Source organism: Nelumbo lutea, chromosome 2, assembly GCF_056320005.1.
Source record: "Nelumbo lutea isolate HS-2025 chromosome 2, American lotus-T2T, whole genome shotgun sequence".
Lineage (NCBI taxonomy): Eukaryota > Viridiplantae > Streptophyta > Magnoliopsida > Proteales > Nelumbonaceae > Nelumbo > Nelumbo lutea.
In genome coordinates, this window is record NC_142685.1 from 55295498 (window position 1) to 55354509 (window position 59012).

At 37.7% G+C, this 59012-nt stretch overlaps 3 protein-coding genes across 5 annotated transcripts; 1 reads left to right on the forward strand and 2 right to left on the reverse strand.

The window, feature by feature from the left end:
• Nucleotides 1-745: 745 nt before the first annotated feature.
• LOC148870825 (HSP20-like chaperones superfamily protein) lies at nt 746-12363 on the forward strand. Of its 2 annotated transcripts, none has more exons than XM_088970605.1 (5): nt 746-1184; nt 1414-1562; nt 1656-1704; nt 1878-2020; nt 12011-12363. In XM_088970605.1, exons 1-5 carry the CDS (start codon nt 1136-1138, stop codon nt 12011-12013), a joined length of 393 nt encoding a protein of 130 aa, XP_088826731.1. In that variant the 5' UTR covers nt 746-1135; the 3' UTR covers nt 12014-12363. The 2 variants fall into 2 exon arrangements, with proteins under 2 accessions (XP_088826731.1, XP_088826730.1); XM_088970604.1 differs by having other exon boundaries at nt 12031-12363.
• A 1839-nt stretch (nt 12364-14202) lies between these two features.
• On the reverse strand, nt 14203-16566 carry LOC148870826 (uncharacterized). 2 transcript variants are annotated; one of them, XR_016107394.1, is made up of 3 exons: nt 15690-16189; nt 14877-15579; nt 14203-14664 (listed from the first exon to the last, which is right to left on the reverse strand). XR_016107394.1 is itself a non-coding variant. In XM_088970606.1 (3 exons), the coding sequence occupies exons 1-3, from the start codon at nt 15967-15969 to the stop codon at nt 14599-14601; spliced, it is 621 nt and encodes a 206-aa protein (XP_088826732.1). In that variant the 5' UTR covers nt 15970-16566; the 3' UTR covers nt 14203-14598. The 2 variants fall into 2 exon arrangements, 1 of the variants encoding a protein (XP_088826732.1); XM_088970606.1 differs by having other exon boundaries at nt 15305-15579; nt 15690-16566.
• Nucleotides 16567-29463: 12897 nt separating this feature from the next.
• On the reverse strand, nt 29464-44219 carry LOC148870827 (S-adenosyl-L-methionine-dependent methyltransferases superfamily protein). The gene is made up of 7 exons (XM_088970607.1): nt 44010-44219; nt 43866-43927; nt 40712-40845; nt 31386-31531; nt 30512-30583; nt 29898-30002; nt 29464-29831 (listed from the first exon to the last, which is right to left on the reverse strand). The coding sequence occupies exons 1-7, from the start codon at nt 44068-44070 to the stop codon at nt 29617-29619; spliced, it is 795 nt and encodes a 264-aa protein (XP_088826733.1). The 5' UTR covers nt 44071-44219; the 3' UTR covers nt 29464-29616.
• Between the last annotated feature and the right edge of the window lie 14793 nt (nt 44220-59012).

Consider the following 59012-nt stretch of genomic DNA (forward strand, 5'->3'; position numbering starts at 1 on the left):
CCTTGGAAGTCGGGAAGGCATGGCTTGGAGCAACGCTGAATTTGGCATTTCCTAGAGTTGTAGCTCATTGTTGCCAATAGGGATGTGAGGTGGCATTGGATAGTGGGTACTAGTGCTGAAAATGTTTCTTGGAGCATTGGTACTAAATAGAAAACATTGTTGTTGCTCCAAGAAATGTCCTACACAAAAGAAGACATTGTTTTCTCAGAAAATGGTGCTTCCAACCCACACATCAGTAGGTGCTATATCTGCAGCATCAATGCCAAACATATGTATATGTTTGCACATTGATGCTGCAGATGCAGCACCGTTTTCTACTGATGTGTGGTTGAAAGCACCATTTTGTGAGAAAATGCTGTCTGTTTTTTTTTGAATAGTTACTGCCAAGTAGGACATTTCCTAGAGAAATAGCAACTTTTTATGTTTGGTACCAATGTTTCGGGAAATATTTTCAGCACTAGTACCCATTATCTAGTGCTACATTACTGCCACCTTAGACCCTTGTTGACTATAATGAGCTGCATCTCCAAAAAACCATCAAATTTGACATTGCTCCAAACCAAGCCTTCATAATTTTCGAAGCATGACTTGAAACACCGTTTTTTATGAAAAAACGGTTCTAAATAAAAACCCGTTTCGTGGAGCATTGTTCTTTCCAACGTGGCCAAACAGACGCATAGTGATTAACGGTGCTGGGTCTGTGATGGAGAACCGAATAATAATTGATTCGGGACTGATACGCCCTGTCCCGAACAGACCCGATCCATTGACAGCTCTACCGACCATGACCATGTCAACCGGCTTGCCTTTTCTTGCAAATCTTGCTTTATGTTGATGACGTGTCCAAAAATGGGTGGATTCACAGGGATAATTCCTTTCGGGTCCAAATGTACTGGATCCGGAAACAACAACTTGCAGTTGCAACTCGCTGTCGTTGGCACCGGTGGCGCGAGACTATAGACTTCGGCATCTATTCCCTTTCTCTTTCCGGAATTCCGGTCCCCTTTCGTGCAGGATAAGGCAGTCGACGAATCCAAACTCTTGGTTTGTTAACAGTTCTTCCGCCGCTCGCCGGTGGTACGGATTGATACAGTTTCACTTCTTACGTTGTAAAACCAGCAGACCCTCTCTAGGAATGGCGGAGAAGTTGGCACCAGAGAAGCGCCATAGCTTCGTTCAAGGCGGTACTAAGTTCTTCTTCTTCTTTTCTCTCTTGCAAAGTGCATTTTATTAAAGAATTTTCCGATTCGAACCGAGCTAATCCTATTTGTTTCTATGGCTCGATCTATCTCTGACCCCTTTTAGATTTTTTTTTTCTTCTTTCCTACTACGGTCTCCCTGATGCCCTCGCTTTTGTTCCCCTGATTCATTTCTAGTGTTCTAATTCCAATAATTTCGCTGTGACTTTCTCAGGTCAAAAGGTTTTTGAATGGGATCAAACGCTCGAGGAGGTCAATATTTACATCACTCTTCCGCCCAACGTTCCTACGAAGCTCTTCTACTGCAAGATACAGTCCAAGCATGTTGAAGTTGGGATCAAGGGCAACTCTCCTTATCTTAATGTAACCATCTTTGTCTCTCTATCTGTCTATGTATTCCATTGATCATTGACAATTTACTGAGACGATCTATTGTCTATATTTCTTTGTCTTCAGCACGATCTCACGGGTCCTGTGAAGACTGATTCTTCATTTTGGACTCTAGGTATTCGTATCTTATCCCCTTTTCTGTTTGAGGGTGTTTTGTTACAGTGTTGGGCATGCAATAGAATTAGTAGTTCTTATATACTTGTCATTTCTAGGATGCTAAGTCAAGTTTTTCATATATGGCCTTCCATTGAGGTCGTCTCTTTACTTGTATTGTTTGGTTATGGTCAGAGGATGATATAATGCACATAACACTTCAGAAGAGAGACAAAGGTCAGACTTGGTCTTCTCCTATATCAGGTCAGGGCCAACTGGATCCGTACTCGGCTGATCTTGAACAGAAGCGCCTTATGCTTCAGAGATTCCAAGAAGAGGTTAGTCCAGCACTTCTCTGAATAAAGCTTTAAGTTGCCAATTTTGGTTAGTTCTGTGATCCACTTACTATGTTTTTCTATCAATTAATCTAATTAAGCTTCCTTGGAATTCTTATTATCCAATATTGAACTTTTTTCAGTTGGATGCAAGAGGAACTTTAAGAAAAAAAAAAAAGAATAGGAAATAAAGCTGGAGGATTGAATTTTGTGGACCCTTTTCTTATGATTCCTTCTCACCCTTGATAGTAACAATCACCGTAGGTACTTTAAGATAAATAAACAAAAATGTTAGTAGTTTAATTCCTCTACATTTGGATGATATACGAAAAGAGGGAAAATTATGTAGAAATGTATCAGGGCAGCTTCTTGTGGACTATTTGGGAGGAAAGGAATGCTAGAATTTTCTTAGAAAAGGCAAGCAGTTTCTCTGAAGTGAAGGATTCTATCTTAACAAGAGCAATCCGTTGGCTGAAAACCTTAATCCTATTTGCCAGCTCTTCCTTTGATGATCTTTGAAGAAATTGGTTAGCAGTGGCTAATACCTCCACTAGGAAGAATAGAAGTGTGGTAGAGTGGAAGCCTCCTCCATAGGGTGTCATTAAGGTCAACCTTGCTGGGAGCAGCCAGGGTAATCCTGGACCTTCGGGTATAGGGGGCGTGCTAAGCAATAAGGGCAGCAACATTATTTCCTTATTTTCTAGACCTGTGGGAGTGGGAGACTCTACAAGGGCAAAGATACTAGATGCTGTACAAGGGATCCAGATTACAAACCAGCTTAGGGTGGAACGTTTTCTAATTGAAAGCAACTCTCAGGTGGTAGTGGGGTAGCTATTAAACTCAGATTCTGTCATTTGGGGCTATAGAGACCTCCTCAAAAAAGTGAAATGGTTAACTAGCAATATGAGAGTTAATGTTCAATGAGTGTGCAGGTCAGCAAATATTGTGGCTGATTTATTAGCCAAACAAGGGGTTTCCAGGGAAGGTCTTTTTATGGGCTACTTTGTAACTTGTTCTAGTTGAATTTGAAAATCTGTAATTAGGTCTTTTGGAGAGGTCGCATCTTGTGCCTTTCCTTGGGTTGCTTGTGACTCTTATCTCTGGTGATTAATAGATTTTTCACTCAATTATCAAAAAAAAAAAAAAACAAAATGTTAGTTTATAACTTTATACTCTCATTGATTCACGCTTGTCCTAACGACCAAAATCTTGGTGAGTATCACAAGATGATTGCATCTTGAGAGGCATCTGGTCTTTTACTTACTCTAGGGATAAGTGCATAGAAACAAGGGTCAGTAGAAATTGTCTCCTACTACCTTCCCATATCTGATATTATAGGTGCAGGGAAAAACAAATCCATAAGAGGAAGGATAACAGGCCAAAGGGTCTTCTTGCAGGAAGGAAGATGAGGAGAAGAGTTCATTACTAAGTCCTATGGTGGAGTTTCCCTCTTAAAGCTTTAGCTAAAGGGACTTCTTGTGGGAAGGAAGATAAGAGGATAAAAATTCATTTTTAAAGTCCTGTGGTGAAGTAGGTTTTCCTTCTTAACCCTTTAAGAGGCTGGGTTTTCTTACGAACAAATCTCTCTTAGGTAGAGAGGGAGTTGACTCTTTTTATAAAGGAGATGCCGCCAGTTATGAGGAAGTTTGCTCATAGATGGGCTTCAAAAGTGGTTAATTCCTATTATAGAGTCAGTTTTCTGCAAATGTATCATGAAGTTTATGATGAATCCTCTTTTTCAGCTGAATTTAAGATGGTAAGATAGATTAAAAACCCATTGTTTGGAGGATATCTAGTATTCTTTGCCTAAGAACCTTTATCCTCTTCTCAATGCAAGGTGACTTGGTAATTTGGAGTTTGATTTTCCTTAGAGAGGTTTTGATTAGAGAAATTACTGAATATGTCTTCTTGTTCCCAAAATTGAAAGTCATCCTTATGCACCTGGAGCAATGGGATGCAATTGTCTGAAAAGAGGTTTTGTAGTAGAACACTGTAGCCCTTGCCAGAAAAGTCATTTATTTGGCTGGCATCAATAGCATTTGGGATTTTTGTGTGCCTCCTTCTGTTGAAGCATTTTTTCTGGTCTGTTCTTCTTTGTAAGGTGTTTACAATCAACCACTTCAACTACAGGGGTTTGTGGGTTCAGAATGGATGGATTGTATGTAAATTGGTGGAAGATTCCATGGATCATTGTTTTCCTTTCTGTTTGAGGACTTCTGCAGTTCCGCTTAATAGCAATTGTTTTGTACACTTTTCTATGCTGATTAGTTTTGTCTTCCTTTAGTTTTTTAAGCCATGCTTTATTGGGCCACAACTTTGATAGGTACTGGGGTCTTCATCCTTTAGTCCATGGTTCCTTTCATTGTTTGAATGAAATAAATCAGATTGTTTCATAAGGTTCCAGGATGTGGTTTGTTTGTCTATGTGTAGACTGTAGATGCAAGTTGCATTTTTTTTTGATAGGCAGTGCAAGTAGCTTTTTGAGGATGGTGCTTCCATAAAATAGCTAATGGCCACATTTTCCAAGATTACTTCAAAGTTGCAATCAATCAAGCATTACAAATTTTGAGAAAAGTAATATTTTTATACACAAGGTTTTAAAAACTGACCTGGAACCGGAACTGCTCTGGTCACCAGTTTCCAAGTCAACGGTTCGACCATCCGGTTCAAATGGACAACCAGTTCCAACTTAAAAAATTAAAAATAAGTAAAATACAAAAGGCCAAAAACCGTTGAACATGTCGAACGGGTCGACCACCTGGGTCAGCAGGTTGCTGAACAAATCAATGGTTTTTGGCCAAGCACCGGGTTAAGGGTGAAACAGAACTGGTTGCCTGGACAGATCCTGGGCCGAACGATCTGGCTGTCCAGGTCAAGGGCAGTTCAAAAACACCGTTTATACATAATTGTCATGATTCTGTATAGGTTTGGGTTCTTTATTTTGAACACCACCTACTAATGCTTTCAAGGATAGAAGCTTTTCAGTTAAGTCATTTTATAGTAAGCTGGCAGAGAGGGGGGAGAGAAGTTTTCCTTGGAAGAGTGTTTGGGGCACAGCTGCTCCAAAGAAGGTTTCTTTTCTCATGTGGATGATCGCTCTTAACAAATGTTTGATTTGAGACAATCTACTGAAAAGGGGAGGTTCTAATTGATAGCAATAACTGCATCTTCTATAATGAGGAAGTGGAATCTGTTGACCACTTATTTTTGCATTGTTGTTTTGTTAGAAGGCTGTGGGCCAAAGTTGTAGACATGTTTGGGCTACACTTTTGTTTCCAACATCTGCGCTGGAGCTTTTAACTGATTGGCATTTGAAGGGACTGATTGGAAAAGGGAGAGTAGCTTGGAAAGTGATTCCTTTGGCAATTTTTTGAACTGTATGGATGGAACGGCAGGATTTTTGAAGCTCTGGACTCTGGAGAAACCAGAAGATATAATTGTAAAGGAATTATGGGGGAGAATTCACTCTTGGATTTCAGTGAACAGAAATTTTACAGATATACCATACAGCTCTTTTTTTGAGTTCTACTTAGTTATTTTTGTAATGTTTGAGCAATACTTTTATACAGGTGGAGATGGTTTATCCACAGATCCTTGCTGTGTAGTGTGGGGATGTTTTTGTGTTTTTTATCTTAATGCAATGCATTACCTTCTCTCTCTCTCTCTCTCTCTCTCTCTCTCTCTCTCTCTCTATCTATCTATCTATCTATCTATCTATATATATATATATATATATATATATATATATAATAAAATGGGGCGGTCCATGTCAGTATGTCTCTCCTTTGAGAGAAGATCTTTATCTATTTTCTCCATATTTTGCATTTTTCCTACTTTCTTTTGTTTTAAAATATAAAAAAGTAATCATTGTCTATTTTGATTAGATCAATAAAGTTGTACACCATTAGAGAGAGAGAAAGAGAGACCTTTGGGTTTTCCAAGGCCTCTTATTTTAATGCATGTTATAATTACATTTAAAAAAGACATTTAAGAGAGAGAGAGTGTGTGGGAATAGTAATACAACATAATAAAGTAAAATGTTAATAAATCAAATAATATAAGTAGGTTGAGGTTAAACAATCAAACATAAAACAACAAAAATAAAAACATTATTTTAAAAAATTATTAATTTAAAAATCCACTAAACTTTCACTTAAAACTAATAAATATTAACAAAACTTAGTAAAAATTAAAAACATTTCAATTCCACTTAAAACTTAAATAAACACTAGTAAAAATAATAAATTTAAATACAAAAAATATTAGTTGATAGTTTTAAGAATATTATGATTTAAAATGGGTTTGATATATTGCAAATAGAACCCATCTTCTAATGTTGTATTTTATTTTGTTTATTCTTTTCATTTTATTAGATTACTTTGTATTAATGCATTTTAATTAATTAATTAATATTATTATTAAAATTAATTATTTTTATGAGTTGAGACCTTTACCATGTAGATACTACACAAGAGACTTATAAATTTCAATGAAACTTTAAAATGTAGAACCCATTTTATCACTCGGACAAAGAAGACAAGTTAAACGGGTATGTATTGACCCATTCTCGAAAATGGTTCCAGATTATCTATATACTAAATATAGATAATCTATATATATTTGAAATTTAATAACTATAATTAATAAAAATTACTAAAGTGAATAAAAATATTGAAATTTAACAAGTTTTTATCTAGCAACTATTAGAAGTTAAGAAATTAATAAAAACTGTTAGTTTATAAATTAAAAAACTAAAATACAGTTTAATTCTATTTGAATATAATTAATATTAATAAGATAATTAAAATTAATAATAAAAAGTAAACAATCATGAAAAATAATAAAAATAAACCATTTGCATTCCATATAAAAATTAATTAAGTCATAAGACTCCTACTTAGGGATGACCATTTATAACTTAGCCCAACCTTGGGCTCAAGCAAATAATACGAGTAGTAGGGTTGTAAAATTAATAAAATAAAAATAATAATAATAATTAATATTGATAGGATAATTAAAATTAATAATAAAAAGTAACAAATTGTTTGTAAGTTAGCTTAACCTGATTAGATCTATAAATTTCTATGCTCAAGCAACTTTATTTATTTATTTATTTTTTGAGTTAGGTTAGGTCTAGCTTAAGATGTACCAAGCTCACACATAATGTGGGTAGTAGGGTTGTAAACGGATCAGATTCAAATTGAATCCAACTACATCCACATCAACATCCGATTATGAAATTTCTAGATTTGCATCCACATCTGATTATTATTAGGGCAAATTTCTTAAACTACCCTTATGGTTTAGCTAATTGACTAACTCTACCCTTACTGTTTAATTATTGCCTTGCACCACCCCTACTGTTTTTGACAATTGCCTAAAACCTCCCATACCGTTAACATTGTCATAAACCGTTCACATATGACATCACACGACTGTTAAATTTTCAAAAATCCCTAACTTACCCTTTTATAGTCGCAAATGTTCTTTTTAGTTTGGGCAAACCAACAACCAATCAGAAATAAACAATAGTTCCAAAGACTATTCAAATCACACTTAAACTGGAAACGCTAGAAAGACAAAGCAGCAGCCAAATTGAACTTAAATCCCAAACAACCAACACTCGGATCTAAAGAACCACTTATCTCCAACAGCAATACTCTTTGATCTAGCAAAGCTATCGAAATCCTGACTCAGCCATAGAAAGCATCGCATGAAAAGAAGAAATAGAAAAACCAAAAAAGAAAATAAAAATAGCTGTCAAAGCTTCTCAAGCTTCCAACATTTCACAAGGCAGAAATCTAGCCATTCTGTCTACGTCGACTACAACCTTGGTCTCTGTTTTTCTATTATATACCAGAGATGGAGACAGAAAACGAAAACGAGAACGATGCGGAGATGGAGATGGAAAATAGAGATGGAGGTGGAGATGGAGACGAAAAACGGAAATAGAAAACAAAGACAGAGGCGAAGATGGAGACGAAAAACGAAGATGGAGGCAAAGACGGAAAACAAAGATGGAGGCGGAGACAAAGACAGAAACAGAAATGGAAAACAGAGATGAAGATGGAGACAGAGATGGAGTAACTATCTAATTACTATCTTCCTGGAATTTTTCATCATTTGGGTTTTATTTTGAAAATTTGAGGAATGGTGGAGGGCAAATTTGACATTTCATTTTTTTGTTACCACTTAATAACAATGTCAATTGTCAGAAACAGTAGGGGTACTTTAAGACAATAGTTAAACAGTAAGAGTAGAGTTAGTCAATTAGCTAAACCATAAGGGTAGTTTAAGAAAATTGCCCTTATTATTATGTTGGATTTTGAATTTTTAAGTATAAATGCATATATTAATATTTGTGTATACAATAATTATACTATATATACAAAATAAAATTTTTTTATTAGATTAATCAAATTGGATGGGGTTAAATCCACATCCAATTGAATTATTAACTAGATGCAAGTTCTAACATCCAAATCTAAGATAATCGGATTCGAAGTCTAATTGGGTATCGAACTTTCAAAGTCCAATGATGGCCCTAGCGGATAGGGCCCAAGCTAAACAACCCGTGATAATCTCAACGTGGAAGTTATATGCACATATGGTAAATATTATTATATAATATCTAGATAACAAATTTGTAGAGAAATATAAAAAATATTTTTTTATTTGTAACAAAATCATAGTTTTATAATTAACACGGGCAAGCCTATAGGTCCAAACAAATATTATTACACTTAAGGTGTGGGCTATGCTAGGCCAGTCAACCTTAAAAACTACACAATGGGGGTAGCCCATCCTTCATAGCTACTTTAGCTTCAATATTATCTAAAAATAGTTAAAAATCCCCAAAAATAATGCATGCATGAGTTGCACTTGGTTTGGTTCAGTCCAATTATGAATGTTACGATACATGCAACTTGGGTGGGTTAGGTTAGGATGAGGATCAATCCAAGCCTAATACAAAGTCTTAAACCTTAAGTTTGGGCTTAGATTAATTTAATTATGACTATATCCCAATTTTATATATTTACTGATATTTAAGTATTTTAAATATTGAAGTGATATTTACAAACAATTGAAACATTTGATCATTAATAAAGTAAAATAAATAAAATAGAACACTAACAAATAATATGGAAAAAATAATTATTTTATTAAGTAATTATAAGTTTTGGTTATTTCACTTTCCTTGATAAATCCCGTGCATCACACGGGTCCCCGCTATCTATCTATCTCTCTCTCTCTCTCTCTCTCTCTCTCTCTCTCTCTCTCTATATATATATATATATATATATATATATATAATCAAACACTTGTACACACACACACGCACACACCCTACTTGTACAGTGGTGTTATATGTCTATTTGGGTCTTAGCACATCATATATCAGCAATTTCCATGGATGACAGATGTACAGGAGGATGGATATAGATCAGTTGCATTGGCAGCTGATAACCTAGGTTTATTCTATGGTTTGTGCGTGCAGGTGCACATGTGCGTGTGTGTGTTCCCTGCAATGTGCTGGTCCTTACGTTATGATTTTTGTTAAGTGCTTATCACTATGTTCTGCTCATCTGCTTCTCTTATCAGTTCCTTTATATCTTCAACTAAGGTCTCATTGGTCATGTTGGTGATAAAAAATATTGTTGAAAGGAAAGCAATTGCATACAACTTGTCTTTTGGGTTCCTGACAGAAATTTCAGTTTATTAGAAGATTTAGGGGAAAATGTAAGGTTTAGTTTGATTCAAGAAAAAAGCTACTAAATTTGATCTCATTCCTACCAAAATTGAATCTTGTTCAAGTAATTTATTTTTGGTGCCTATCGCGTATTTGCCTAAATGTCTTTTTTATTGGTAATAAATGCCTAAACATCTTGGTTTTGGTATCTTTGAAAATCATATTAAAGTGTCTACAACACTGATCCAAGATGGTAAGATAATGTAGTTTGGACATGATTTGAGTGAGTTGTGAGTTATTTTAGGATTTTCTTTAGAAAGTTATAAAATTTTCTCTCATTCACACTTTCTGGACAACTACATAGCCTAAAGTATCACAAGATGGGAGTTATGCAGAGTATGTAGTTTTTTCATTTTTCAGTGGCCTTCCATCATTGGATACTTTAAGGATGTTAAAGATCAACTTTGGTATAGATTTTTTTTTTTTGAGAAAAGGTAAAGTATATTTGGTATAAATTGGGATGGCTTATTTTCAATACTACCCATTTTTGCTTTTAATGTAAAATCATACACTTGTATGGTGGTGGTCTATGTATATTTGGAACCCAGCACTTTGTACATCAATAGGTTGTTACTTTTTTAAATAAAGTATTTGTATATTTAAGTTTTACAACCTATCTTTTGGGTTCTCTTTTAGAATCATTAATTTATTAAAAGATTTAAGGGAAAAATATCAGGGTTGGTGTGATGCAAGGATTTTAGTAGTGGTAATGATGGTTTATGGATTTGGAGCATTGCAAGTTTATTCACAGAAGTGAAACCATGCCAACCAACGTTTTTCTTTTTTTTTTTTTTTGAGGAAAAGGTTACTTTCATTGCTTCAAAAAAGGGAAGGGTATACAAGAGAAGAAATATGACCATGCTAACCAACATTAGGACCATGGTGCATGTCTGTGGTAGAAATTCAGTTATCATCTGGTGGACAAAGAATGAAATGGTACTCATTGTTGTGAGTGCAGTGTTGACAATCTGGTAGCTTGGCTGGCATTATGAGGGACTGAGGGCTACATGGTACTTGTTTGATATCTTCATATGAATACGTGTACCAGGGATAGGATAAGTATTAGGGTGCCTTAGGTCAAGCATCAAGACAAAGCTTTATTGGTTTATGGATTACAATTATACTTGCAGAGTCCCAGGATAGGATAGGTCAATGTTGACTACCGCCACTTGATATGGGTGTGTGGGAAAACTAGAAAGCATAGGATCATAAACGAACTTATGTGAAGAAACATAGGAGTAGCTTCAATAGGGGATAAAATGAGGAAAAGTAGACTAAGACGGTTATTGTGCATGCAAAGACGACCATCTATAGAATTGATGAGGAGTGGTGCACTGATGTGTTACAAATTGAAGAGGCTAGAAGAACCAGGGGCAGACCAAAAAGAACATGAACTGGAGTAGTGAGAAATGATTTAAGGGGCTGTAGTTTTAAAATGCATATGATATTGAACAGAACAGAATGGTGGAACAGGATTCATGTAGCTGACCCCATATATATGGGACAAGGTTTATATGATGATGATGATGATGATTCAATATATATGCATGGTCCAACCATAGATCTAGACTGCAGCAATGCCACTTCCCAAAAGACCAGCTTTTGGCAGTCTCTGACCAGGATTGAAATGCTGGTTTCAAGATACTAAAGCTCTACAAGGAGATGATTCTATTCTTTGCCCTTATTTGATCCAAGGTTCTTAAACAAAGTACAACCTGATTCTAGTGGCTTTATCCTAAGCCAATACAAGTCAAAGTTAAAATTTATCTAGGGAAAAGAATATGAACTTCGACATACTATGTCAAAGTTTCTGCATCTGTTATTTCCAAAAGTAATCTGTTCTGATTTTGGTGCATCTGTTGTAATGGCTTCAGTGCTGCCTCTACATTATGTTTAAAGCTCTATAACCTAGCAAAGGGTGGATGAGATCCCTATGGTTGTAGGTAACCTTGTACATGACTATAAATGCAACTGTCATTATATTTTTCTGTTGTTTGTCTTTTAGAAGTTCTAGTCAAGCTTATAAATTTTTTTCCTTTAACAGTAAGGTAAATGATGAATTTCTCCCTATCATGCATTCTAACGAGACTATTATTGAAATCTTATGATGTAATGTCTTTCTTATTCCATTCTTCCCATGATGTGCTTTCTTTCCACTTTGATTTTGGAAGACTGTGTTAGCCCCTCCCCCTTCTGTTCTATTTTGAGAATACTTCCTCTGGCTTTCTACTGACCGACTGCAGTAACTGCATTCTCTTGGCAGAACCCAGGGTTTGACTTCTCTCAAGCTCAGTTTACTGGAAATTGCCCTGATCCACGGACATTCATGGGTGGGATCCGCTCTAATTGATGTCACTAGTACGATCTGTCTCAGGCAATTCTATTAACTTTGCCCTCGAACCATAAACTATGATATTAGTAAAGGGAAATGTATAATAAGCATCTTCATATCTGTGTTATATGACCATATCAGTGTAATAAGTATTTATGCATGTGACCTCTGTAGAACATTTCTTATTGTAACCGCTTTTGGCAATGAGTTCTTGCTGCTGATACGTGCTAATTGCCGATTCAGTCACTTGCTTTTACTAGTAAATGTTTGTGTTGCACTTGACAATTTGAAATAACCATAATAATTTTAGCACCCTTATTATGAAAACATATTGAACAAAGAATAATAATCAGAGCATGGTGTCCATGAATCTTTTTACAATTTTTTCTTTTTAAAATTTTTAATTTCTATCTATTTTTTAAGTTTTTATTATATAATTATGATATCATGGGTTGAACCGTTTGACTTGAAAGAAAATTATTTTATTCTTAGGTGGCTTTAAATTTTTATTTCATTTTCGTAATTAATTACTAAAATAATTCTTGTTTACCACACATATCCTTCACACATTTTCAAGTTGGTTTTAGATGAATTGGGATTTGCTCCTCACTGAGCGCACCTCACACTGACCTTACAGGCACATCCTGCCATGTATTGGGAACATCTCCCATGAATAATAACGCAGTACATAAGATATTCCAAATATGTGGTTGAGACATGTTGTGAGGTTGGTGTAAGCAACAGATCCAGACTTGTTTTAAATATAAGTTTTGTATTGTTAAAATTATTGGATATATATTTAATTAATAGAATTTATTGATGAAAAACAAAAACACTCAAATATAGGATTTAATGAGAAAGAATGAAAGCTTATGCCTTAAATTAGGATTCAATGAAACGGAATTCAAAAAAGTGGAAAGTAGTATTTTCTACCCTCACAGTTAGAGAACAACCGAATTCAAAAGTAGGGACATTTTAGTCAAGAAAAAAATCCAAAAAAATATAAGTTTTAATGAAAGGGGATGAAAATTAATACCTTAAATATAGAATTTAATAAGAGGGAACAAACTGAACTTGAAATTGATAGTGCATATTACATAATGACCAAATTTAATGATGGGGGTATCTTAATCAAGAAAAAGTCCAGAATATAGACCCCATTCCCACTTTTAATAGTAACACAGATATAATGGGATGGAGTATAAAATTACAGTGGAACATTAAGTTATTATTATTATTTTTTTACTAATGGAGTATTTTGGTTTTTTAAAACAAAAACAAAGGGCAACACTGGAAAAATCGTATTCTCTAACACCACCCAAGTTTGTGTGATTTAGATGGTATTTGGTACCAGAGTTTTTTCTCCAAGGCATTTCTATCATGGCAGCATTCTGTAGGCATTTTGCTTTCTCCCTCATTTTTTCTTGTTTAATCGAGTATTTTAAGCCTTTCAACCAATGGTAAATGCATTAGATTCTGTCGGAGCCACTTATATGATAAAAACATCATTTTGATGTTTATTGCAACATTTTTTGGCTATGCTGCTTATCTGGCATATATAAAATTTAAAATATACACACAGAAACTGGAATTACTTTTACGTGTCGTTGATGTCTGAGAAAATAGCAATAATACTAATCACAGCATAAATTGGCAGCACTGATAGGAAAAGACCGTTTTATATTAATCAAACCGACATAAGAAGTTCGAAAAAAAGGAAAAAGAGAGGGTGTGCAAGGTATGGTAACAAGTACTAAGAAGCGCACATTGCACAGATTTGGGTGTATCCCGCTTTTAGTGGTAACGTGGGGCTCAACCTTGTGACATTGTTCTGTTCTGTCCAAGCATGACCTTGGTAAGTGCGATGTTCATCGTATAGGCAGGCAGTAGCAATGGTGGAGGTGGAGCTAACTCCCGTATTTGTTTGGCTTGGCCTTGGCCCTGCCTATCCCATGGGTTGGCCACCCTTGTCTTCTTCTTCTACTTGGATAACTATCAGAACTAAATTAATGGATGCACTGAATGTATATCTATACAAGTACAAGCACCAAAGTCACCGACTTCTGGCCTGTAACTGAAAAGCGAGATTTGAGTACAAGCCCCTTTACAAACAATTGTAAATTTTCTTAATATAAATACATGTATTATATACATTAAATAAATATAATTCTTTGATTCTTACAAGCCCAAATGCTTTAGAGCCGATCATTTACATTTCATAGCCTCTGTGTTCATACATTAAATAGGATCCATTGCACTTGTATTACTTGTTGGTTCCCATTTGGTTTGCCTTTTGGTAACGGTACCTCGTCTCTTTTCCTGGGGAGGAGCTGTAGGAGTGACGGTCATTAGAAGTGAAACATCATCCATCAATTACCACTTTCAGAAGCCATTTTTGTAAATTGGGCCAGTGTGGAAAGAATTATGATGCCTGAAAACCCAACCAGGGCAGAAAAGAAAAGAAAAGGAAACACTTTTGTGCTTGGCTTTTCAGTTTTTTCACTTCACTCTTTCTTGCTGCAGAAGCTTTTGGTAGATGGGGAACCCTTTCTGACACGCGGAAACCTGCGTACATGCCACACAATATATTCATCCAAGGTCAAGTATTGTACTCTCCTTTTCTTCAAATTTAAAAAATCTAAAAAAATGAAGAAAGCCCAATTCAATCTATCAGATTTCTTTCACGCCACCCCCCACTCGATTCCCCGAACGCGCACACACACATGCACAAAAACCAAAACCAGATTCCCTTAATGTTCTACACGTACGATGCACACCTCCATCTGTGGGGCTGAAGTGGGGATGCTTTCAGTTTCAGGCTGCCAGCCCGTCAGCACTCATCAGTAGTTGGGTATTCGGAGGGGTTCGTTCTCGGTGGACCTGGTTTCGTTAGGCGGGACCCGTCGGTCCAATTCGATGCTCTCTTGATTTGTCGGGGTTGAAAGCTGAATAGGACAATGCATCAGGGGCAATTTGGTCAATATGAATGCCTCCTGTTTTGTCCTTTTCCATATGTGTCTATCGGGATTCCCCTGGTTGCTCGGGTATTATCGCCACCCCGTGCGGTGCCGCTTAATATCCACCCCACGTGGACCATGGCAAGGAATTCCCCAATGACTAATATACCCCAGTCCTTTTAGTTCTTTTTCAATTGATACCCCTACACCAGAGTCCTGAGAGAGAGAGAGAGAGAGAGAGGTTTTACAGCTTCGACGTCGATTTTATAGACAAGCAACTTTCGTCTCTCGCGGCAGTTGATCCTGTAAGAGACGACGATATGGCCGACCGCCAAAGCCAGAGAGCACGCGAACAAGGCGATTTCAGCGGCTGGAAAGTATGCTGGGCTATTCTGAATCGGAGCAGCAAAAACGTAGGAAGCCTTAAATGAAACGAACACCAGAGACAAAAATGAACACACCGCCGTAATCCCCAGGTAAGGCCCCCGAGAAAGCCGAGGTCCGTCACAGAAGCTATAGACACCTGCACAGACATAACAACAGAAAAGAGTTAGCTTTTCTTATCATAAATCTCTGCCGAATCAATACAAATCGAGAAAACAGGAGTTGGGTTGTCTGCTAGCTAATCCTTACATATAATCACGAGCGACCTGACGATGGAGATGAGGGGGATGTCGACGAGGGAGTACCGGAAGTCGTAGTTACTGAGATGATACGAGAGAGACCGAAATGAAAGAAAGGAAGGGGAGAGGGAAACAGAGAGGATAGCAGAAGGGAGAAGCGTATCGGCAAGAACAAGTAGAACAGGAGCATAGAATAGAAGAAGAGACACCAGCATAGAAATCAAGAAAAACACAGTCTTCAATCCTCTCAAAATCCCCCGCCTCGATTTGTCATCTTTACCCAACCCCATCTCTCAATCTCTATCTATCTGTCTCCTGCTTGTTTCGAATACGAGAAAGAAGATAAATAGCGGCAGAGGTTATAGGAAGAGAGGGAGGAGAGACATGATGGAAGTTGCAGGCAGCGCCTCCATATATAAATTTGACCAGATTCCTGGAGACTTTACATAATTTCTGAAGGCAGAACTTACTGGTCAAATAGAGGCTGCTTCCATATCTGTTTGTATTTTGCTCCGAATTAACGGCAATTACCCAATATTTATATTAAAAAAATCAACAAGTAATTTAATATATCAACCAAAATAAATAAATAAATAAAGAAAAGTAAAGCTAGCATAATTAAAAACGGAAGGCTCGATTGGAATCAAAGTAAAATCGGAATTGGGTTTTCCCTGGTAAGAAATTGCACGTTTTCAAATGGAAGGCTCGTTTTCTTCGTGAAGTTGCACAGCTTTTCCTGATTCCCTTTTATTTTCAGTCAAAGAGTCAAACGATAATATACAGGCATGAATCGTCAAACAGTGGGATGTCTGTAATTGGGTCTGAAGTAAAAGGTGAAAACCATGAATAGTCTGAAGAAGACACATGACAGTGACTCATGGGTGGGCGAGAGCGACGGAGCGAGAGGTGTGGAGATTTAAAGCCGCCCAAATTGGGCAACGGACAATGGCCGGAGTCAAAGATGAAAGGACAGAGAAATGTACAAGGATTCTAGAGACAAAGGACGACCGGGTGTAAAAGGAATCGTCTATGTATCAGCCGGGTGGGAGCCACAGACACCGTGTTCCGACGATAAAAGTTGAAGCTTATTGCCTCAATCAGCAGAAACGGGTTGGAAGGAGTGGTTGTGGAATGCCGGAAATGGAGAGGAGAAAGGACTGAGATAGAACATTCATCTACAGAAACAAACAAGAACAAGAGGTAAAGACGGGAGAAAGGTTACAAGGAAGGAGCTATTTGATTTTGGTTTCAGCTTGTTATCTGGACCTGGAGCTGGAAGTGGCTTTCCAAGTTCTTTGCTGCCGGGCTTGCTGGGTGTAGTGTAGGTGGTTAATGTAATGGTTGGCCTGTTTTTTTGGCCCTGTTCATTTGGTGGTGTCTCATAGATCTTTGTCCATTTGATGTATTTCTAAATCTGATCATTTTTCTTCTTTAACCTAAAAGAACCAATAGGAGGTTCTGTATTGGGTATAGGATTGTGATTTGATTTGATTTGATTTGAGAGAAAGAGAATCAAAATTAGTCAGAATACTTAAATTTAGATTCTGTAACAGTGACGGGCATGAGTTTAGGGATCTTGTCTGTGAATGATGAATTTAGTTAGGGGTGTTAAATTTCTACTACTAGTTCTAGTTGGTGGCAGCTAATACTTGGTGTACCGCCACCACCACTAGAATTAAGATCACCTGTTCGTAAAATGATTTTCTCGTAGCTTTCTTTTACGTCTCATTTTAGAGCACAAGTTCACGGTTTATCCATTCTACAAAGTTATCAATTCTTCTCCCTTCAGAAGAAAATAACCCAAGCTTTTTAGGCTTTTAGCCATTAAACTATGGGTTATTTGCAGCTGAAAGTTCGTAACAGTATTGGAGTTCGATCATTTCTGGATCTCAAGAACTGCACGTTATTTAGGTTTTGTGAATGCCATGGGAAGATTGTTCACTTCAATTCAAACTCTTTTGCATTAAACAAGAGAAAGAAAGAAAGCTACTGGATTGATGATTGCCATCTGGCAATTTCATTCAATGATAATAAGCAGCTTGCTGCAAGGTTGTTGATCTGGATCCCCTACTGGTAGCTGTTTTCTCAGAGTTCCTTTTTTTTTTTTTAAGTTTTAGTGTATTGAACATTTGAATCAATGGTGATTAGTCACAACAAATAGTGATCAAGTGGTAGTAGAATAATAGCATTTATACTGTTAATTAAATTAACTTGGGTTCACTTATTCTTATACCAGACTGACCCAATCTAGATACCTTTGTCCTTTTTATGAAGAAAAGATGCAAGAATAGCTCTGTGCTTCTTTGCATACACTTTTTTTTTGTGGAAAACCAACTTTGTTTGTTAACTACTTGTAAATGTTCTAGCATTTATTGTTAAATAATTAGCAAAAAGATTTCAATATTCTAAGCAATTGGCAATATTTAATTATTTATAGAATCCAATATTCCAAAGTACATGTATATCTAGTTGTACCTATGCACAACCAAGTATTTGTTTATTCCTCTCAGACCATGACTAGAATCTTGCCAACTTTTTATGCAAGGAACCTCAGAGCTAGCCGGTTTCTTCTTCATCTTCCTTCATAAGCAAATATAAACCGTTCATCACAAAGACTTGAAACCTGCCCAAACAGCTTGGCATTGGCATTCTTTCACTAATTCTCTCATATGTTTTTTCTTCTAACAGTACAGGACCTCCCATTAAAGAAATATTTATTTGTGATAATACTTCTACGGCTTGAGTATATTCAACATTAATAAAATAGTACTTGGATGGTGATGAGGGCAGATTTGGCCCTCTTGTGAAATTGCGACATGTGGCACCTCGTGACAATTAGGCAAACACTCAGACAACAACTTACTAAGTTGGTGTCCCATCTGGGCACTGGTCTGGCTGGCCTAGTGTGGCCTGGCGCGACCTGCACGCAGCCTATGGGCAGCCTGCTCGCAGCTTGGCGCGGTCTGCGCGCAACCTGGCACTGCCTGCACGCGACCTGGTGCGGCCTGCGCGACCTGGCCGGATCAACCTGGCACATGATCCAACCTGGCCGACCTGGCAACCCACAAAACGCCCACCAATGAACCATAACAGCATACCCCGCGAGCTCGGTAACTCACCAAGGAGCTCGCCAAGGAGCTCGGTAGTTCACCAAAGAGCTCCCCAATGAGCTAGGCAGCTCTCCAAGGAGCCAGGCAGCTCGACAAAGCACACCACAAGCAGCTCAGCATAGCCCAAGGAGCTCAGCATAGCTCCCCCGGGCAACTCGCCACTTGTAGGGTAGCTCGTTACAAAAGAGTAGTTTGGCGTATCGTAGGAAGATCTCCTGCCTAACAACCTGGCCCAGACACCGACCCGCTGACTGACACAAGCGCCAACCTGACAACCTGGCCCAGACACCGACCCGCCAACTGATGCAGGCGTCACCCCGACAACCTGGCCCAGGCGCCGACTTGGCCGCCTAACACAAGCGCCAGCCTGACGACCTTGAGGAGTTCACCACCGTACCCCGGTCCTGACGGGATGTGACGAGTCTTACCGTTTGGAGGCTTTTCACCCACCTAACCCGCGAGGACTCCGGAATATAAAGACCTCGCCCCCCAAAAGGGGGGGGGAGGGGGGGGGAGGGGGGGAGAGAAAAGAAAAGGATGGTAACCCCTACTCTCTAGCTCTCTCATTTCTCCCCAAGCTCTCTGTAATCAGAATGCTAACCTAGGCATCAGAGAGTCCCCACCGGGAAAATACCCCCGGGTCCTCTGATTCAGTTCTCGCAAGTCCCTCAGCTCTTGCCACCTACAAAGGAGAGGAAATCACCTCACGTAGAGGGTAGTCGGGTTGCGCTACACCAGGGAGCTCTACCATCCTCTGAGTTGTAGGCCGCCCAGGAGCAGGTCAAATGACGAGTCCACCAGGGAGCTCGCCACCAGGCAGTTCGCCCCCAGGCAGTTCTCCACCAGGCAGTTCTCCACCAGGCAGTTCACCACCAGGTAGTTCGCCACCAAGTAGCTCTCCACCAGGGAGCTCGCCACTAGGCAGTTCGCCACCAAGTAGCTCTCCACCAGGGAGCTTGCCACCGGACAGTTCTCCACCAGGGAGTTCGCCACCAAGTAGCTCATCACCAAGGCATGTCACCACCGGGTCAAATAACGAGGTACTTAGCCAAAAAAAATTTATACATCACAAAAAATTGGTACGCGACCAGAAATGGTTACATCAATTGGCGCCGTCTGTGGGAACACGCTACAAAAAGCTAAGTTCTCATCCTACAAAAGCTAAGTTCTCATCTTACCAAAGCTAAGTCCTCATTTTTTAGAAATTGAAGCTATCGCTTTATAGTTTACATTTTTTATGAACTCAAAGACTATGCAGGGAGCTAACAGACTAAGTAGCTCTACCAACCTTACTTTCAATTCAGATAATGCCTCATCAGTCCTCTCCGTAAGGTCCCCCCTACAAAGATGAGCTCTTCGTGGCTTCTACGGAAGTTGGTGGCCAACAGACTACATAGGCGCCCTTACCGGTCGAGCCTTCCAAGGCTCCCATGTGAGATGGCGACCTAAAGTTAGTAATGCTGCCCTCGAAGGTCGAGCTCCTAGTATCTTCTTGTAGGAGTGGGTGACCTGCATTAATAAGTTGATGCAACACAATTATAGCTCGACACCTCATAGGCAAAGCCTATGGGCCACATTACTACTTAAGATCCGGTCGCCTCTCCGGCACGGGCAAAGTCAAAAAAGAATAGACTACGAGTCACTCTCAAAGCCTACGGGCCACATTACTACTTAAGACCCGGTCGCCTCTCCGGCATGGGCAAAGTCAAAAAAGAGTAGACTACGAGTCACTCTTAAAACTTATGGGCCACATTACTGCTTAAGACCCGGTTGCCTCTCCGGCATGGGCAAAAGTCAAATAAGAGTAGACTATGAGTCACTTCCAAAGCCTACGGGCCACATTACTGCTTAAGACCCGGTCGCCTCTTCGGCACGGGCAAAAGTCAAAGAAGAATAGACTACGAGTCACTCCCAAAGCCTACGGGCCACACTATTGCTAAATATCCAGTCGCTTCCTCAGTAGGAGCAAAATCAGCAAAAGTGAACTATAAGTTGCCCTAGAGCCTAAGGGCTACACTACTGAACTGGTGGAGACCCCCTCACCTTACTAGCAGCTCACCACATACAGGCAACTCTTGAAGCCTAAGGAATTGGATCAGCACTTACCAGCTCGTCGACTTACCGGCCAAAAGAAACCTACTCCCTTCGCTGAGTTACTCTCAGCTCGGGAGTGGGGGGCAATTGATGAGGGCAGATTTGGCCCTCCATTGAAATTGTGACATGTGGCACCTCGTGACAACTGGGCAAACACCCAGGCAACAACTTACCAAGTTGGTGTCCCACCTAGGCACCGGTCTGGCTGGCCTGGCGCGGCCTGACGCGACCTGCACGCAGCCTGCATGCGACCTAGCGCGGCCTGGCACTACCTACGTGCGACCTGGCACGGCCTGCGCGCGGCCTGGGCGGCCTAGCACGGCCTCCACTTATAGGGTAGCTCAGTACAGAAGAGTAGTTTGGCGTATCAAAGGAAGATCTCCTGCCTGACAACCTAGCCCAAACATCGACCCGCCGACTGACACATGCGCCGACCTGACAACCTGGCCCAGACACCGACCTGCCGGATGACACATGCGCCGACTTGACAACCTGGCCCATACACCGACCCACCGACTAACACACGCGCCGACCTGACAACTTGACCGAAACACCGACCCGCTGACTGACGCAGGCGTTAGACTATGAGCCACTCCCAATGCCTATGGGTCACACTATTGCTAAATATCCCGTCGCTTCCTCAACAAGAGCAAAATCAGCAAAAGTGAACTATAAGTTGCCCCAGAGCCTAAGGGCTACACTATTGAACTGGCGGAGACCTCCTCACCTTAGGAATTGGATCAGCATTTACCAGCTCATCGACTTATGGGCCAAAAGAAATCTACTCCCTTCCCTGAGTTACTCTCAGCTCAGGAGTGGGGGGCAATTGATGAGGACAGATTTGGCCCTCCAGTGAAATTGCGGCAAACACCCAGGCAACAACTTACCAAGTTGGTGTCCCACCCGGGCACCGATCTGGCTGGCTTGGCGCGACCTGCACGTGGCCTACACGCGGCCTGGCGCAGCTTGTGCTACCTGGCCGGATCAGCCTGTTACATGATCCGACCTGGCCGACCTGGCAACCCACAAGACGCCCACCGGTGAACCATAACGGCATACCCCGTGAGCTCAGTAACTCACCAAGGAGCTCAGTAGCTCACCAAAGAGCTCGCCAAGGAGCTAGGCAGCTCTCCAAGGAGCTCGCCACCATGGAGCCAGGCAGCTCGGCAAAGCATGCCACAAGCAGCTCAACATAGCCCAAGGAGCTCGACACAGCTCCCCCGGGCAGCTCGCCACTTGTAGGGTAGCTCAGTACAGAATCGTAGTTTGGCATATCGTAGGAAGATCTCCTGCCTGACAACCTGGCCCAGTCACCAACCCGCCGACTAACACTGGTGCCGACCTGACAACCTGGCCCAGAAACCGACCCATCGACTGACACAGGTGCCGACTTGACAACCTGGCCCCGACGCCGACCCACCGAATGACATAGGCACCGACCTGACAACCTGGCCCAGACACCGACCCGTCGACTAACACAAGCGCCAACCTGGCAACCTGGCCCAGACACCGACCCATCGACTGACGTAGGCACCACCCCGACAACCTGGCCTAGGCACCGACCTGGCCGCCTTGCACAAGCGCCAGCCTGACGACCTCGAGGAGTTCACCACCGTACCCTGGTCCTGACGGGATGTGACGATTTTTACCGTTTGGAGGCTTTTCACCCACCTAACCCGCGAGGACTCCAGTATATAAAGACCTCACCCCCCAAAGGGGGGGGGGGAGAGAAAAGAAAAGGATGGTAACTCCTGCTCTCTAGCTCTCTCATTTCTCCCCAAGCTCTCTGTAATCAGAATGCTAACTTAGGCATCGGAGAGTCCCCGCTGGGAAAATACCCCCAGGTCCTCTGATTCAGTTCTCGTAGGTCCCTCAGCTCCTGCCGCCTACAAAGGAGAGGAAATCACCTCACGCAAAGGGTAGTCGGGTTGCGCTGCACCAGGGAGCTCCACCATCCTTTGAGTTGCAGGCCGCCTAGGAGCAGGTCAAATGACGAGTCCACCAGGGAGCTCGCCACTAGGCAGTTCGCCCCCAGGTAGTTCGCCACTAAGTAGCTCTCCACCAGGGAGCTCGCCACTAGGCAGTTCGCCCCCAGGTAGTTCGCCACTAAGTAGCTCTCCACCAGGGAGCTCGCCACCAAGTAGCTTTCCACCAGGGAGCTTGCCACAGGACAGTTCTCCACCAGGGAGTTCGCCACCAAGCTGTTCGTCACCAAGTAGCTCTCTATCAGGGAGCTCGCCACCAGGCAGTTCGCCACCAAGTAGCTCTCCACCAAGGAGCTCGCCACCGGACAGTTCTCCACCAAGGAGTTCGCCACCAAGAAGTTCGTCACCAAGTAGCTCGCCACCAGGCAGTTCTCCACCAGGGAGTTCGCCACCAAGTAGCTCATCACCAAGGCACGTCACCACCGGGGTCAAATAACAAGGTACTTAGCCAAAAAAAAATTATACATCACAAAAAATTGGTACATGACCAGAAACGATTACATCAGATGGCTTTCTCTAATTCTTTTTTTTTCTTTTTTTTTTATAAGACCATAAGCGAATTCTTTTTTTCTATTTAATAACTAATTTCTCTAACATAACAATCATAAGATTTGTATGGCTGTCTGTCCGTGTGTGTAAAAATTGTATAAAGTAAGTAGTTCTATCAACAAAATACAATTTGAAAACTCTTGGTTGGTTTTGCTTTCCAACTTCCACATGCTTGGCACAAAGCAAACGAGGGTCTTTTGCATCAATGCTAGGCTCAAAGTATGGATACATTACAGCTTTTATTTATTGGTTTTTCAGGCAGAGGGGCGCAATAAACCCACTAAATCCTGATACATTTAGACCCATTCCATCATTTTATTCCTTCGTATTGGAAACTTAAACTTTATTACAACATTAGATATTGAATACTCACATATATTAACTTAGAAGAACAAGTTCAACACTCAAGTGTGTTATATATTAATTAATTCTGGATGCATTCTACATACTAATTGGTGAAGCTTATGTGTATTTTGCATACAAATGAAAAATGCAACTGCTTTTGTCTCCTATTTTGCTTGGAATTTATTACTCCACACTTGAGTGTGTTGTGAGATTTATTTGGGTTTTTGCTGAATTACTCCACCGTATCTGTATTCATGTCCCAATACCTCTTTTAAAATTTTCTTTTTATAACTCTTCAAGAACCATGCCATATGATTTTCTTTTGAAAACAAAAGCTATCACATCAGTAAAAACAATATGATTTTTCTCATGAAACATTTGTTTTTGTTTTTAAGAACAAAACCATGTTGTCGAACACCCACCAAACCCCCAAGCGCATTTGTGAGATTTATTTAGGTTTCCAATTCTCTATAATATCCATATATCCATTTGAAGTATTCACTGTATTTATATCCCAATACGCCTTTTAAAATTGTCTTTCTAAAACTATTTATAATACTGATAATTTCAACTATGCCTCTATATAAACAACCAGTCCACCTGTCATTCTTCATTGCAATTCTTTCCAACACCAAAAAAAAAGTTGGTGAGCCACAAAAATATACATAAACTATAAAGCCAGCTATATAGCATCGCAGTCACCAGGCCCCTTTGAGGGTCTTAAGACCACTTGGACAACCTTCTCTATTGGCTTTACTGTCCTAATAATCACAAGTTAATAAAACACCAAACTTTGACTTGGTCCCTCCCACCACCAAAAGCTTCTTGATGTGGCCAAATCATGCCATTCCTTTTGGTAACACCAGGCATTTCTTTTGGAAACGACAGAGAAAAGACTACGGCAAGAAAGAGAGAATTAAGAAAAATGAAGATGAATAAATAATTGGGAGCTTAGGGTGGGACGGATCTTTTTCATCTCTTTTATACCCATTGATAAATATTTGTGTGGAGTGTGGACATTCTCAATGCAAAATAAAATAAGAAGGGCATTCTGACTACATTATGCATATGCTAAAAAACAAATTTAGGAATGTCAGCAGGCCGGGTTAAGTTGAATACCCATACTAACCCGACCATATCAGGTTAGGGTTGGGTCAGCCTTAATTAGATTTTGGGTCGGGTCAGGTTGAGGTGAAAGCCACACTAAACTCATTCATTGACATTGTAACATTGAAATATTTGTAAATATAAGCTTGGCTTGGTTTAAGTGTATTATTTATGGATGCGGCAGGAAGGGTTCGGTATCTCCTCTTGATTTATCCAGGGCATGGCAGGGTTGGGCCGTTGGGGTTGCTTTAACTCAAGTTCGGGTTGAGGCAAACTCATATCAAACCCAACCTGTTGACATCCTAAACAAAATGTTTTAGAATTCATCAAAATTTTACTGTCCTTGGGCGAGAGACTAGCTTTATTGGCAAGCATGAAAATATGAGTATTTACATCATTACATGGCCTTGAAGTTCATATTGGGATCAAAGATAGCTTCTTCGTTCTTTGTTTTTTTTTTTCATCTTCTTTGGCCCTTTGCACATAAATCTCCATACACTGCCATTGTATTTCTTTGGCATTGCATGCGGATGATATAAATGCAACTCGAAACTTCATACTGAATGATTCTAAACAAAACTTATACATAATAAACTCATTTCATAGGTCCGAAAACGCCATCATTATCATTAAATAGAGGAAGACACAGGAGGAGAAGAGTAGGATAGAAGAGGGTTAGTTTCATCTTAATTGCTACAGGCGGCAATCCGGTACTAGGAAGTAAAAAAAAAATCCAAAAAGGACTCAACTATTAAGTAACCTGCGTATGAAGTCTAGACTCCTACTTACATTCAAAATATCCATCGCCTTCTTTTCAGGTAATAATAGAGTAAAGCCTATGCACTGCTTCAAGAAAACTTGATGGAAATAATGGTGATAAAGCGTATGCACTGCTTCTAGTTTTTACTTGTTCCAAATCGATTATTTAATTAAGAATATATAAGGGTTTCCTTTTTTTTTTTATTTTTGTTATATTTTGTCTGAAATGGTAAATTTGACAAGCAATATATAAAATATTTTTTATTAAAAACACTTGATTTATTAACATATAAACGATATACTATTTTATTGTTATTTTTATTAAGGTTATCAAGAATTAAAATATCAATGATATCAAACATGGGTATCAGTGCATATTGATTTGATCAATACCTATTTTTTATTTTTATAATAATGAAAAGATCCCAAAAGAAGTCTGAGACCCTTTAATGTTTTTAAAATATTTATGTATTAGTGTATCCAAGTGTATCTATATACATTGATATAGATAATTATAGATGCCACTATAATCGGTTTAGACCCAATTATCCCTATTAATAGTCGGGATGGTTTTGGATCTATCATTTTGGGGATGTTTGGAATCGTGGCCGTTTTTCAAAAAAACGATGTCACACCAGATCTGCATAGGCATTTCAACAAATACCCATGTATCTCATTGTTTGGTTCAGCCAATTATTAAAAAATCGGGTATGCCTCAAAAATCGGGACCCCACTGATACATGAAACGCAAATGCCAAATTTGGCGTTTCATGCATCGATGAACTATTTCCCCCGATGGTTGACTGATGTATATCCTATGTGGTGCTTACCTGTCAGCACATAAATGAAAAATGGTGATGAAAATCACCTTACCAAACAACATAGTGTTGCTCACTGCCAATGTGGCAGAAGTTTTTTTTTTTTGGTGAAAAACGGGTCTTAGAAGCATGGACATTTTTTCTTGAAAATCAATCCCAAAAAGCGCCTATGCTTCCAAACACCATGTTTGTTTGTCCTAATTTATACGTGATTCCATCCCTGTCCCAAACCAGATCCAACCCTCTAACAGCCCTGTCTCCCGGCGCTTCCTGCATCACCTAAATCATGTAAATCAGGATTAACTTATTCCACTAGTGATTTTTGAGGAATCATACCAAATGAATTTTTCACAGATTCTGAGAACCAGCTGATGTTGCAATTTTATAGATTGGAATTAGCAAATTGATTCCTCCAACCAAACATCCCCTTAGTGAGCTTTTCCGATCCCCACCTCCAAAAAAGAGAGTAGTTAAGGTTTTGTTGAGGGTGGTGGTTAAAAGAAAGGAAAAGTACGGATAAATCCATTTCAGAATTCTGAAATCCAGGCCAGCTTATACAGAACCTAAAATTACATTTAAATTCAACTTTTTTTAATCTTAAGACAGATTCCCACGCAACTCGGACTTCTCTTATTTTTGTAATTTCAAAATTATTAATTAATCTGTGAAGACCAAAATGACCCTGATGGGACCCATTGTTTAGATCTCTCTCCGGCTCTCCCGCTCTCCCTCCTCTTTCGTTGTCTCTCCCACTCTCAACTCTCCTATTTTTGCAACTTTCTTCCTCCCAAATCCAGAACTCCTGTCTCGCTTTCGCTCTCGCGCTCTTCCTCTATTGTAACTGCTTCCGTTTCTAGTGTTTCTCTCACCCGCTTCGACAATACCGGAGGAGACAGAGATGTTTGCCTCATTGGTGGACGTCCAACCATTGTAGATAAATGAAGAAACGATTCAAACATAATATTATACGTGTATCTAACCGTTTTGATTCTTGGGCTCAATCCCAAATGTGTTAGGATTTAACCATGGTTAGAATGGTTTCGGAGCATTGGGCTGGAGTTGGGTTAAACTTGGGTTTATAGATGGCTTTAAAAGGGAGTGCTCACTAGTCACTACTCTATTTTGGCACCCTTCCCGTCCGCTTTATTCGAAGCCTTCCCTCTACTGAAATCGAATGGGGGACACCTCCATTTCCCCTTCCGTTTTTCATTTGTTTTAGGGTGTCATTTTGTTGTTCTTTCTTTTTTCCAGCTTCCAGTTTTTGCCTTTCTGGTGAGCTCCCTCCCTGTTAATCCTATTCCTATGCTTTCGTTTCTGTTTGATGAGCCCTGTCAATCACCCACCTCCTATATCTTTGGGGGCATAATCATCTGTCTCAATTTCAACATGTTGCATTGTAAAGCCTATGGATTTGTTCCTCTGGTTTTTGGTGGTTTTATTGTTTTAAATTTTATTTGCCTTGAACTTAAAGAAGAATTCTACGTGAAATCAGAAACCTCTGACAGAAATAACAATGCCATCGATCGAGAACATTCACAGAGAAATTAGATCCTTGTATATGTCCCAAACCTTTAAAACTTCAACGCTCATATGCGAGAAGTCCATACACAACTATTTTATAATGTCTGACAAGTACTGGATAGTGTTGTGTTGCATATGAAACAAAAAATTACATGAAAAACTCCTCTAAATTATATTAGCTTTTAAAAAATCCAATTTTTTTGAGATTTTTTAAGTCATTTGTCTATATTTTTTTCTATACTTTTACGAGGCTCTATTTGAATCTTCCTATGTATATATTCTTTGAGGATGTTCTTCGCTTGTTCGAGTATCTGAGATTTTATATTTGTTGATCAACCAACAACAAGGTTGCTGAGAGGAGATGGTGGCGAACGGAACTAGAAACGGGAACGAAGAATTCAGCTTCAAGAATGTTGCAGCTGATGGCAACGGCTAGCGAGGATCCAAACTCATAAGAAACAAAATGGAATCTGTCACGACGACAGTTCCCCTCCGGTTAAAGCTCAAACGATCGATGAACCACACGTATAATATTATGTTAGAATCATTTCTTCATTTATATATCTATAATGGTTGGACGTCCACTACCGAGACAAACATCTCTGCCTCCTCCCATATCGTCGAAGCGGATGAGAGAAACGGTAGAAACGAAAGCGGTTACAGCAGAGGGAGAGTGGGAGAGCGAAAGCAGAAGAGAAGTTCTGGGTTTGGGAGGAAGAAAGTTGCAGGAACAGGAGAGTTGAGAGTGGGAGAGACAACGAAAGAGGAGGGAGAGCGGGAGAGCCGGAGAGATCTAAACAGTGGGTTCCATCAGGATCGTTTTAGTCCTCACAGGTTAATTAGTAATTTTGAAATTACAAAAATAAGAGAAATCCGAGTTGGTGTGGGAATCTGTCTTAAGATTGAAAAAGTTGAATTTAAATGCAATTTTGAGTTCTGTATAGGCTGACCAGGATTTCAGAATTCTGAAATGGAAGGATGGATAGGCCTAACGGAGTTCTCATAATAGATAGATCACTGCTGCAATCATTCCATGCTTACCGTAATCAGTAGTCACCATTAGTTAACAACTCTCCTACACAAAGATCTAACCCTAAACCAGTCCAATCTTCAAACCCAACTCAACCAGATCATGAGATCAGGTTGGGTTTAGATTGGAATCTTACTTAGCAGCTAGGACATGCATAAATACCAACTACCATATTCATGGTTGCACATATATTATAATTTATACATACAAATGATACATAGCCAACATATTACAGGTCATGTGATGATGTACATTTAACCTCGTTATACAAACATGATATGAAAACAGGTTACCAGGGAGTTCAAAAAAACGGGAGGTTAGTGAAATTTACACTAAAAATAATAATTAAGAGCTTGATAGCTCATGGACTTGAAAATAACCAGCCTACTAGTTGCATGAGTTATATTTCATGGATGAGCAGATGATAAATAGAATGAACTGATTAAAGAGAGATTCATGACTAATCTTTTACCAAAAACAAAAAGATTCATTACTAATTTAAGATGTTTTTCTTGACCTTGATTCTAAGAAGTTCAACTGAAAAATAATGATGATGATAAAAATGATAATGATAAAATGATACATGAATGAAATTGCTTAATCACGTACACAGACAGACTCATTGGTGGCCCATCAGGACATCAGCCTTACTGGCTATTTGCAGTTCCATGGTACTACTCTCCCTAAGGCTGATGCAGTATACACGTGAACCAACATGTTCTACAACAAGACCAGCATCCTCACACCCATTGAAGAAGAGTGCTTCATCCTCCTTCCCTATCCTGCGTCTCCAACTCATTAAGAATGCTGGCCAATGTAACCTCCCGTCTATTCCTGCCAGCAAAAGGACAAATATCAGCCAAATAACTAATTTGACTTGCTAATCAACCAGAATAGTACCAGGCTGATTATCTTGTATTCTAGGCATTGCTTGCTCATCTTTTGGCTTGTAAGACTTGAGGAGGAATGACAGTGTCTTTATCAAGTTTGGGTACTGTTTCACATCTACAAAAAGCAAAAAAGAGTAGTGTTAAACAATAATCGGAAAAAAAAAATGCATTTTCCAGCAAGTTATGGAATTTAGAAAGATCGAAATTGCCTCAAATTTCATGAGGCCCTGGCCCGTCATGTTGGAGCCAAGCCTAGTGACTGATCATATCTAATTAAAGTTTGGCAATCCATCAGGTAGTTGATAGATACACCACCTTAACTCAAACAAATTCTGAATTTTGAATAAAAAGGCCATTATTACCCAGTGATGCTCATGGTTATCTAGGGTCTTGGGAGATATAGACTGGTTATGGACCTAACTGACCTAATCTTCAGCTTTTTTTTCTCGTTTTTTGTGCATATAGTGGCCACTCTCAGACTCAAAACCTGCATTCTCATGCTTGTTAGCCCTAGGTTTTAGCAATAACAAATGGCCCCTATATTTTGAATTTCAAATAAACTCTCCAAATTTCTAACATGAAAGTTAGGTAGATGCCAATATGAGATCAAGCAACAAACCTTACATAGTAAGATATCACTAGCAATGACCAGGTCCCAATCTGGGTCAGTTGATGGAAAGGCATCTCCCCATGTGTCTATTATAGACAAAAAAATGTTACAACATTAATATGAATTCTTGCATAAAGCAATAAAAGAGCAAAGAAGACATTATTAATACAAGCACCAATTTCTACCAAAAAAAAATCCTGTAAACAGAGAATCTAAGTCATGGTCTTCCATACTGAGAAGCAATTTATAACAGTGTACAGGCAGATAGGCAGATATGGGTCCATAACAAGGCAGTTTGAACCTTTGAGGAATCCACCTTTTTATTTTATTTATTTTATTATTATTGATGTAGGTGCACATGGCAGGCCCAATGGTGCGCAGACACATGGCATCCTCAGATGGCGATGTGCGGCACAAGGCAGATTGCATCCTGGCCGTCCACTCGTAACCAACTCCAGGCAGATTCAAGTATAAATAGGTGGTGTCACCATGAGGTAAGGTATCCTGGCATTTATTGCTCTCAGCTCTCAAGCTTCCTGGTGACTTCGTCTGAGCTACCTTACTCAGGCCTCGTCCACCACCCTCGTTACGCCCTTGCTAACTTGACCGTTGGAGTCTCCGCCCCTGGGATCACACCCGGGGCCTCTGACGTGCTTCTTCTTTCACAGGTCAGACTTACAGCCCTCGACTCCCACAGAGCCCTCAGACTCATCAGCTAGCCCTTGTCTTGGAAGTGAATTTACATTGTTGCCCTTGGCCCATTCCAGGCAGCAACAATTATTATTATAATAGCAGGCAAGTCTGTGATCTAGGCAACCCATAGGTTTCCTCCTCTTAAATGGCAATAATTAAAAAACACAAAGCAAGCTCCAACAGAAAGTGCATTACGTCTGATGTGGGGCAATGCAGGAATTATTCCATTGACCCTGCAATTATGTGCTATGTTCTTTTCTATTTCCACATCATCAAAGTCTGAAGTAGTGATGTCAACTCCAAATGACTTCCGCAAAAAAATGGCCAAAGCTCCAGTGCCACTGCCATTGAATAGAAAAATGAACACCAGAATTGGATACCATTGCCTAGAGTTTAATATTAAACAAAGAATACAATAAAACAAACTGTGAAGAAAATTTACTGGGCAGAACCTGAATTAGCAGGAAATCTGTATGTTGAGTGTTTATAAAGTTATGAAGCAGATAAATTATGGCAACATAAACTATCATCACTAAGGGTGCAACTTGGAAGGGCTCAAGTTGAGCATTTGTTAAAATTTGGATGGTTATAGCTTGGTAGTTGACAGAAATACCACTTTCACTCAATTATGCTTGAGCTAGGTGGTATATCTATCAACTACAGTTAGGCTTAGGGGTGCAATTTGTACCCCCAACCATCATATTAGCAAATGATTCATGAAGCAGCAAAGGACAAGGGATCAGTTGTTAGGACTAGAGTTAGGATAGGATCTAAGTACATAGAAATAGTTAAGCCTCAAGGCCCCCAACATTCTATGTTCTGGGTATTAAATATAATAGATGTGATGCAGCTTAAAATTATGTTCCAAGAAGTACCAAATCATATTTGAAGGAGAAGACAAATGGGACTACATTTATACTCACTAGTGGGCTTCCAACAAGTTTTTTTTTTTTTTTTGTCAATAACTGCAAATTTCATTAAATAAGAAAAAGAGTGTGTACAGGATAATAATACAAGGACAGAGAAATCAACCCTCTTATCTCTTCCCAAGCAATTTACTTTTTACAACTTTGCCCAAAACATATTTTCTCTCCCACTCCTTGCTTCCCAAAACATGCAAAGGAATTGGCACTTGTCTAGTACATTGCACTCTCACTTCCATATCCTTGGTCAACCATTTAAACCTTTTCTTCTCACTTCCAACAACTATTTTGTTTAATGGGTTTTTAACTACTTTGTTAGCAATTTATCAAAAAAAAAAAAAAAACTACTTTGTTAGTAGGCTTCTAACAGCTAGTTTAGTAGTGGATGTCCAACAACTAGTTTTGGCTTGAACGCTCAAATAGCTATATTTTCCTCTATATTTTAAAGCCATGTAATCTCAAGCAAGAGGCATCTGCGCTTTACCTTTGTCTTGTGAAACCAATAGCTTTCCTTTGAGAGTTAAGAGAGTCCTCTCCCGCATGAGTGTTGGTCCCATCATTATTGGGTTAGTGAGTCCCCAACCCCTTGGGTCAATGCATCCCCTAATTCTTGTTGCCTCCATATAATCCATCTTTTTGTTTTTTTTATCAGTAAATAAGAATAAATTTTATTAATTTGAAAGGCAGATTATTACAGACAGAGCTACAAGAAAAATTACAAAATGGCCCAGAAAAGATGCTGTCTGTAAACTCCTTTTTTTTCTAGCGCATCAGCCATGCCATTTGCAGTCCTGATGATCCAAGTGAAAGTGGCATTGAGCTCCCTTGCTAAACTTTCAATCTCTTGCAAGGAGTGTCTATAAATCCAGGGGGCATTACCTCTGAAATTTGACCAAGAAATCACCAGTTTTGAATCTCCTTCAACTTCCAAGTCTTTAATATCTGTTTGTTTGGCTAGTTTTAACCCCTGCAGAAGTGCATGAAGCTCAGCCTTTATTGAGTCTCCAAGCCCTATGGCTATAGGCCCTGAATACATAGCCAGCACTTTATTTGCAGAATCTCTGAACACACCCCCTAATCCAGCCAATCCCGGGTTTCCTATGGAGCTGCCATCAAAATTCATCTTTATTTTATTTGGAGCCAAGGGCTTCCATTCCATCCCTATCTTTTCTTTCTTCTTAGTTGAAAAGGCCACTTCCAAGCCCACAAGATCTCAGCCACTGAGAAGCTTTGTTACAGCTCTAGTGTTTTCACCCAATGAGCAACTTTTATCTTTTTTAGTTTCCGCCAGCTCTTCTTTTGGTCTACACTTTCCATTGAAAATTCTTGCATTCCTTTCCTCCCAAAATGTTCATAAAAATATCATTCAATTTCCCTCCTCTCTTGCTTCTTTTTGGGTTATTTCTTTCATTTTCTTCTTTTCTTATTTATGTCAAGATGTCTGTTAATAAATACAATAACACCATAATAGTTACCACCTAAGAAATCTTAATGTGTACAAATTGGATAGTCCCAGCTATCCAACTATTCAACTTAACTACTATTTTACAGTCTAAGGGGCAAAAATTGGGAAAAGAAATTAGGAATCAGCAACAGAAACACATGTAAAAGCTAATGGGTGAAATAGTTGAAATAAGTCCTAACCATGAAATGGTAAATAATTTTTTTATCAACTATAGACCAAAGAGATCTCTTTATGAGGTAATGGAAAAAGGAACCTCTTTATATTTGAAATTTTGAATACTACGAGAAGTATACAAAGTACAGTACTCAATAGTCAATACTGACCAAAGCCATGACACAGTATTAATACAAAAAAGAGAAATACAAACAATCAACCAGATTCCAAGACTTACCCAAAGGAGACTCTACCTATTTACCCCTTTCCATGCAATGGCATCCACCAATGCATAGGTTGACATTGGAGACTAAATAGAACAAGCAGTTCATTCCAAGAACCTTCCTCTCTAATAATGTGCCTAGTACATGTCCATTCTCACCTAAAGTGATCCATCTGATTATTACTTGAAGTTGCTTTCCACTAAAATATTTTCAATCCTAAATCAAAACCTAGTTTTAGGCCTTGAAGAATAGAAGCCATCTCTGCTTGAATGACATTCATTTCTCCTATGGGTCTAGCAACTTGTGGAATTATCCCTCCATTTTCTCTTCTATAGGCACCCCAGATTGGAAGGGCCTGGGTTACCAAGACAGTAGCCATCAAAATTAAAATCAAGCCTACCCACTGATGGAAGTTCCCAAGCTTGTTGTACTAGCTATCTATCTGAACCATGTAAGCCCCTAGATATTGCATCCACTGTAACCTCACAGAACTCTTCTCTTGTGAGCACCAAGTGTGCTACTCTTATAGTGATTAGGACCATTAGGTCACTGAGGATGCTGACATAATTTCTCTTATTGTGAATATTCTAAAGTTTCTTTCTTCCTATGTGCTCCACATAATCAAGACTTATAGTTTGGATAGTAGGCCTCAAACAAAATAGATATGCACATATAGTTTCTCTGTACTAGGTACATGGTTATTTCTTTCCATATGCTCTACAGAATGACAGCCAATGTGCACCACCAAAGAATTTTTCCTCCCTCTTTGTGAGGAGAGGAAAAAGCAGGGTCAGAAGTTCCTTTAACCACTTAAATTAATGTCCCGGTTTTCTAACTAGGGTATTTGGACAACAAAATCATCCTTTTTTATAAATAAGTACTTGCATTAAGGTGAGTAATCATATAAGATTGCAACTAGTCTTAGGTTTTGAACAGAAACTAAAAGAGAAGAAGAAAAGAAAGAGAAGAGGGAAGGAGAGAGAGCATGGGAGAGATTTCTGAGAAAGAGAGAGTGGGTTGTTGTTGAAACAGCCGCCCCACTCTTTAAATTTATATACAGTGTTATAATTGTAAAAGGACTGATCTACTTACATGGCAAGATAAGATAAGATAAGATAAACATAACTAAAAGACTAATCCTAATCATAACTTATTGTTGTCATACAAACACAGTAATGTGGGGTCCACATTAGTTTTTTCTACCCTCCCCCTCAAGTTGGAAATAGATGTTTGTCATCCAACTTGCATAGATCTTCCTCTAACTTCTTTCTTGAAACAGCCTTGGTGAGAAGGTCTACAAGTTGCATGTCGGAGGTGATATACAAAAGGCATACTTCTTGAGATGTAACCCTCTCTCTGATAAAATGTTGGTCCACTTCAATATGCTTAGTTCCATCGTGTCATACTGGATTATGGGCTATATTAATGGCAGCCTGATTATCACAATACAGCATTAAGGGTTTCTCATAACAATACCCAACTCCTCAAATAACGATCTCAACCATAGAATCTCAGTCACACCATTTGCCATGGACCTATATTCAACTTTAGCACTGGAACGAGAAACAACACTTTGTTTCTTACTCCTCCAAGAGACAAGATTACCTCCTACAAAAGCACAATATCTAGAGGTAGATCTTCGATCATCAACACACCCAGCCCAATCAACATCTATGTAAACTTCTATTTTTGTGTGATCATTATTCTTGAACAAAATGCCTCTGCCTGGGCACCTCTTCAAATATGCTAATATCCTCTCAACTGCAAGGAGGTGAGTAGTTCTAGGAAAGAGCATATACTGACTAACTACACTGACTGCATAACTGATATTGGGTTGTGTGAGACAAAAATAGAGAAGTTTTCCAACTAACCATTGGAACATAGCTTTATCTTCAAGAGGCTCTCCACCCTCTGCACTGATCTTGTGGTTTTGTTCAATAGATGTATCAGCAGGCTTAACACCCAACTTTCTTGTTTCTTCCAACAAGTCGAGAACATACTTTCTTTGATAAACAAAAATCCCATGCTTGGACCTAGCTACCTCAATGCCCAAGAAGTATCGTAGTTCTCCCAGATCTTTTACCTCAAACTCTTGATGAAGGAGTTGCTTAAGGGACTCAATCTCACTAATACCACTCCTTGTTACTACAATATTATCCACATATACAGCAAAGAAGGTTAAGGAAGAATGTACTCTCTTAATAAACAAGGTGTGGTCTGACTGGGCCCGCACATATCCGAACCTTTCAAGGGCTTGTCTGAATCTATCAAACCAAGCTCTAGGGAACTGTTTTAGTCCATACAAGGCTTTGTTCAACTGACAAACCTTCTTACCTGTCTTTGTATCATAAAATCCAAGAGGCAACTGCATGTAAACTTCTTGCAAATCTCCATTGAGGAACGCATTTTTAACATCCATCCGATGCAACGACCAAGTAGTCAATACCATATGTTTGAGTAAATCCCTTTGCAACTAATCGGGCCTTATACCTTTCAACGGAACCATCAGCATTATGTTTCACAATGAACACCCATCTACATCCAACTGGTTTCTTCCCTTTAGGCTGATCAACTATCTCCCAGATATTGTTTCTAATGAGGGCATCCATTTCTTTTTTTATTGCATCTTTCCACTCAATAACTGACAAGGCTTCCTATATTGTTCTGGGAATGGGAATATTAGCAATGGATGCAAGAAAAGACTTGTAGGAGGGAGACAAATGACCATAGGACAAGAACTGGGAAATGCAGTGAGTTGTGGATGTGATGCAACAATGTTTGCCTTTGCAGACTGCTATGGGAAGGTCAAGGTCATTCAATGAAGGTGAAGGCTCCATGGTGGGAGGTCTCTCATCTGTAGTATTTGGTGAAGAGACTATGGTACCTATCTAGATCTGTAGAAGGAACTGGGGCTGGCCTAGACTGTTGATGACCAAAACCAACCTACCTCCACCGTCTGTGATAGACTCTCACATCTCTGCACCTTTGATAACCCTCCCCTCCACACCTCTCTTCACTTAATGGGATAGGTAAAGGAACTTCTAATGAGCTAATCCCAACCTCACTACTCTCCCCCTGAGGATAAACCCTTGGATAATAGGGTACATTCACAAAGAAAGTGACATCTATTGAGAGAAATCTCTTCCCAAAAGTGGGTTCATAACAGTAATATCCCTTTTGAGTTTGTGCATAACCAAGGAAAATACATTTTGAGGCCTTAGGATCAAATTTGGAAGGATGAGGGCCAAGAATCTGAACAAAGCAAGTGAAACCAAAGGTTTTAAGGGGAACTGTAAACAACTCTTTATCAGGATATAAAAGGGTAAATGGAAGTTTCATGTCAAGAACCTATGAATGAATCTGATTGATGAGATATACTACTATAAGAATAGCATCACCCCAAAAACGTATAGGCACAATGGAGATAAACATAATGCTTCTGGTCATCTCCAATATGTGTCTTATTCTTTCTTTCAGCAACCCCATTCTACTGTGGTGTATGAGGATAGGTACTCTAATGGATAATCCCATGGTCAAGCAAGTAGGAGGCTAATGGGTTTGCAAAATATTCTTTTGCATTATCATATCTAAAAATTTTGATTTTGACCCCAAATTGGGTTAAAATCATCTGATGAAAGATCCAAGTCAATGTTGGAACTTCATCTCGAGAACACATAAGGTAAACCTAAGAAAAACAAGTATAATCATCAACAAACAACAGGAAATATCTACCCCCCATGACAGTGGTATGATAAGGTCTTCAAACATCAATATGCACAATTTCAAAGGGAATATTGCTTTTGTTATTACTCAATGAATAGGTTGTCCTATAGTGTTTTGCAAACTCACAACTCACATTTCAAACTAGACATCTGGATAGATTCAAATAAATTAGGAAGCAAACTCTTCAAATCCCAAAAGGATAAATGACCCATCCTATTATGCCAAATCATAACCTGATCAACAGACTGAGAAACACAAAACCTCTTAGCTTCACTATCTTCCCAATGAGAATTCCCTCCAAGTAGATAGACTCTATTCGCCTCACAGCCAGTCCTAATCACCTTCCTTGTCTCCGGATTCTGAAAAACACATCGATCAAGGAAAAATGTTACTGAACAATTCTGGTTTTTTGTAATGCTACTAACTAAAAGTAAGTTAGTATTAAGCTTAGGAACATGCAAGACTGAAGATAAGGAAATGGCATTAGACAACTTGATGTCTCGCTTGCCAAAATAGGAACAAGGGAGCCATCAGCAATGGACACTTTGTCTCTGTCGAAAGATAAATAATAGGTGGTAAACAGTGATGGCAAGCCAATCATATGGTCATTTGCTCCTGAATCTATTATCCAAAACTGTTTTGTATTACCTGTAGCTGAAGCCCGATTACCTAAATGAGCAAAGGTAGAAGGTGTTGATGGTGTCTGAGGAGGTGGAGTTGAATTACCAACTTCATTTTCCAGTTGAGTTAGGGCAGCTCGAACAACAGCTAAGGTGTATAGAGGAGTGCCTCTTGTGTCAAATGAGATTGTATTATCAGTGTTAACAGTCACATTTGCATTCCCCTTTTTGTTTTTGAGTTTTGATGGAACTAGATTTGGATGCAACTTCCAATAAGTGTCTTTAATATGTTTAAGTTTCTTGCAATACTCGCATACTAGGTCCTTCTTAGCTTCCTTCTTCATATCTCTCTCCTTATCACCCCCAGATTTTGACTTAACTGCTGCCAAGGCTGACTCGATAGGCTGTTGTTGTAGCATAACTTTTCTCCTAGTCTCTTCACTGTGTACTAGGGAATAGGGGCCTAGGAAAGAGTTACACTGTCTCTTGTCAACAACTATTGTCTCACAATATCATATTCAGAATTTAGACCAGCCAGGAACTCAAAACACACTATTAGTTTCAACCTGTTTTCTACAAGTCTGAGCATCTTTCTGACTTTTCCATTCAATTGTTTCAAGGTGATCGATTTCATGCCACAGGGATTTCAAGGTTGAAAAATAAACAGAGACATGTTTCTCTCCTTGCTTGAGATTTTTAACTTCACATTTCAACTCATAAGCCCTAGCAACATTAAGGGGCTGAGAGTAGGTTTATTTCACAACATCCCATATTTCGTTAGCTGCTTTTGCCCACAAGTAATTTCGGCTGATGTATAGATGCATGGAATTGCACAACCATGTCATCACCAAATAATTCTCCTGAATCCACTTAGCATAAGTGGGATCCTCCTTAGTTGGTTCCTTCATGTCCCCCAACAAATAGTTCAGTTTTCCTCTACCCCCAATGGCCATCATGGCTGATTGGGCCCATTCTAAGTAATTTGATCTATCAAACTTAATAGTTGTAATATGGAAAGTGTTCTCAGTCATGTTACCTGAACCAGTCCCAAAAACACCCTCCCCTTGGCTCTTAAACTCCATTCTTGGTTAGGGGTTAATAAAAAAAACCTTCTAATTACTGTAACAATCGGCCTACTAGGTCTGAAACTAATAACAATAAGTCTAGAAGCAGAATTCAGATTCAGTAATTAAAAAACACTTTCCAATTCTCTATATCACTGTACCAGTCAGCCTGCTGAATCTAATAACAGTTGGCCTAGGAACAGAAATCAGATTCAGCAGTACTGGTTTTTGAAAGAACAAAGAACAGAATTCCTAAACAGAGAATAAAGAACAGAAATCTGATACCACTCTTATCAAAAAGCAAGTCTAATCTCTTATCCAGAAACAGTAACAGTCCTGGATCTCAGGGCTTTCTTCTTAAACCCTAAATCAGAAAAAAATAATAATTTTTTTTATAGCCGTACCTCTCAGATTAAGCTATTCTTGCTGCCGATCTCAAGAAAGAATAAAACCTTACCCAGAAATTTCTGAAAATTCTGATCTTGATTCAAAAGTCTTGCTGAAATTCTAATTGCCAACTTCAGTTTTGCTCAAAACACTGGTCTTGATTCTGATCAATCCCAGAAACTTCTGAAAACGAACTGATCTTGAGAAAACCCTCTTTGAAAACTTCAATCTTGATCAAAGAACAAAGAAAATCTGATTGGCACCTCCAATCTTGATCAAAGACCTAGCCTTGATCACTTAATTCTTCTTGATTACAAGGAGCATTCTCCAATCCTTGGACAGTTGCTGAAGACTTCTTGCAATCTCCAAGAATCAGCCAAATGAAAAATCCTTCTAAACTTTCAGCCCTAAATAATTCTCATGTGGTGGGCTGAACTAATTCCACATGAGAAAACCTAGATCGAGTGCTCTGATGCTAAGTCGTCGTACAAGATTGCAACTAGTCTTAGGTTTTGAACAGAAACTAAAAGAGAAGAAGAAAAGAAAGAGAAGAGGAAAGGAGAGAGATCACGAGAGAGATTTCTGAGAAAGAGAAAGTGGGTTGTTGTTGAAACAGCCGCCCCACTCTTTAAATTTATATACATAGTGTTATAATTGTAGGACTAATTTGCTTACATGGCAAGATAAGATAAGATAAGATAAACAAAATTAAAAGACTAATCCTGCTAAAAGACTAATCCTAATCACAACTAATTGCTGTCATAAGAACAATCACAGTAAATGAGCAAGAATAAACTGCAAAAAGCATGGGATAAAGGAGGAAACAACAAAATGTTACATGTATGCTGATTGTCAAGAGTAATATACCAGGATGACAGATTTCAAGATATACAAGTAAAAATCCAAATAAAAGTAATTATATTTTACTAATTATAATTTGAATTGCAATGATTGAAACATGCCTGCCTAACTCGATGATGTGTTGGTGTTGTAACCATGATGGATGTTCGACTAACCAATCTGCAAATGAAAATGTTCCAGGCCAAAGTAAGTTTGCATTCAGCTGATGAAATGAGAATTCTCGAATAAGCAATTCCTGTGGACAACAAAAAAATAATTTAGGAGAGCTATAAAGAATATGACTTCCAAAACAAGCCACATAGATGAAAATATCAATAATTATAACATCTAAATAGATGAAATACTAAAATCTGAAATCTCTATTGGATTTCAATAAATACAGCCCAAGAACAAATAGCTTATTAAGTCGATCAAAGTAACAGCTTGTACATTAGATAATGCCAATATGTATAAAAAATCACTTTTAGAGTTATTCCAAGTTCATAACCACATCCAGGTGTGCAATACATTATGTTTTACTGCATCTGCTTCCTACATTTTTTTACAAATACTGCTTCCTGCATTTTTTTATCCATAACAACTCAATATTTCATATTAGAACTACTTGATTTATTACGAACTTCTATCCTTATAAGTTTCAAATCACTTGGGCTCAATTTTGCAATCTTGACCTTAACTACAAACAAGCAAGGTCATTGCAGGAACTTACATGGATCTTCAATCCTACTTAGACCTTTCCTTACTCCATTATTGCAATCTCAAGAACATCTCAGACTCAGATTGGGACATTCTACCTCTAGAAAAGCTACCTCTAATAAATCTCCATTTTTTTTTGTTTTTCTTTTTGGAAAAGGTAAGGTATTTTATTAAATCAAGAACCAGTACAAAGGAGCCTAGGCCATTAAAGGCTGCCTATAGCCACCACAAATTACAGATACATCCAGCTCTGAGATCTAAACAACAGGCTCAAATTCTGATTTTTAAACACCTCCGTTGCCGACACCCAGGACAGAAGTTTACCCACAGATTTCTGCACCATTTCCTCTGGAGATTTAGCTTTTCCCTGAAAAATTCTGTTATTTCTTTCAATCCAGATGGTCCAAAGCACGGCAACCAGGATAGTCTTCCAAACCAAGGTACCTTTCTTGTTGAGACCCTCAATCTGCCAACACAACAGCAGATCCTTCACAAAATTTTGCGTTACCCAGCTGATTTCCAAAGCTTGAAGAAAATGCCTCCAAATATAATTCGAGACTGGGCAATGTAATGCCAGATGTTCAGTAGTTTCTACTACCCCACCACACAAGCCACATGACATGTTCGAAATCTGTATGCCACATTTCACTAGATTAACTTTGGATAGACATTTATTTAAAGACATTGTCCAGAGCAAAAACTTCACTTTAGGACTGATTGAGTTCCAAATCTGCCTAGCCTGAAAGTTTCCCTGACCTGAACTTATCAACTTACTGAACAAAGACTTTACAGAGAACCTGCCATCACCTTCCCATTTCCATCTCCAAGCATCCTCCATGTTTAGGTCAATCCTCTGGTTATGGAGCAGGCCCAACAGATTTGCATACTCCTCAATTTCCCAGTCAAAGAGACGCCTCCTACAAGTTAGGTTCCAACTGAAAGAGTTACCATCCACATTGAAATTCTCAGCCACCAAAGAATCCTGATTTACAAATTTGATACAAGAAAGGAACTCCATCACTCTCAAATTCCCATCTCTGGTTAAAAAGAAAGCAGTTGAAGGCAGTTGAGAGCAGATTACCACCTAACCCCCTCCTCAGCGAGGTTGAAGGCGCAAAATCCAACTGGATCACACTATTCAAGACAGCCTATATGGAACATCACAATGGACTCTAGTTACTTCCACTTACTAGTCTTTTCAACTTCAGGCCTAGCCTTTGGTATTCAAATTCTGAAATTTTTCTTTTGAAAAAGGTAAAGTAATGCTCATATAATTTGTTATATCAGAAAATTATGTGAATAGACTTTGCTTGACTTATTCTGCTAGAAGCCTTTGTGTAATTTAATAGAGTGTCGATTTGGGCACACCCCTAGTGAAATCATAATTGACAAGAGACTCCCCTGTTCATACTTTATATTGATAAAGGCTAATATATAGGCCTACTGCTGTCTTTTAAAGCAAATCCATTTTGACCAAACGTAGGGCTGTTCCCAGGTTATCAAAAGCAGGATGTTCCCAAAATAACTATCCATTTTAAATTCTTCTTAAATTAGCACTGGAGTTCTTCTCAGTAGGGACACCTAAGAACAAGATTGGTTTTTCTTAAAGTCAGACTCAGACCACATTATGGACTTTTCCTTAACTACCACTAGACTTCCTTCGTCTTCCACTTTTCCCATCTCCTTTTGTTTGCTCTTCAACTCAGGCTTTTCATTCAGTATTATATAACATCTTCTTCACCATATAAATCCAGTAGGATTTTTACATCAAGGAGGTAGAGGCTCTCAAAACCAAACAAGTCTAGAAGAAATATGGGAACCGGAATCAATACTGGCTTCATGCTGTACTTCTCATGTCTTTGTTGAGGAGGATATATCCAGCAAATTCTGATACACGGGTTCTCGGGGACACATAGTGGAGATGGTGGGCGCCAGCACTGCCTAATAGGGGCAGAACCAGGGAACTCCAGAGATAACCGTGTCAAGCGCATCAACTAAAAAGAGGTAACACTGAGTCGACTGCCAGAGTCCTCTGCCAGCCCACAGAAGAGAGGGTGCCTTTAGCAAGGATAACGTCATCTGAAAATCACGAGAGTAGGGATTGCCGAAACCTCTTCACCAGCTTTCGGAGAAGAACGATTTTTATTTTTTTGTTTGCTTTTTCTTTTTCATTTTTCCCGTAACAAAGAGTTATATGAACTCTTCCCGCGAGCAACCCAAGCTTGGCAGACGTAAAAAGGTAAGACCCTAGTGCAAGGCTGTGTTTGGTTTGAAAGAAAAAGGTAGGGAAATGTAAGGGAAACCTGTATAAACCTTCCACAGGACAGAATTTGAGATCATGAACCATATGGATTATCTGCTAGACCAAGTAAAGAGTACATGGCTGAACTAATCAACATAATCATGAAAATAATAACTTGTAAGTTAAACAAAGTGAGGGTTTTAGTGGTTACATAATAGAAGGAAAACAAACGAAGAGAAAATATTATCCCAGTAATGTATGATTTCTTTTCTTTTTTTATAGGCATCAGTGAAAAAAAAAAAATTGTAGGAGCTCACCATGCCGGGAAATTGGTGGCTTCTGTCAACAAAGCTCTGATCTTTCTCTCCCGTCTCCTCTCCTGCGAGAAGAACATCATAAACATACATCGATAACACCACATACACACAAAGCAAACACAGAGTGACAAAGAGAGAGCGTACCCGCAGAGCTATCATCTTCGTCGGCGAAAAGCGATGATGGAGAAAAGAGTGCAATGTCCATCTACACTAAACCACGCGCAAACCCAGAGCGACCAGAAGCACTGTAAAGCTGATAAAAGTCATAAAGCCGAGCCGCAGCAGGTCGAACTTAGGGAAATTGTCCAAAACCCACCAATTCTCTTAAACTCGTCATAACTTTTCAAAACGTACAAAAATTCACCACATTATTAATTTGATTTTAAACAGATTATTGGGAGTTAATATATTACCATTTTATCCTTTATAAAAAAATATAAAATATATACTTATATATTTTAATATTTTAATTACAAAAACATGAAAAAAATACATAATTAGAAATTACAAAATAAAACACAGAAATTACAAAAAAATATAAAAAACTATAGAAATTGAAAACAAAATCAAAAAATAAAAATTATAAAAAAAACACCTAAAATTATAAAAAAAAAACAGAGAAATTGCAAATAAATAACAAAAGTACAGAAAAATTTATAGATGGCAGAAAATAGAAAAATGTAAAAAAAAAACAGAAAGTAGAAAAAAATCAGAAATTATAACAAAAAACTAAAAATGCAAAAAAAACAAGAAAATTGAAAACTGAAAAAATACAAAAAGAAACTCGGAAAATATAAATATTGGATAAAAACAGAAATTTCAAATATACATAAATTGATAAAAAATAAAAAATTATATATTATAGAAAAAAGTAAAAAAAAAATTGTTAAAGAAAAGCGCAAGAAAGTGATAAAATTTTCAAAATGATAATAAAAACCTACAAAAAAATACATAAAATGATAAAAATTTAAAAATATCAACTAAAAAATCAAAAATTAAAAAAAATATATATATTTTTTTTAATTATATGTTTTAGATAAAATCAAAAAATATAAACAAACTAATAAAATCATAATTTTTTTCAAAAAATAAACAAAAATTAGACATTGAATTCGAAGATTGTTGCAACAAAATTTCAAAAAATATTTCAGACAATCAAATAAACAATTACAAAGATATTTTTTTTGCATAAATTTGTAGAATCCTCAATGGGGATTTACATTCCATATTCAAAATAATACATTGCAAATGTTTCAAAACATCAAAAATCTTGAAATTTTTTATCGTCTTCTTTCAAATCTTCAAATCAGTAGATCTTCAAATAATAGATATGTGTGGCAGTGACCTTCAAACGAGAGAGAGAGAGAGGAGAGAGAGGGTTGTGAAGTGGCTATCTTCAAAATCTGAGTGAGAGAGAAGGTGCTATGGCGATAACAAGATCTAAAGAGGGTGGTGTGGTAGCAACAACATTTGAGCAAGAGAGAGGGTGGTGTGGCGACTACCTTCAAGATCTAAGTGAGAGAGAAGATGGTGCGGCAACAAGATCTAAAGAGGGTTGTGCGGTGGCAAGATCTAAGCAAGAGAGAGGGTGGTGCAACTACCTTCAAGAACAAGAGAGAAGGTGTTATGGCGACGACAAGATTTCAACAAGAGAGAGAGAGAGAGAGAGAGATTTTCGGTCTAACCCTAACCTAAATGACCTTTTTTCCCCTAATTCGCCATTCAAGGGTAATTTGGTCATGAAAAGTGTTATTTATGCTGACATGGCCATTTATGTTAAGAAACATTAACGGTGCACAAACGGAAGATGAGTTTTGGAAAATATAACTCACTGGCATGGGGTTCCCTGGATGTTTTGAAAAGTTGTGGTGAGTTTAAGAGAATTCATAAAAAGTGATGGTGGGTTTTGGACAATTTCCCTAAAACTTAAAATGAAAAATTTCTTAAGGGTGGATTTCTTAAAAGGCTAATTGACTAAGTATATCCCTATTGTTTGATTATTGTCTAATACTACCTTGGAAAAATTGCCACTACCATTAAAATATTAATGTTAATGGAAGGGCTAAAATGTCCATTTAGCCCTTAGGTCAAATTGAAAGCTCCTCTAGTTCTTCTTCATCTTCCTCATTTTGTCTTCGTCGCCTAGGTCCAAATCTATGTTCCTTCATCTTAGATGAGATGGGTAGGTATGGAGGAGCTTTGAATAGATGTAGATTTGAGTAGAGAGCTTTGGACATATGCAGAACAGCAGTAGCCCCTCTCCCCCCCCCCCCCCCCCCCGCCTTTCACCCCTGTTTCATAACCGCCACCGCAATAGCGGTGGATCCCTCCACTTCCGGCCTCTCTTTCCATCCCCTTCGTTCTCTCTCCCTCTCACCCCTGTTTGCAACATAAAATTGTAGATCTACGCTAGATCTAGCGTTAGACCGACTATTAAATTAGTTAACAAGTTAAGATCTAGCCTTTTTTTTTAATATTTATCTCCCATTATAGAATCTATAACTCAAACTATAAGAATGGGTAAAAACCTGATTGTATTGCCATTGATTTGTGCAATTCTTTTGTTGAATCTGATTTGTGAAAGTTTTGTTCCATTTGGTCGAGCCTGCACATACACACTAGATGCTCGAAGAATTTGGAATCTCCGTTATCTCTGTGTCGTTTTGTTATTAAAGTTAAGAAAAAGAAAGAGTTAGCTTAGATTGTGGTCTCTACAACTATCATCTTAGTGTGAGTTAAGTTAGCTTAGATATTGAAAATACTTGCAACCAATCAACCTGTATAATAAAAGAGGTTATCACACGACTAATTTTGGTTGATTAGCTATAAGTTTTTGTGGTATAATAATTGAACCCTAGTTAGGGTTTAAAAAACATTAGCAAGTGAACTATCGTCCGGATGAACAATTTAATTGTTCTCCCTCTTGTCCATGTCTTTGTTGGAAGCCATCTTTGGTGAGATTGAGGCTCAGAGAGAACCAACAAAAATAGGGATAACTCTTTTTGTTGTCAAGACAGATTTTTTCTTCACCACATAGTGGAGCTTCTAGGTTTTCATTAGCAAATTAGCAATAAGTGTTAGTGGCTCTCTTGAAGAAGACAGTGAAGGAAGAGGGAGTCAATTATAAAAAACAGTAAGGGTAGAGCTAGTCAATTATAAAAAACAATAGAGGTAGCATTAGACAATAGTCAAATATTAGGGGTATACTTAGTTAATTAGATAAACCATAAGGGTAGTTTAAGAAATTCACCCATTTCTTAAATTTATGCTACTTTAAAATAGCATAAATGACCTCAAGAATATTTATGGAATTTTCTAAGGACAAAATTTACCCCTCTATATTTAAATTTATTAATAAAAAATGAGGGCAAATAGGATAATCAATTCTTGATATTAAATGAGTTGAAAAGAGGTAATTTTAACATATTCAATGCATTCAATTCTCTCTCATTAAATCAAACATTTAAGTTATTAACTTGCATTCATGTTCATCGAATCATATATTTAAGTCATTTTTGTTTCTTCTCATCATTAAGTTTTATTAATTAAATTCATACTTAATAAATTAATAATTCTAATAACATAAAATCTTATACTTTCAAAGTTTACATAGCAAAAATAGTATTTTCATCAAGGTGGTAGTAAGAAATTAAATAATTTTGGGTCAAATGGGTCAATCTATGTTGCCATGATTAAATAATAAAATGAAAAAATAGAAATAAAAAAATAGGAACATTTTTAACATACTTATTAAACAAGAATAAGTATGATAAATAAGAAATGTTTTTATTAATGATGGAAATGGAATGTAAAATTTAAACCCAATTAGAAAAAAAAAATATTTTCCTATTCTCTCTCATTAAATCTTATATTTAAGATATATATTTCTCATCATTAAATTCTTGTAATTAAATTCATAATATTAGTTTTAATAGTACAAAGATAAATATTTTGAAAAGTAATTTGAAAACAAAACCATTTTCTTCCCTCTTGGTGGTGGACAAGCAATTTGACCATTTGGTGTCAAATGATTAATATGCCCATAATTAAATAATAAAAAATTAAAACAAATAACTATGAAATGTAAGAAGTATTTTTATTAATGATGAAAATGGAATGCCAAATTTAAAATCTACCTAGAAATGAAATGATGTCATAGTCAAATAATAAAATTTTTAATAATAGAAAATATAAAGAATCACAAAAATAAAAAAATAAAAAGATAGAGAAAATATTGGGCACATGTCTAATGTTATATATTTATAAAAAAACAAAATATTAGGTACATCTCTAATATTATGCATTTATTATATTGAACAAAAATAAGTTTTATACATAAGAAATAATTTTATTAATGATGGAAATAATAGAAAATTTAATGTCAACCTAGAAATCAAACTATTTTTTTAGATGGTGGGTTAGTGTATTGAGTCAAATGGTACCATAGACAAACAAAAATTAAGTGTGATAAGTAAAAAAATATATACAATGTAAACGAAACATATAATTTAAAGGGAAAGTTATAATCAAAGCCAATTGTACATTTAAAATTATATTACAAATTGATCCAAAAACCAACAAAACTCTAACAACCGGCTCTACATTTCAAATTATAAAAACCATTGCCATGTCATCAAAGGCTTATGTATGGTTGTTGCCAATATGGAACTCTTAGTCCGTGTTGGACATAGCAAAAAGCCTATAACAAAAATAGGCTTTTAGCTTCTCTCCCACTCCCTCTATCTTTCTCGATCTCCCTCCCTTCTCTCTTACTCTCATAGTCATCTTTTAATTTCCTGTTCCCTCTCCCTCTCAATCATTCTCCCTCAATCTCTCTCATTCTCCCTCTCGGTCAATATCTCATTCTCCTTTAATCTCTATCGTTCTCTAGTTGGTGTAAATTTCATAGCCAAAAGTTTCTTATGAATTTTTATAAAATTGATGCAATGATTTTTGAACCATACCAAGTTGGTTTCATGTTCTTTTATACAATCTTATTAATACGTTATAAGTGTGTAAGAAAAAAAAAAGTATAAGAGAGGGAGCAAGAGAGAAACCAAAGAAGAACGATATAAATTAAGGGAGAATGAAAGATCGACCAAGAAAAAGAATGAGAGAGATTGAGGGAGAACAATAGGTAGAGAGAGAATGAGAGAAATTGATATAGAAAATGTAAATACAAAAATGAAAAACCATTTTTATTTATTTTCAAATCACATAGTCATTGAGCAGATAAAGATGGCTGTGAGAATGAGAGATTGTAAGGGATATTGTGAGAGAGAAACTAAAAACTTTTTTTTTTTTCCAGTCACCCAACATTAAAGAACAATTTCAACATAAGCTTTTTGTTGTGTCCAATATGGATTAAGAGTCCAATGTTAGCAATAGCCACATAAGCCTCTGATGACATGGTAAGGGTTTTTATAATTTGAAATGTAGAGTCAATTGTCAAAGTTTTGTTGGTTTATGGACCAACTTGTAGCCTATTTTTAAATGTACAACCGGCTTTGACTATAATTTTCCTTAATTTAAAACTAATCCAAATGCAAAACTATTTTTTTTATCTAGATAGTGGGTCAATGATCCAACTTTTCAAAGAAACCCATAATGTCATAATTGAATAATAAATATTTAAAAAAAGATAGAACAACAAAAATAAAATGTATAGAATTTTGGCGAAAACATTTGAGAATATTTCTGATGTTATATATTCATCATATTAAATAAAAATAATTATTAAAATAAAAACTATTTTTATTTATGATAAAAGTGCAATACAAAATTTAATAATAATTGTTATTTGCTACAAGCATTTAAGTTTATTTTTTATCATATTGTTACTTTTGTTAATTTTCAATTTCTATCTTAACTATGATATATCTAAAATTCAAGTAATTAATATGAAGAAAAATTTCTCACGTGCAATGCATGTGCTTAATTACTAGTTACCCTTAATGTTTATCTAGTTGGCTAACTTTACCCTTCTTACCAAAAAATAAAAATAAAACCCAAGTCTACCCTTACTATTTATATATTGTACAATTAACTAAAACCTCCCTTAGCATTAATTTTCCATTACACTCCATCCAATGTGACATCACATGACTATTGTATTTTTCAAAACTTCCTAGAATACCCTTCCATTTTAAAAAATCATAAGGTAAAGTTGGAGGAATGCGGGTCAAAAAGTAGTGACTACCCACAAAGCAGCAGATCATAGATGTATCGGCCACATCCATTTTCTTTCCTTCATTGATGCTCACTCTTTCCTCTTTCTTTCTTACAAGGTCTCTGTTCCTGGTTCTTCATTTCTCCTAAAATCCTTTAAGCTTTTTCTTTCTACAATCATCCAGTTTTCCTTCTCGTTTGACTGTTGCTATGATTCGATTGTGAATGATAATGGGTTCTATGTGATTCAAAGTTATATGTGGATCTTCTCCATTCGTGTATGGTTTTTGAGCTGTGTCTAAATGGGTTCCTGCAGCTATTGCTACAGGACAGAGAGAGAGTGAGGGAGGTCTGAGGACGATGAACAAAGCCCTTAGGTATGAGGACGATGAACAGAGAGAAGTAAGGCATTCCTTGTGTATAATCTCACCATAGAGCCCTTGAGTATACCCTTTTAATCCTTGAAGCAGCAGGGATATCCTTCACAACCAGAGGTATTTTAGCAGGAGCCATATTTGAATAAATAGATTTGCCAGCTCAAAATAACTTCATCAAACTCATCGTAGTAGGAGCAATGGAATCAAGAATCATAAGAATGGAGAACACAAAACATCCCAAAAAGGGCACCTGGGAACTTAGTGGTTGCAGCTACAAAGGCCCATTTCAATAATTTATCCATTGTTACGATGATCCCTAGCGAAATGGTGAGATGCAAAACCCCAAAAACCTAGCAGACACCTCTCCATTGTTTATATATATATACATACTCCATAAAATAACCAACACAATAAAACATCAACCCAGTATCCTAAAGGTAGAACAACAATCACTTACACTTTAAAATCCAATAGAAACAATCTTGCCATTTGCACCTTTGGGTTTCTTGAGCATTTGACGATGAGTTATGAATTCGTTCTGGCTCAATTGCAAGAACCTAGAACCAGTGCCAATAACTTTACTTTGGGAACAGGATTCTCCCTTTTTGGGGCCATTTATGTTAGGTTGGTTTTATACCGAAAACAGTTGATGTTTTCATTTTGTCAGGTTTTTCCACTGAGATTCTGGGTTTCCCATGGATTCCAGTTGAGTAACTAGGACATGAGAGAAGTAATAGCTGGGAATTGAAGGAAGAAGCTGCCATGGAAGGAGATGGAGAGCCTAATCTACAGTTGCTCTCCAAACACAAACCATTCTATGTTCGAAATATTTGTGAATATAAAAAACTGTTTTCCGTGAGCTTGAAAAAAGGAGAAAAAATAAAACACAAACAAAAAAAAGAGAAATCAAGAGGAAAAAAACATGAACTAGTTACCTTCTTTAAAGATTTTCTTTTGAAGGTTTTCAGTGGACTTTTTTCTGACTCATCGGGCAAGGATAAAGTGGAGTTGCAGACCCAGGGACTCGACATTGAAGGACGGGCTCCCACAATTGCACAAAGGACAGTGAAGAGAGAAAGATAGTAATTCCATCTGCCTTGCAGCAACGGTTAGGGCGAAGATTGAAAGAGGAAAATAGTTCCTCTTCATTGAAGAAGGAGAAGAAGAAGAGAGGGAGAGGAAGATGGTGCCGGTTCCTATTGTCATCACTTTTGAGGTTTGAATCACCAACGTTAATGTTTCATTTTGAAAATTTGCATGAGGATAATGGATAAAATAGTCTTTTTCTTTACAATGAAGATTTAGTCAATTGTCAGAAAATTTAGGAATAGTCTAAGACAATATATAAACATTAAGGGTAGAATTAATCAATTAGCTAAACAATTGGGATAGTCTAATGAAGTGTGTGAGAATAGTAATTGACCAAAAATGAACCCCGACTATCCAAGTGGCCAACACTAACCCATGCAGGTGATCATAGAGCAGTCAGTCAAGTCATATCTTTAATATATTATTGGGTAAATTACAAATATGTACCTTGTATTTTGGGATAGCGACAAATAAGTACCTTGGACTTTCACTTGCAGCACTTGACTACTTTGAATTCTCAAAAATAGACACTTGGGTCTATTCATTAGTATTCTGTCAGTTAAACGTTACATAATGTAAAAAATACCCTTCTATTGTAGTTTTGAAATTATTCTACTGAGTAAAATCATCAATAGAGAATGCCGTTGTCAGAAAATTTGAATTTTTTATTTGTTGTTCATGTGAGAATGTCATCATGGAGAGATGTTTGGTTACTTGAGAATGATATAAAAAATACATGAAAAGAGTATTTTTGGCATTATGTAACGTTTAACTAATGAAATACTAACGAATGGACCCAAGTGTCTATTTTTTAGAGTTCAATGTACTCAAGTGTTACAATTGAAAGTTCAGTATACCTATTTGTCACTACCCCCAAAATACAAGATACCTATATTTAATTTACCTTATATCACATTTAAATATATAATAATTTAGGGACAATTATTTATATATACTTTGTATGTTTAAAAACTATTTATATATGCCATGGCCCCATATAACACAAATAGACCGTCTATTAACAAAACGTTTAGGGACGTTTCATAGGGCCAATAAACTTTTTATAATCCCATTTTCATTCCTCTTCTTCTCTCCTTCCTCTCATCAATCTCTAGACAAAACCAATTGAGTGGGACTCCCTCTCTTTCTTCTTCTTCATCATCTTTTGAATCTTTGGTTCTAAATTTGGATGGCTACACAATTGATTCTACTAAAGAGGAAGTCCAAGTAATGTTGGGATCTAATTCCTAAGATGTGAAGTCATTTGGAAGCTTCAAAAAAAGCCTAGGACAAGGAAATTGGAGGGAAATAATTTTCTTCTCATTTTTTCTTTTATATTAGAAGTCTCCTGAGCTCTAGACTCCAGAAAGCTCTATTTCAATGGCCATCATTTACGTCTGTAGAGGTGGTATACCTCCTTTTATTCTTAGAAGTAGATTGGTGAATACAATAAGTGGTGGGTCCTGTATAACAATATTCAGAGAAACCATAATGTCATGTGCAAATTCATTTCTGTTGGTTCAACAAAAATTCACATGGAAATCCTTAGAGATGTGCTCTGAATCTTGCAAACTCCGCCTCAGTCCACCTCAGCATTCTCAGATGATTCTCCACTATACTCTAAGCCACCAAGGTGATGGGAAACAAATGGTTAAGAGAGGCAGCTTCATAGAGTGGTGACCACCTCTATTTAATAGATGTTTTGAGGCAATCAAAAAGTCTACCCATTAACGACTTTGATGCCTTAGAATGTTGTAGACCAATTTGGTTCTATAATAGTTCAATAAATGCAATTTAAATTGGATGCTAACAACTTGATTCTAATGATTTCAATAAATACTTGAGCATGAAAGCATCTTTGCTATTTTTTTGCAAGTAAACTCATTTTCATGTCAAAGTACTTAAAAAACACTATACCTAAGTCTCAAACTACAAACTGGACATAATATAATGAGCTCAAAAAATTCCAATAACACTCAACAAACCATAATAGCATATGACGAGACATCTATATGTCAAAACAATCTTTTCTTGTACACTTAAATGCACCAAAGGATAATCGGTAGTGATCAGCTATTTGAATCAAATGCGTACATAGTGACAAAATTAAAATTATATAACGATATTACAAACTCCCACTAATTAAATAAATTCTTTTACATCATAGACTCCATATAGAGGTGTAAATGGTATATGACTATTCGATTTCGAATTCCAATATGATCGAATTGAATTTAGATGGTTTGATAAACTTAGTGGTCAAATTCAAATTTTAATATCATATTGATTACTTTATCAAATCACTCTCTCTCCCTCCCTCTCTCTCTCTCTATCCTTCAGTCTTTCCTATTCTCTGCAACTTTTGCAAGTTTACAATAGCTCTTGCCATTTATCGAAGTTATGAGTTAGCATATATGTTCAATATTTTCTACAGTTTTCATCCATCCTTCTATCCTTATAAGCAAGGTCATTGTAGGAACTTACATCAATCCTACTTCAGACCTTTCCTTACTCTAGTGTTGCAATCTCAAGAACATCTCAGATTCAGATTGGGAGATTCTACCTCTAACAAGTCTCCATCTCACTCTCAAATTCCCATCTCTCATTAAAAAGAAAGTAGTTGAAGGCAGTTGAGAGCAGATTACCACCAAACCCTCTCCTCAGCAAGCACATATCACATAAGCTAGATGAGAATTGTTTGGAATGCAACTTTTCTCCCACTGACCTTCACATAGATACAATTATCTAATATGTTCTCTTTGAATCCAAATCTTGTAATAATAGTATGGAATTTGATGTACGGCTATCTTAAAGCTTGTTTAGTTAAGTTCATAAATAGATTTTTTTTTTTTAATTTGTAGACATTTTTTTTCTCTTCCTTTCGTAACAAAACTTTTAAGTTGTTATACATCCATCTGAAATAAATCAAAGTCATAGTAAGCTATTAAAGCCATTAATGCACAAAATGAATCCTTCGTAGATATTGGTAAAATGGTATCATCATAATTTACTCATTGTATTTGGGTGAACCCTCAAACAATTAATTATGCCTTAAATTTCTCAATAGTTTCGTCAAAGTCTCTTTTAGTCTTAAAGATCCATTTACAACCAATGAATTTTCACCCCTTCAACAACTCAACCAACTCTTATAATATCAAGTTGTGCTCCATGGATTTAATTTCTTCTTTCATGATTTTCAACCATTGCTCGCAATTATGATGCCTTAAGGCTTTTGAATAAATTTTAGGATAATTATCCTCATAATCAGATTTTGCAAAATCATCTTGAATTATAGATTTTCTAATTCTCTAAGGCCTTTGTGAGGGTCCAATATCAACATTATTTGGAGTAATGTTTGAAGTGAGATTTAGTAAAACTTCATTAATCGAGTCTTCCACTTGAATTTTACTCATTTTAGAACTACCATCATCATCCTCAAGAAAATTTACATCCCTAGATTCGATAGTGGAAGAGTTAAGGTTTGACAGATCATATAACCTAATGTTTTCAACCCACTATTGACCTGATCGATTGAACCATTCGTACCATCACTCGGCCAGGATTATGGGTCCGATTTAGTCAAAACCCATCAAATAGTCAAAAACAGTTGACTTGGTCAAGAACTATCCAACCCAGCCGGTTCAATTACTGACCCATTCGACCCAATCACTAGGTTGTGGGTTGAACACTCAATGCATGTAAATTTCGGAGGCCATAACTTTGCACTCTGATGTCTGATTAGGGTGATTTTTTTATTTTGGATAACTTTTCGAGATCTATATGTCCCAAAGGGCTATAGGTGTCTTGCCCTGCTATTTTCACAAAAAAAAAACCATTTTACGACCTCGAATTGCAATTTTTAATATTTTTATAAATAAAAAAATAAAAATTGAATTAAAAACATAAATTAAATATAGCATAATTATATTATATATATATATATATATACATATGTATGTATGTATGTATGTATGTATGTATATATACACCTTAAATACATGCAGGGCGTTCGACCCATTCAACTTAGACGTTCAAACTGGTGACCTATGACCCAGAGGAAAAAATGATTCGGCCTCTAGGTTGGTTTTTAAAACATTTATATAACCTATATCCGTTTGATCTTTTTGGGTACCCTACAAAGTAGAAACTAATGATTCTAAATGAGGTTTTAGGTACTCCTAGGGTTAGAACCTTAACTTCAGCAACACATCCCACACATGTAAGTAATTCAAACTCAGCTTCTTTCTAGTCCATATTTCATATGTTGTCTTAGGCATTGATTTAGAAGGCACTTTATTCAATATGTAAACTACCATCTTAATGGCTTTCACCCCAAAAAGATGTGGATAAAGTGGCATAGCTCATCATAGTATGCACCATATCCATTAATGTTTTATTTCTTCTCTCAACAACACCATTTTGTTGATATGTACATGCTATAGAGGTTTGATGAACAATCCCATGCTCCTGGAGAAAAGTATAAAAAATCTCAAACTCACCACATCTATTAGACCTTACAATTTTGATTCTTTTATCTAGTTGATTTTCCACGTTAATGTTGTGAACTTTGAATGTTTTATAAGGCATTTGATTTATTTTCAATCAGATAAAGATAATCAAATCTAGAACAATCATCAATGAATGTAATAAAGTATCTATGTCCACTTTAAGCAAGGAGTTTAAATGGATCACAAATATCAGTGTGAATAATTTAGAGGAGCTCATAACATCTAACACTCTTATGAAATAGTTTTCTAGTCATTTTGCCCTTAAGACAATGAAAACAACCACTAAGATAACCAAAATTTACAATCTTTGAATATGTGACCTAACCTTCTATGCTAAAGCATGGATAAAGATTCTATCTCTTTTCTTTTAAGTTACAAATTAACATGAAAAAAATCAACATTTACAAGTAATAATTATTTTGCATATGATAAATCAAGATTCTGTTTATAAAGCCCAAAACAAGTTCAAATGCACCCTCAACCACCTAAAACCCTATTAAGGGAAAACGAACCTATGTAATTGTGAGAAAACAAATTCCTCCCCATCAAAATCAATAATTGTTTTGAATGGTCAAATAACTGTACTGCTATCATTAATCCACTTGTGCTTATTGAGAGAGTATCAAAATCTAATTCCCAAAATTTGTAACGAAAGGTTGTAATTGAGTTTGTTGGACCTGTAATGAGTGATTTGAAAGTGGTTTTATTTGGAAAGCATGGTGTTTTTATAATGATGTGTTCACATGAATGTGCTTGTGGAAAACATAAGGAAGAAAAACTACTTATGGGTGGCAATAATGGCGTATTTTAAAAACTTAATGAAATATTAAGGACACATTTGTCCTTTATATTTTATCTATTAGAGTTAAGCTTCGAAAGGTCAATATAAGTAGTTTTTTGAAACTACAAGGGGCATTTAAGTAATTTCCTAAATATATGGGGAATATAAAAAATTATCCCTAAATTACATTTTATACATATAACATATGTATGGAATATATGTTAAAATATAAAGTTATTACCTTTGAAGAATTCTCTTAAACTCACCTTCATTTTCAATATCTCTATACACCCCTTGACCTTTATGTTTGGTTAAGCTTGTTCGTTTTTCAAGATTCTGAAAGGGGGGGTCAATGGGATTGTGGTTCCATCGACTACTTTTCCCATGTTCATTTTTCATGTTTATGTATGACTCATGGAAAAAACAGGTATCATACCCATCTCCAAATGTATAAGTTATCCATTTAGGAAAAAAGTTGACAAGACATGTTTGAGACAATTTTGTCCATTCTAATAATGACTTCAATGGATCAAAGAGTTATTTTATAATTTACCCGGAAATCAAACAAATACAACTAAATTCACTTATCTAAATAAGCGTTTTCTAAGTAAGTGTTACTTAGGAAAAATTTATCCCGAGAAATAGCTTTTGGAAAAACGAACAAGGCCCACAACATGTTCCAACACATTTGATGAGGGGTGATTTGGCTCGACCTAGTAAGTAGCAGACACGTGGATGCAACCTAGTGACTAGACATGTGACTCAGCATCCTCGACCACCTTGCCAGGTTGGGTCACCTCGGGTATCTTGGTCACCTCGAATAGCAACAAAGCTTGGGTATCTCGGGATGACCAAACCTACCGAAGTAACATGTAGCAGATTTCTAGAAGCTTGCTAGCTGTCTCTGGGCCCTTCAGGATCACGCCGTGCAACTGTAGGCCTTATCCTCATCCCGCTCGAATCGAATGGACATGATAGGCCTTATCGGCTAGCAAGTTATCCACCTTCTAGTGCAGAACAAACTCCTACGGATCAGGCCGAGGATCTTGGGAGTGTTTCGTGAGACCCATGGTAGCCCAGCTATATAAGGGCATCAGCCCTTGAGACCCAAGTATGCGCGATTGTGCATTCTAGCTCTTACTAACAGTTTCTAGCTCACATCCACTACATTCAGTTCGCATCACAAAGTACTAACTTAAGCATTGGAGCGACCATGCCAGGTTAGCCACCCCGGGTTCTCTAATTTCATTTGTCTTATAGTTTGACCAGCCTATCAAGCAACCAAAGTCTGAGCTGCCTTCTAGATAGGAGCAACCAAATTGCGCACCATCAATTGACGTCGTCTGTGGGAAACGCTACAAAAGGCTAAGTTCTCACCTGATTCTCTGAGCCTCAAGTAATAGCATCCTCAAGCAACAACAACAACGCTTGATCGAAAGAACTCTCTAGGGGTCAAAATCAAAATGATTAGCCCAGACGAGTTCTAAAAGTCTTGCTTGGATAGAATCTCCCTAACTGTGAGGCCACCTCCATAGGTTAAGCCCTCCATGCTCTACATGTGAGTTGATGGCCAGCAGGTTGTGGAGCCGCCCTCGTAGGTCAGTCCTACCGAGGTGACAAGGTGTTTGTTGGCCGAGGTGCTGAGAGCAAAACTAGATTGTCAAAATTTCGCCGACCTGGCGACTTGGAAACCCGCCTCCACCGACTTGGCGATCTGGAGACCTGCCTCTGACAACCTGGCGACCTACTTCCACCGACTTGGCGACCTACATTCTCCGACCTGGCGACACACATAATCAGCTTGGATGAGCCTTATTAGCCCTATTCGCGAGGTTGCCCCTACAGGTTGAGCCCTTCGCAGATCCCACGGGAGGTTGCCCCTTTCAAGGTTCCCGTGCAAGTTGGCAACTTGCAGTTAGTAGAGATACCCTCGCAAGTTCAGATCCTTGTGGCTTATCCTAGGAGTAGATGACGAACACCACCGAGGACTGACATAGAGCAACCGTGGCACCGATCCTCTATTCAAATGCCAATACCGACACATGTATTACAAGAGGACCTACAATAAAGCTACTTCCTTCGTTGAGCTAATCTTAGCTTGGGAGTGGGGGACAATTGATGATGGTAGATTTGGCCCTCCACTGACATCATGACACGTGGCATCGTAGGCAAAAGGACCTACAATAAAGCTACTCCCTTCGCTAAGCTAATCTTAGCTTGGGAG

Excerpts from the sequence above, each read along its gene's own strand:
- LOC148870826 (XM_088970606.1), bottom strand. The coding sequence starts at position 15,969 with ATGGGGTTGGGTAAAGATGACAAATCGAGGCGGGGGATTTTGAGAGGA. Across the intron at positions 15,580-15,689 it reads CAGGTCGCTCGTGATTATAT|GTGTCTATAGCTTCTGTGAC; the intron begins GTAAGGATTAGC and ends ATGTCTGTGCAG. Across the intron at positions 14,665-15,304 it reads ATAAAATCGACGTCGAAGCT|GTTTCCGCGTGTCAGAAAGG; the intron begins GTAAAACCTCTC and ends GCATGTACGCAG.
- LOC148870825 (XM_088970604.1), top strand. The coding sequence starts at position 1,136 with ATGGCGGAGAAGTTGGCACCAGAGAAGCGCCATAGCTTCGTTCAAGGC. Across the intron at positions 1,563-1,655 it reads GCAACTCTCCTTATCTTAAT|CACGATCTCACGGGTCCTGT; the intron begins GTAACCATCTTT and ends CTTTGTCTTCAG. Across the intron at positions 2,021-12,030 it reads TTCAGAGATTCCAAGAAGAG|AACCCAGGGTTTGACTTCTC; the intron begins GTTAGTCCAGCA and ends TTCTCTTGGCAG.
- LOC148870827 (XM_088970607.1), bottom strand. The coding sequence starts at position 44,070 with ATGGACATTGCACTCTTTTCTCCATCATCGCTTTTCGCCGACGAAGAT. Across the intron at positions 43,928-44,009 it reads CGAAGATGATAGCTCTGCGG|GAGAGGAGACGGGAGAGAAA; the intron begins GTACGCTCTCTC and ends TTCTTCTCGCAG. Across the intron at positions 29,832-29,897 it reads AATACAAGATAATCAGCCTG|GAATAGACGGGAGGTTACAT; the intron begins GTACTATTCTGG and ends TTTTGCTGGCAG.